The sequence below is a fragment of the Calypte anna genome, chromosome 6, assembly GCF_003957555.1.
Source record: "Calypte anna isolate BGI_N300 chromosome 6, bCalAnn1_v1.p, whole genome shotgun sequence".
In the NCBI taxonomy this organism is placed as follows: Eukaryota; Metazoa; Chordata; class Aves; order Apodiformes; family Trochilidae; genus Calypte; species Calypte anna.
In genome coordinates this window covers 12,705,620-12,757,126 of record NC_044252.1, presented here as the reverse complement: position 1 = coordinate 12,757,126, position 51,507 = coordinate 12,705,620, and the positions used below count along the sequence as shown (strand labels likewise).

Here is a 51,507-nt window from a genome sequence, read left to right as displayed (position 1 = left end):
TAAAGGTTTCATCAACATTTGGGAACATTTCAATAAGAACACACCAGCCCACAAATGTCTCAAGACCAAGGCTTTATCTAAGATTAATAAGTCACTGCAGGCAGAATTTTGTTTCATGCACTTAAGACCATCTCGTTATGTTCTCAGTGAGGAGCAGAGGAGGACACCCTGCAGCAGAGAACATCCCTGGCACACATTTTGGTCTTGTGCCTGTGTCCCCATATTTCACCACCAAGGGGACTTCTGCAGAGGAGTTAGCAGCTGACCCACCACACAGCAAAGCTAAATCTTCTTGTTGTATATCACAGGCTTCAGAAGAATGTGAAGAAACCTTGGTGCCACCTTCCAAATCACATTGCAAAAACTTTGTTCTGCTGTGAAATCCTCCCATGCAAAACCCAGGGGGCAATACAGCTGAATGGATCAGCACATTCTGGGTGCTGAGCACCAAAAAACCTGAGTCACCCCTGGGGTTTTCTCAGTGCTGAGTACTCTCACTTCCTTCTTTCAGAGGCAAGAAAATGGGACAAGCCATAACTTTCTAGATACTTCTTCTGCTAAAGCTCAGGGTGTGTAATTGATGTCCTTCAGCACAATCAGCTCCTTTTTGCAGAGGGCTTCTCCTCGTACGAAGGCTGATCAGACAGAAATGCCCAGTATCAAACTGTGTCAGTCTGACAGCCAAGAGCATCAGACAACAGGAGCTTTTTTTGGTTGTTCCGAAATGGAGTTCCCAGCCTTGAATAGTGTGTTGGGAGAGTGAGGTGCTCAGGCAGGGTGTTTTCCATGTTTGTAGAGAGCAGGGAAACCAGAATTTTGCCCAGCTGAGGATGCTGATGGGCACCTGATGGCATTTTTTCACTGCAGTGCAGCTTGGAAGCCAATGGCACTGGTACAAACACACTTTCAGTCTGCACATGATCCTCCCTCAGTCCTCACTCCCCCTTTTTTTCTCTGTTCCAGACCAGAAAGCACAAAGCCACCCGGGAGAACAGCAGCCTAGCCTTGCTTGTTGTCTGTCCCTGAGGTGGGGACGTAAGAGACATTTTCTACCAGTGTCATTCTTTTAAGATTTACCAGCCTCTCTTCTCATGAGGCAACCCCTTTGCTTGACTGGCCTCATCATACCAAAATGAACCTTTGTATTGCAGGTTTGGAAAGTGTTTGCAATGATTAACATGCTCACTTCTCTATTTCACCCTCAGCAGTTTTAGAGGAGCAGAGTTGAAAAAAGGAACAGAAAAGGCAGAGTGGGCTCTTCCTAAGGTCTTGCACATGTTGAAGGAGGCAGCGGGGGAAGGATGCGTGGGGGTCAGTCAAAGGCTGTGAACACAGTTTCCCACCAAGCTCCCACCCTGACTGTGTCTGTTTGTTTAAAGGATATCTGCTGGGGAGGGAAGATCAGCTGAAAATCTCTCTGGAGACCTTAAAGGATGGGATTTGCTAGGGCTGCACAAGGCCGTTTGCCTACAGAGGACAGATAGAAAAGCAACCATGAGGCAGCAGCTGTCACCACAGACAGAAACTGGCCAAGTACCAGGTTCACTGTGGGCTGCAGCAACTCCTTCCTCTGGTCACCCAGCCTCATGATCATGGGAGAGCCCCATCCTGCCAGATGACAACCTTGGTGCTGCTGTTTCTATTGCAGAGACCTCATCCTCCTGCAGCAAATAATTAGCCAATTTAACACTCATGCCCACATGTTGTTAGTGAGCCAGGCCTTACCTCCAGCAATCACTCTGGCTTTAGGAATAACCCTTTCCGTGCTGCTTGCTGGCTCTCATCTTCCCCAGCCCCTGGCTCCTGGCAACAGGGCTGCTGTTTGGGTTTGCTGTCCTCTTCTACTTGGTGGCTGCTTTATCTTCTATCATAACAATGCAGGCAGCAACTTCCATGTGGAAGCTGCCATCCTAGAGCTGCACCTCCTGGGATCGGCCAGAAGCATCCCCCGGGAGGGCTCTGACAGCGCGGAGAGGCATTAAAATTAAGAGAGAAGCAGAAATGACAAGGAGGGGGAGAGGGCTGAGGTGGAGGGAAGGCTTCATCCAAAAAACAGAGAGGTGGGGGAGGGGTGGGGAGGAACTGAAAAAGCAGCTGCGAGGTCTGGGCTCGCTCAGGTCGTGGTCCCCCCCCAGGCCAGGAAGTAGCACCTGGGACAGGACACGCACACACAGAGCCCACCGCCAACGCAAAGCTGGGGCTGAAGCTTCCCTCGCTCCCAGTTAGGGCTGCGGGTGGCAGACTGGGAACCAGTTTGCGGAAGATGTAGAGGGGTGTGGGGTGTGGAGGGGGGAGGAGTTGCGTTCCGAGGCCGCCAGGGAGCGCTAGGGGCCCGCCGCGAGCCCGTGGCCCCCGTTATCCCAAAGGCGGCGATGTCAGAGCTTCCAAGTTTGGAGCTTTTTTATTGTTCCTTTAATGGTCTTTGGCACGGAAGGTGTCAGGTGAAGCATCCTGTTTATAGTCACAGGGGGAGAGGTTTCCCCACGGGCGGGTTGGGGTTCAATTATTGAAAGACCATTTAAAAAAATAAAAAGAGCTGGAATTTTTTTGACCCAGAGTTCTACCTTCCGGTAGGAGGGGATGGGGGTGGGGGGGGAAGGAGGAGGGGTGCAAACGCCCTTGTGAAGTTTCTGCAGGAAGGGGTTCCACACTGGTGCCTTCTTGGTCTCAACCCTCAGCCCGTGTGTCATGACAGCTGTGCTCAGGGCTCCTGGCAGAGCTTTTCCTGAGAGGGTCAGCTATAGGTGATGGGTAGGCACGGTGCATTCTCCTGGAAAACTGGGCTTTTCTTTGGCTGGAGTGAGGCATTGCCTGCTTTTCCTTTGGGTCACAGGTAGCCTTGGTGCTTTGGGAAGGCTGTGCATGCCCCCTGCTCCCAGCTCTGGGGTGATACACCCAGCCCTGGGACAAAACTTCTCTCTCTTTGGAGGTGGATCTGGGCTGGTCAGTGCATGCTCTGTACGAGGACCTGTACTGCATTAGAGTTCAGCAGGAGAATCCATGGGGCTTTAGGTTCCCCTATCCCTTTTGCTGGAGGAACTAGAGAAGGCAGAGACCTTCTTCTGACATGGGTCCTGGTTCCCTAGTCCAGCTCATTGTGGCCAGAGAAGGTCCTCAGCCCAGCCCAGCACCAGCAGGGAGCAGCTTCCCTTCTGTCCCCAGCAGAAAATTTCTGCCATTTGGAGTCCCATCTCCTGAAATCATGGCACTAAAGTCCATTGTTTTCCAGGATGTGTTTGCCAAATTCCCTCACACAAGAGAAAAGAAGGGTGTTGGTGACTCTTCTTGCAGCTGGCAGGTCATCCCCCTGCCATGCACCATCACCTCTCCAAGGAACATTCCACAAAGCAGCCCATCACAGTGCAGGCACCTAGCCACAAAAAGCAAAAGAGAGGCTGCCAACAGGTTTACAGCTTTCTTGGGAGCAAGAAATCATTCCAAAATGAGTCTCTGCAGATTCAGCCTTGATGAAGCCTTCTCCATCTCATGTTTGGACAACAGGCATCCTTTCTGCTTTCTCTCATTTCCAAGCCACATCACAACTTCCTAGGAAGTAAAATCACATAATGCATCCAGGTGCAGCAGCAAATCAGGGAAGAATTGGGTTTCCTTTGCACTGCAGCTTCCAGACCACTTCCAGGTGCCCTGTCACCATGTCCTGCTGCCAGATGCCACGGGACAGTGTATGAAGGGACTTCGGTACAGAATTTGACAGCACCTAAACTGCAGGCAGATTTCTAGGGAGACACTACCCCTGGTCTAAGAGAGCAAAGATCAGTAAAGGCTTTTTTAAATCAGAGTTCAACCTGGTCACCGCCAGGTCATCAGCCTGGACTGATGGTGGAAAATGAATGTCAGATGCCTTTATTTCCTGAAAACCCAGAGCTGCCTTGTTGCTATAGTGACACATCCCCCTTGCCTTGCTCCTGATGTCATTCTGGAGACCCTGCCATCAGGGTGTGTGTGCACACGCATGTGCAACACAGGGAGTGAGGAGAGGAGTTGCTGCTATCCTCCGGGGAAGAGGAGTGAGTGATGAAGGGAATGTGATCCCACAGCTAGTTAAGGGTGGAGGAAACACAACTCTGCCTCTCCCGCCTCCTCTCTCAGCAGTTTGCAGGCAGGAGAAGGCACTTTTGTTCCTCCCTGTGGCAGCTTTACTTATTGATGGAGCAGAAAGGCGATCTCCATCTGTCTTGCTCCTTGTCTGTGCAGAGGAGACAGGGAGTACACACTGGGGCTCTGACAATGGACATCAGCCCCCACTGTACCCCACACTCCTGTGGAAGGTCCCCTCCTCTGCTCCTGCCATCCCACCCCCCTACATCCCCCAGTAATACTGCAAAAGCATCCTACAAAGGCAGCAACACACAGCTGGCATGGCTGTGCTACTCCCCACTGGCCTCTTTCTGCCCTCATCTCAAAACTATTAACATATGAGGGATGTATTTAGAATCATGGAATCATAGAATCTTCCTGGTTTGAAAAGACCTCTAAGATCACCAAGTCCCACCATCAACCCAAAACCATCATGCCCACTAAACCATGTCCCAGAGTGCCATTTCTATGTGTTTTTTTGTTATCTACAGGGGTGATGAATCCACCACTGCCCTGGTCAGCCTGATCCAATGCTTGACCACTCTTCCAGTATAGAAAATTTTCCTGATATCCAATCTAAATCTCCAGTTTGCACCAAGATCTCCACTGTCCACAAAATCCAAGGCAGAATTCCCTGTTTCAACTGAAATAATGGGCAAGGCACTTAGAAATGTTTTGAAACCCCACAAAACTCCGGAGGTATGCAGCCAGCCAGACTTATCCACTCTTTTTGACATGATTAACCTGACAGCCTACACAGCCCTCACCCAGCAAGCCCTGGGTTTTGCCTCATTTAGACAGAGTTTGCGAGACATTGCCCTTCTCCCAGTCTCCATCTGGGAGTCAGAGCCACGGCAGGGGTGTTACTGGAGTTACCACTCCCATCTGCAGCCCAGATCACGTAGTGACCACATGCAGGATGCCAGCTACAACCAGAAAAAGTAGATGGGTGGATGGATGGATGGATGGATGTAGGCTACACTATAAACATCACCCCCAGCTTTTCCTGTGCTGATGTTTGCATACAAACTGGGCCACTAGCCCCACATGTGTCTAAGCCACTCTGAGCATATCCACAACATCCCAGCATTAATACTTATCTATACATATGTATTAATACATACATGTATAGCTTTGCACATGCTGGCATTTTGCATGTAGACCCAGACATGTCACCTTTGCCTATAGGAAGCTGTTAATGAGCTGTGCAGGTCATTGCACACGAATGCCAAGAAAACCTGCCTTTTTTTTGCCCATGCCACATGCGTAGTGAAAAAACTATGCCAGGAATGCAAACCGAGGGCTGAAACTTTTTATGGGGACTATTTTTTGGATCTGCCTCTGCCTGCAGAGCCAGATGTCTTTCAGCTCCTTAACATCTAATGTTACAGAGCTCTGAGGGAGCTGTGTGAATTTCTGCACATGAGCCAGAGTAGCACTTTCTATGTGATTTAAATGCTCCATACCCTAATCCTGCCCTATGGGGACAGTTAGAGCAGGTGTCCCCAAAGCTCCTGGTCCTCTCCCAGCAAAATGCTCTGACTCCTCATCCTCCCCTGGCACATGGGTGGGTCTTCACTGGCATGGCACACCACAGTGTACAGCCATCACAGTGTACAGACCCACCCACAGCTCCTGAACAGAGTTTGGTACTTTGGGAAGAAAAGTGCTGACCCTGGAGCCAGTTTGGCAAGGAATAAGGAGGAGGAGGCTTCCCATGCCTGCGACCATCCTTGTGGAGAAGATGGAGCCAGGTACTTCAGGTGATGGGAGGGCTGAAGCTGGAGCAGGGGAAACTGGGAGTGCATAGAAGGAGAAACCTTGTCCCCACAAGAACAGGCTGCTTGGAAAGGTTGTGCTGGCTCCATCCTTGGAAGTTTGCAGGATAAAACCCTGACGACTCTTTGAGAAGGAGGCCGGACAGGAGGAACCCGGTGTCCGGTTGGGGACTTACCTTGGATCTGGTGGGACATAGCCCAGGGGTGTCTGCGCATCCCCTCTCCCGTTCCCTCCTTCCCCAGTTCCCCGGGCAATCCCGGGGCTGGGGTGGGCGTCCCCCGTCTTCCATCCTGTATGTCGGGCAGGCAGCGAGCAGGCAGCGGGGAGGGAAGGAGTGTAGGCAGAGGGGAGGCTGTCCCGGGGACCCTGCCCAGCTCCGCCCCGGGACCCGCCGGGACGTGTCCCCCCCTCCCCGGGAGGGAGGAAGGAAGGAAGGAAAAGAGGGAGGGAAGAGGGGAGGGAAAGAGGGAAGGAGGGAGGAGGATGACAGCACTGTGAAGAAAAGCAGGGGACTCGCTGCCTTCCCTCCTCCCGCACGGCAGGACCAGGAGAGCTCGCCCCGCAGCCGGGTAGGTGCAAATTTGGGGAGCGGAGGGGGGGTTGACCGGGAAAGACGGAGCTGGAACCGGGAGCGCAGCCGGGATTCGGGAGCGATGGGCAGCGGGAGGATGGCGGCGGAGGTCGGGCCTTTCTCTCCCGGCACGGAGGGGAGTTGCTGGAAGTTGGAAATGTGAGGAGACGCCACCAGACCGACCACCCCCCCAGGGCAATGGGGCGCGGGCCGGTCGGGGGGCTCCGTAGCTGAGAAGCCCCAAGGCCTCCCTGCTTCTTTGTGCTTCCCTCCGGCCTCGGCTGCTCCTTTGTCTCCGTGCGGGGCCCCCAGGGAAAAAAAAAATAAAAAAAAAAAAAAAAGGGGGGGGGGGGTGTGAGATCTTCTGCTTGAACCGCTGAGCTTCTATAGGAGCCAAGTGCGTCTGATTTGGAGCAAAACAGACTTTCTCACAACCATCCCGGAGTTGCATCATCCGGCTTGTCAGCCCCTACACCACGGAGCAGTGGAAAGTTGTCCTCAGCCTTTCCCCTCCTGCCCCAGGGCTGCTGCTGGGGCAGCCAGGCCCTCGGCGGGATCCAGGAGCCAGCGGATTTTCTGCTGGAGCTGGAGCACCGGCGCCGTGTAACATCCCCTGGTGCCCAGACGGGACCTGGCTGACGTGAGGAAAGGACAGGGATTTAACTCTGTTATTTTGCCACATCTACTGAGCTGCTTCGGTGTAAGACTCGTTTTCCCACCCCTGATCTCCCTGCGCTGCCAGAACAGTTTGTATGTTCCCAAGGGCATCAGGGATTCACCATTCCCCTGGTGAACGTTTCACCACCAGTCCCTCCTGGAAGTCCCCACAGGGATAGAGACGCCAGTCTCAGGGCGAAAGGGTAGAGGAGAACGGCACAGAGAGAGTGGTATCCCTGGTTTTTTGGGGTGGCTTTAGGGAGGAACTTCCAGACAAGCGTGGAGAAGGAGCTGGGGGTGGTGGGAGGGACCAGGGTCTCGGCGCCCCAGAGAAAGGGCTCATTGAAGCAGGGACGGGCATTTGCGGTTCCCGGAGGGCGATGGCACGCACAGCAGCCGGCATTGTGCCGCCGGCACCGAGCAAGCGGAGCCGGGCGGTCCTCCCGCCGGTCTTGGTGGTCTGCGCTCCAGATCCCCGCTCTGCCCGGCAGGTTTGGTCACGCACATTTGCTGTGGGTGGTGCTGCAAAACCCACCCCACCAGCATCCGCGTCGGCCAGCAAGTTGGTTGCAAGGTCATAGGTTCGTTCACGAGCTCAGCTGGACCCCAGTGAAATCCCATCATTTTCACCAAGGGTTCAGGCAGCAGTGGCAGTAACTCTCGTCTCTCCTGGATTAGGAGAAAACACATCTCTTTGGACAATACCCAAGGTGAGAGAGAGCAGAGCCCTGTCTGTCCTGGCCACAAAGCCTGGGCTGGACCTGTCATGGGTCCTCTAAATCACTTCTGTCCAAAAAGGACAGGAGGAGCAGGTATGGCTCATCTGGGTCATGGCAGATCTCAGTGTGCTGCCTCGGGGGGGTAATAAATAATTGGACAGAAGATGACCTGCTGCACCTGGAGTCTGAGAGCACAATGAAAAACAAGTAGTTTAAGCAATGCTACTCCTGCTAAGCACAACCTCTCATCTTTAACCTCACCTGCAGGCTTCATGTCCCTAAGCTGGCTTTGCCCAGTTAAGAGAAGAGCAGAGGACCAAGCCAAGGCAGTTGAAGGACCAAGGGGCAAAGCTGGGAAGGGAAGGAGAGGAGGAGACACAAACTTTGCTTTTGCCTTAACTTGAACAGTCCAACAGAACTTTGTATTCCCAACTTTCTCCTCTGACGGGCAGTTTCCAAGCTTAAATTTGATGAAGCTTGAGGCTATTCTAGGCAACTTCATAAACACTGTAGGAGGTGACTTCTCCCCTGCCCCTCCCCCTCCTTTTTTTAGCTTGAATACACATGTTTTAAGCAAAAAAATACCTGCCTGGGAAGCCTCTTTAGCTGCTCCAGAGGGGCAAACTGAAGCGGTACCTTACTTGTGCCATGCTTTGGAGAAGAGCCAGGGGCAGAATGGAAATTGCTAGGAGATGAAAGAGGGAAGTATTAGTGCTTGTTTCCCAAGGCTAGCCTCAGGAGGAAGTCAGGAGCGGAAATAGTGGATAGAGTAAATACAGAAGGAGCTCAGGGCTCAGGGTGGGTGTGTTGGATTGTTGTTTGGGTTTTGGTTTTTTTTCTTTCCAGGTTGCAAACAAAGAGCAGCAGGAAAAGCAGATAAGGTCCTGGACCTCATTTCTTTGTTGTTTTGCCTCTGTGTGTTTGCTGGCTTGCTCTGCTGCTCTCGATCTGATGAAGCAAAGAATTGTGGAGGAAATTACTCTGGGGACAACAAGCTGAGCTGCAGGTCCCCATGGGCAGGGATGTGTGGGGGCAGACAGGGGGGCTGAATGGACAGAGGCAATACGGGCAGGGAGGGAGGGAGCTTGCAAGTAGGTGTTTCACCACCGTTCCTCAACCAGGAGCTCAGTTGTTGCCCATTGAGTCACTGGAGGAAAATGTGATTTCATCCAGTTGCACCTCCAGCTGGCTTCCCCCAACAGCCCGCAGGCATCTTTCCTTTCCTGGATCCCACCCAATAGGTGTTTGAGACAGCTGGAGGAGGGAGATGAGAGCCCCAAGGCTTTGTGAAAGACCCTCCCTCCCCCAGCTCTCTGCCTGTGGAGGCCAAAAACTTCCACCTCTCTCTCCTAGGGCAGGTGAAATGCCCCACAGAAGGGTGGTGAGACCATCCCTTTCTTCCTCATCTGGCATCTCCCAGTTCTTCCTTCTGTCCTTCCTTCTTGCTGTGTCAGAGTTAACTTGCTAGTAGTGGGTGATATCCGTGGGAGCAGCTTTGCAGGGGAACAAAACCCCTGTCACCACTCAAAGGAAAAATCCCCTTTGCTTGCTTTGGCTCAGCTGGGAAATTCTCAAAGCCTTTTATCATCTCGACAGTGGGAATTGTCTCTGTCCTTGCTCACTGTAGGATGGGAAAAGGAAGGGAGCAGCTACAGGGGAGTCCCCTGGAGCCATGCCTGCCACCTTCTGGGGTGTCTCAAATTTACTGCCCATGGAAATTTTTCCACCTTGCTTCAAGATGTGCAAAGTAAGGGAAGAGTAATGACCAGATGCTGCTGGAGATGATGTCTGTCTGCTCACACTGGCAGGTACACATCCCCTGGGAGCAGGCACTGGTGGCAGCATCCCTTGGGCTCTCCTGGCAGCAGCAGGGAGCCATCCCTGCACCCCCCATCCCGGCGGGAAGCCCCCGGGGCACACAGAGCAGCTCTGTTCCCGGCTCACAAAGGCAGGCTTGTGGCTTGTTGCCTGCCCTGGCCAGGCTCTACCGTGCTGGCCCCAGTGGGGAAGAGCTTCAGGATGCTGAGCAGCTCCCGCCACCCTCACTAGGTCGTCCACATGTCCCCCAGCCCCACGGCTCAGCCCTCCAATAGTCCCCACGCCTCCCGCTGCCCCATGGGTCCCAGGCAGGACCCATTTGCAGCTGGCTGTTTATTTATGAATTATGTCTGCCCTGGGCCTGTGAATCAGGGTTTCTCTATGTCATCCCTGTGAATAATTCCTAGTCTGTACATTGTTTGTGGTCTGGGGACATTAGAGGGGGGAGAATCCTAAGATAGCTTCACTCAGGGTCTTTGTCCGATCAAGCAACTGCATTCCATTCCCCTGGCATGGGTGCTCCAGGCAGCAAGGGGGGCTGAGGGCAGGGACACAGGCAATGGCCACCACTGCCCCTTGGGATGCCACCAACCCAAAAGTCCTTTGCAGCTGTCAGGGTTTAAGGGGAGTAAACAGATGACAGATCTGCTGGGAGACATGGCTGAGGGCTTTGTATATTTTATTTCTTCTCTTGGTTGCTCAAATACTCCGACAAGTCCTGTCAGCACAGGGGCACAGAGCAGGACCGAGGAGGGGGAGACTTGAAGGGGAGGAGCTGCAGAAGGCACCTGCCCAGCTGCTGGCCTGTCCCTGAGGACTGGCGTGCTGACAAACTAAACCAACAGAGCTGTTAAACACAAACATGTACATGTGCCGCAGGGATGTTGGTGCCACTCACTGCCAGGGAAAGGGTGGGACCAAGGGGAGCTGGGAGCCTCCAGGGCTCTCCAAGTTCCCTGCATAGCACTGAAGCTCCAGTTTCCTGGGCACATGGGGGTGGGTGTCTCTTTTTAGCAACTTTTGCTGGGAAGGAGGTGGCTCAAAGCCAAGTTTCAGGAGCAGAGTGGTCCTGGTCCTCCTAGGGACTGGGCCAGCTGGGATGCTGCCCTGGCCAGGGGATTGCATCCTGCTTCCTCTGCCTGCTTTCCTGAGGCTGTCCCCCCCTCTTTCCAGTGGGAGGAGCATACAGCGAGCAATACCAAAAAAATGCACATTTTGGCACCAGACAGCACTGAGGAAGTTTGGGTGTGATGCAATGCCTGGCAGGGCTTCCCCACTCCACACCCTGCTGGGGGCTGCCCAGACCACCACTCAGATAAGCATCTTCCCACTGGCAAACCCGAGGGTGCCCTGAAGAATCAGGCTCTGCTGCCCTTGCCCCCTCCCCCAATAACCCCTAAATCAAGGGTGGGGCAGGTCATACTGGCAGGAGCCAAAACAAAGCTAAATAAACTTTTCCTGAGTCATGGAAAGTCTGGCTAGGAAACTGGGACAAGTGAATGGCATCACCCATGCTGCCAGGTATGCAAATGAGGTAGCCCTGAAGCCTGAGGCATGTAGATTTGCACATGTGTGACACATGCTGGGGACCTGCCCTGGAGTCCTGGATAGTAGCTTTGGCCCCAAATCTTCATCATGTCCCATCTGGGACCTGAGTGCAACTCAGAGCAGGTGCCCCAGGAGCATTTTGATCCCCGAGCAGGACTGGCAGTGGTGGCAGCAGCAGCAGCAGCATTTTCCAGCCTCACATCATTTCTGGAAACCCTCTGGGTTTCATTTTCATGGCTGAGCAGCAGCCACTGCCATAGGAAGGCAGAAGCCCCATGGCAAAAACTGACACCCTCCTCCTTCCAGAGTCTGGGAGCCACGATGCCACAATGTCCTGTTGAATAGATGTATTTTGGGAAGGGGGCATGCAGCCAACAGGGGCTTCTCCTCGAGGGTCTGATGGAAGCAGTAGAGAGCAGTCCTGCTCTCTTTGCCACTCTTGTCAAGACTTTGTTGGTCATCCCTTGTGAGAAGGGTCAGCCTTGACCCCTGCCTGCTCCCCAGCACAGCACTGACCCTCCTTCTCCCCACAGGCAGGACTGATGGGGCAGAGGATGTCAGGCAGCTAGCCCAGGACACCCCCCGGCAGGCGGGAGGGACATGTGCCTCCCCCTCCCAATGGAGATCCGACGTGCTTTGCCCCAGGATCTCCGGGAGCTGCTGCACTGCCTGAAGATGAGGAGCAAGTATGCCATCCTGCTGGTCTTTGTCATTGGCCTCGTCATCATTGAGAAGGAGAACAACTTCATCTCCAGGTAAGCAGGGGGCACCTAAGCCACCCCATGCTTTTAACCCGTTATGTCCCCTATATCCTCAGCTCCTGTGAAGCAGGAGACCCCCTGGAATCCCTTGCTGGGACATGGGGGTGGTCCTGCTCCTCTCCAGGCTAGGTTGTATCTCCCTGCAGGGTGTCGGACAAGCTGAAGCAAACCCCACAGGCACTGGCAGAGGCCAATGGCACAGAGGCCAGCCCGGCACCGGCTGAAAATGGCTCGCTGGCCTCACTACGAGAGCTGGATGCTGCCTTCTCCCACTTGAGGTCCCACTTGCACAATGTCACCCTGCAGCTGGTGGGCGAGGGGGACCCTGGGCCACGGCGACATGTCCTGCTGATGGCCACCACCCGCACCGGCTCCTCTTTTGTGGGTGAGTTCTTCAACCAGCAAGGCAGCATCTTCTACCTCTTTGAGCCCCTCTGGCACATTGAGAGGACGGTGACCTTTGAGCCAGGGGGATCCAACGCGGTAGGCTCAGCCCTGGTTTACCGGGATGTCCTCAAGCAGCTGCTTCTCTGTGACCTCTACATCTTGGAGAGCTTCATCTCACCAGCCCCTGAGGGCCACTTGACACCCTTCATGTTTCGGCGAGGCTCCAGCCGCTCGCTCTGCGAGGAGCCTGTCTGCACCCCCAGCGCCAAGAAGGTCTTTGAGAAGTACCACTGCAAGAACCGCCGCTGTGGCCCCCTCAACATCACCCTGGCTGCTGAAGCATGCCGGCACAAGCAGCACGTGGCCCTGAAGACTGTGAGAATCCGGCAGCTGGAATTCCTGCAGCCGCTGGTGGAGGACCCTCGGCTGGATGTGCGCATCATCCAGCTGGTACGGGACCCCCGGGCTGTCCTGGCCTCCCGCATGGTGGCCTTCTCCGGCAAGTACGAGACCTGGAAGAAGTGGGCGTCTGAAGGGGAGGCTCCTCTCCATGAGGAAGAGGTGCAGAGACTGCGGGGGAACTGTGAGAGCATCCGTCTGTCAGCAGAGCTGGGGCTGCGGCGGCCGGGCTGGCTGCGGGGCCGTTACATGCTGGTACGCTATGAGGACGTGGCGCGGGCGCCTTTGCAGAAGGCAGAGGAGATGTACCGCTTTGCCGGGCTCCCCCTCACCCCCCAGGTGGAGGAGTGGATTGGCAAAAACACCCAGGCGCCCCGTGACAGCAGCGGCGTCTATTCCACCCGGAAAAACTCCTCCGAGCAGTTCGAGAAGTGGAGGTTCAGCATCCCCTTCAAGCTGGCACAGGTGGTGCAGGACGCCTGCGCCCCGGCCATGCGGCTCTTCGGCTACAAGCTGGCCAGTAGCCCGGCTGCCTTGGCTAATCGCTCTTTCAGCCTGCTGGAGGAGGCACAGCCCTCCTGGGTCACATAACGGTGGCAGGGGGACAGCAGCAGGGGGCAATGAGGGGCTGTGGCTGTGCTCCCGGCCAGCACCAGAGGAGAACCAGGGAGGTCCCTGCTCCTGGAGATGCTCCTTGTCGCTGCCAGGTAGAAATCGGCAGCCCCAGGAGTGGGAGCACCCTGGCAGAGCTGGTCCCTGGGTCCCACAGAGCATGGATTACACAGTTTCTCTGGGAAAGGGGAAATCACAATGCTGAGGGGAGGTGGGTTTGGCACTAGGGCCACCTCCCCAGCACCAAGGAAGAGGCAGGTGAGGGCAAGCAAAGGGCAACAGGACCAAGCACCTCCAAGTCGCCGCTTCACCCCAGCTAGGACAAGGCAAGGACGAGACTCCTGTGGTGCCTGCAAGGACCCAGACCCCAGAGGCTTTACTGGTTTAGTGCCTTCATACACCAGCACAGACTGGAAACTGCCCCAGAGGCAATGCAGGGGCAGGACTCGCCCATAGAGCCCCAGATGACTCGTGGGCTGCAATGAAATGAGGTGACTTTGTGGTTTGGTGCTCTTCAAAGTTTGGTTTGCGGGTTGTTTTTTTCCCTTTTTCCCATGTATTTGCATACCAGGATCACCAGGTGAATTTATTTATTAATTACATTAAAAAGAGGGGGAGGTAGGGGGAGGCGAAGCCCAAAAATCCAAGCAGCACAACCAAGTACTGCAAAGAAACTGAGAAGCACACAGAGCTGAGGTGGCAGAAATTAGATTTCATCTGGAGAACACCACAAGCTCTGATGCAGGATCCTAGGAGAGATCCAACAGGCCAAAACCCCACCAGAGCCCCAGAAGAGTGTGGCTGGTGCTGGGGCTGCACCCATCCCTGGGTCTCTGCTGGAAGATGGTTGGACGTATTTAATTAAAAACAAAAATACAACAGCACCAAGTCCAAAGCATCTCCTGTCTACTTGGTGTTCATGTGTGGCCCCATCCCAGGGGAGGTGAGGGGGCCCCAGAAATACTTCCCAACAGCACCTGGTAGAGGCGTGGGGAGTTTGTTCAGCCTGGCGCTGAGCTGCCCCCTCCCATTCACATTTAATGAATTAAAATGCCTATTTTTAGCCTGATTTCCAGCACATTCTTTTGCTCCCCGTGCATCTGGGGTGACGGCAGACACCCAAGGGAGAAGCCAGGCATTTTGGTGGAGGGTTGTCTCTCTGCCTACAGCTTGCTGGGGAGACCCGAGGAGTTCCTGCTGCCCCCTGGGCTTGGCCAGCAGCCCCACATTGCCTCTCCCAAGCCAGAGCTGTCAACCAAAAGCAAAAGTAAGTAAAACACAGCAGCTGGCCACAGCTGGGCAGAGTTTCTGCTGGAGGAGAGCAGGCAGAGGGGGCGGGGGGGGGATACGCCAGGGCTGCAATGAGCGAGCTGACAAAAGCCGTGTTTTTGACCCAAGAGGAAGAGAACAGAGGCGGCATTGAGGAGCAGGGGCCGGCCAGCGGGGAGCAGCCTCGCCGGAGCCCTGGGTGGCTGGGGAGGGAGGTTTGCCGAGCACGACTGCCTCGCTGGCCGGGCAGCATCTGGCTTCAAGGTGTGAATTCAGGGTGCTCGACACCCGCCAGATGGGGAAAGGGTGCAAAAATGGGGTTTTCTTTGCACCGAGCGGCGTGGGGGATGCCCCCATCGGGTGCAGGCAATGGAGAGCCGTCAGCCCCCTCGCAGGCAGCTCTCGGCATCACAAGTGGCCCTGGGTTTGCTGAGTGAATCAGGGTTTTGTTTGGAGGCTTCCTGCTGGGAAGGCGGCAGGGTCGGGGAGGCCGGCTGGGTACCCCGCAGCTGCGCACGGGGAAAAACCCACAGAGCTTGGCCAGTGTGAGAGGGAATGAGGATGGACCCGGGGCAAAAATTAAGAGGCACACACCTCAAGTTATCCCTCTGCAAAAGTAGCCATTAGGGTGGCTTTTGCAACACAAATAACGTTTAAAGTAATTGCTGCTTTGTAAAACAGCATGAGACCTAAGTAGGGGATGTCAGAGGGATGCCCAGTGTCCCCTTCCCATCCCAGTGCCCGTGGAGAAGCCTCGAGGCTTGAGCAAAGCAAGGGTTAGGGGCAGGATAGATAAATAAAGGGAAATACATAGCAAGAGGCAAGGGAAACTGGGCTGAGCTGAGGCCAGAGGGCATGGTGACAACGACCCATTTTCACCTGTGCTGGCTGCACAGCCCCAGCAGGCTACAGCCTGTCCTTGCTATCCAAGCACCAGCATTTCTTCCTGGACTTTCCCCAGCTTCCCATCAAAAACATAACAGGACAGAAAGAAAACGTGCCTCTGACCCATGCAGATGTCTGCAGAGGTTGATTCCTCTCATAAAACCCATGTGTAGCTGTGCCAGACACATTGGGAAGCAGCAAGGGACACATAGTTCCTTTTGAGAGCAGAGCAGGCAAATGCACACTGCAACCAACCCAGGCAAGGTTGTCCTCCCCAGGGAGGGGTTCACCTTGTCCCAGCCACTGCCAGGCCTTGCCTAGAGCCTTCCCTATAGGAGAAAAGGCATGGATCTGGGAGAAAAAGTGTGCACTAGGAAAGCCACAACAAAAAGCAAGGATTAGCCTGTGTCCAGACAGGCCACAATGGAAAACCTGCAGTAGGAGCCACAATGGATGCTGCCTCACCCTTCCTCCACCCACAACAAAGCTGAGAAAACCATCCTCTTCTCAAGGGGTTTAAGATTTCAGAAACAAAAGAGCTCCCAAAAGCATCAATCTTGCCTTAAAACAAGCAAATAAATAAAGGAAAGCCCCATCCCCACTTCCCACCCCTCCCCTTCCCACCTCAGGGCTGCTTCTGCCTCTTCCATGACCCACCCTGGGTGGCCAGTGCCTGCAGCTGTGCTCCCCTCAGGCTCACCTGTCAGCCTGCCACAGAGGGGGCTAGGGGGACATTCAGGCACTGTGTGGTGATGCATGCTGTCACCAGAGAGACACTTTCTACAAGTAGCCCAGAGCTGCAAGGACACACGTGTCTGATGGGACAGGGCCGCCAACCCAAAGCCTGCTTCTCCTCAGGATTATTGCGGGTGACAGGAGATGATGGAGCACCAGGGAGAGCTTTAATGAATTATGTATGCACCATTCCCCTCTAAATGAGACCTTTCTGGTTAGTGCTTCCCTCCGACAGCCTAATCCAGACTTGACTTTGGACAGCAGGTTCACACTGCTGTTTCTCTGCCTCCCTCCCAGGGGTACACATGGCTGAGCATGCCATGGAGAGAAAGTTCTTGCTTGACTCAGAAGATGATGGTGCCCACCAAATAAGAGAGCATCAAGGCAGGCAGGTCTCTGAAATGCCACTTCAGATGCCATGCAGTTTAACGTGTGGCCCAGGTGGCAAGCTTCTACCAGCTGCTGGCACGGTGGGTGTCTCCTGGACCAGGAAACCAAGCTGCCAGGCTGGCCCACAGAAACACACAAAAAGGCCTTTTTCCACCTTGGCATAAAGTTTGTCCCAAATCTCATAAGCTGTGGCTGCCCTGCCAACTGTCCTGACACCCTCTATCCCCCCTCTCCCCTTCTCTTCACTTGCTCCACTCCATTTAATGGGATCAGAGGAGCTGAACCCCCATGTCCTTTCGCAGCACTCTCAGATGGGATTTCTGAAACCCACCACCCATCACCCTCACCCAGCCCCTCTGGCTTCTGCTGAGGATCCTCTCTAAACCTGGGCTCCATCACAGGTCTCAGGGTGGTTCCTGCAGGGAGCTGGTGCTTTGGTGCAGCTCTGTGAGGGGACCAGTGGGCCAGCGAGGTACCGGGGGCTGCAGCACACGTGGACATTTCAGCATTAAATGACAGCCTTGTTTTCTGTTGTGTTTTTTTAAGAGACTGCATGCCTGACCAGACCTCATTTCTTGGTCTGCATCCCATATTTATCCTGTAATTACACCTTCGGACAAAGGCTGCCTGTCTGTGAGACTGTTTCTTTTTTTTTAAGGACACAGTGTTATTATATGTTGTGCTTTCACTAATGAAATCCTAGGGGGGGGGGAGAGAGAAAACTCCTCATCATTTGGGGGTGAGAGCTCTTCTTTCTCAAAACCTGCCCCAAAACCTTGCCCAAGCCCTCCCTGTCCATTATCTTGAGGGAAACCCAACTGCTAACATCCTCACTGCTCCTCCACCCCCCAGGAGAATTAATGCCACCAAACCCCTCTTCATGTTGTCCCATAAGAGAAAGGTGCCACCAAGCTGCAGGAGCAGAGCCTTGCTGAAGGGGTCTTTGTGATCCTTGCAGCCAGCCTGCTAAGCTGGATAAAGCTGATTAAACTCTTTGCACCTGCTGGATCACAGCACAACAGAGGACAAATTCCCACATTCCCTTTTCTGGGTGGGATCTGGCAAATACAGAGGTGCTGCCTATAGAGACATGTGACTGGCTGGCCCAGCCTGGCCAAAATAAGGTGAATTTGGTGCTGTGGTTTATGGGAAGTTCATCTTCTGATGTCACTGAAATTAAAAATCAAGTTTGTTCAGGAGAGAAGCATTAAAACAGGAGCTTACTGACTTTTTGCTAAAAGTAAATATATTTTTTAAGGCGTAAAATAACCAGTGTTGATGTTTAAAAGAAGCCAAAAACTAGCCTGGACTGTTTTTTCCAGGTAATTCTTTGCCCTGGGATGACCTGATTCCCCCACTGCTGTGGGAGAGATCTCACTCAGGGTGTTAGGGGACGACCAGATCACCCAAACAAAACGAGGAGCCCTGGGGAGGTGCCAAGGATGGGTGATCCCAAGCCTATCCAAGCAATGCCTCATGCATAGTAGACAGAGAAATGCCCTTTCCCTGAAGTACAGGCGTGGGCCACAGCGATGCTCAGGGAACATCTGCAGTCAGAGGGAACATGGTGCATGAGGCTGCTGAGACAGAAGCAATTACTTGATGACATTTATTGTGGAGTCTTGAATCATCTGTTTATCTTCTGTGTTGGCAAAGGATGTTTTTTCCCTCCCGTACTGAGGCCAGGAAGAGCTGCAGCTGGGACAAGTCTCCTTTATGGCAGAGACATGGCAAGGAGGGCTGGGGCCTTTATGCTGGCCCAGGAGGGAGTGCAGATTTTTTGAACTGTAATACTCAGAGGGATGCCTACTAGCTCTGGCCAATGTCAAATTAAACCTGACAAGGACAGGAGGCAGAGACAGGTCACACTGTCAGAGACAGACCCACAGTGTCTGAGTGGCAACCCAGAGCTGCAAAGGTGGGGCAGGAGCATCTTGCAGAGCCCCTTCCCTATGCCTTCCCCCTGGAAGCTTCCCCCTGGAGCCCTGTCATCCCACAGGGAGAAGATGGCTCCCCTCACTCCATGGGAAGGTCAGGGAGCCTGGAGAAATCCAGGGCAAGCCGATGTCTGTCCCCAGCCTCCCCTATGCCTCTGTTGTACAGATCACCAGGAGAAGACAAAACCCTCTCTGAAGCTGACCAGCTCTTACTGCCTCTGTTTGCAGCTGGCTGAGGACAGACCATCAAAACAGCACATTTGCCAATGCCAAGCACGCACCTGCACACAGAAAGCTCCCTCTGACCACATTTTGAGTGTTCTGAGTTTCTTCCCATTTGCCTGGAGCTGGATGTGAGGTTTTCACAAAGGCTCCTTTTACCCTCCCTGTTTCCTTTGGGCAGTTTTCTTGCCACTGGCCTTGTCTTGCTTATTGGTACATATCCAACTCACTGCCCCAGAGGTTTTTTAACCTTTTTTTTTTTGACAGATGACCCTGATCTTCTGGTGTTCAATTGCAGTCACCCAATGACAGCCCTCATTGCCTGGGAGCAATGGTGTGGAGGGCTGTCCTCTCCAGGGACTTTGGCTCAGTTTGAAGGCAAGCAGAAGACAACTAAACCCACTGCTGGTGATGCCTGGGAACACTCTACTTTTGTCTTGGGGGCAGGATAAAGATATTTGTCTTGTGAGAAACAGTTAGGGCAGGAAAGGGATCTTTTTCTTTTGGGGTGGTCTGGTGCAAACATTTCTGAAGGGTGGGAACCACCATGTGATGCAGGAAAATAGAGGAGTGCTCCTGGAGGCATCAAATGCAGATGCCTTGTAAGGAAACTGCCTCTGTAAAAGCCAGAGCTGGGCACAAAGGTGCAGAGCAAAGGGGGAGAGGGAAGTAGCCAATTGGAAGTGGCAATTCATCCTCAGCATCCTCATCCTTTAGGAGTTGGCCTTTGATCCAGTTTGCTCCAGAGGGATGAAATGCAGGAGTTACACAGGTAAGGACAAATCTGCCAGGGATGGGATGGGCTCAAATGCACCAGTTGCAAAGGAAGCTCATCCATGCCATTTGAGGGAAAGCTTAAATCACATTTCATAGAATCATGGAATCATCATGGTTGGAAAGGACCTTCAAGATCATCAAGTCCAACTGTCAATCCTACAGTTTTGGTTGCTGAGTTCAACCCTTTAGAAATGGTTGGGTTTGGGTTTTTCCTTTTTTTTTTTTTTTTTTTTTTTCCTCCTTCCCAAAGCCAGCCATCACCAGCCTATTCCAGCATCCTCTTCACTTTAAGTGCCCACACAGGTACCATGAGGGGGGACAAGGAACCAAGCTGGAGTGCTACTGCCACGGGTGTACTTTCAAGCCTCTTGACAGCTGGACATGGTGATCTTAGAAGACTTTTCCAACTGTGACGATTCTGTGATATTAATAGCTCCCAGATTTCCTGACCAGAATGGGTGTCTCTGTGTTTGGCGGTTCTGGAGGATTTATCTCCCATAGGCGAATCAAAATTATTTTTCCCCTGTTGAAGGTTTTAGTATCGTTCTGGAAATCCTTTGTAACAAAAAGGACACAATTGCCCTTTCCTTATTCCAGGACCATCGACTTTCCCACCAAGGACCTTCCTCCCCTCCCAGCTTTCCTGTCAGCCGCTGTGTTCCTCCTCTCTCAGGTCTCCTCCAGGCTGAAGAGTGTGCGGTGCAGGAATACCCCTCTGCATTCAACCCCTTTGCCAACCTCCTTCCCTGCTCCATGACCCCTTCCTGCGATGCAGAAGGGAGTGCCTGGCATCGCACATTGGCCTTGGACACCATGTCCCATGTCCCCACGACCGAGCCAGCTGCACCCTCTGGCGGCAGCTATGAGTCCAGGCTCTGATTTTCCTGGGTAAGGGGTGGGGGTTGAAAGAGAGAATTCCTTCCCCTGTTTCCCACCCATGAAACTAGGGGGAATTTTTGCTCGGAACTCCACTGGGGGTCCAGCCATCCAGCACTGGCTGAAGGAGGAGCGAGGAGCAGAGGGAGCCTTCAAACCATGCCGGGAAGGGGAGCGGGGGGGCAGCTTTGCCAGCTCACAACACTGCAGTGTGCACAGCAGCTATATTTATCCCCATGGCCAGCAGCTATATTTATCTGGCATGCCACAGGAGCTGAAAGTCTTCGGGGTAATTTCCATTCAGCAGAAGATGATCTGGATGTCCTTTTTACAGTAAACCTCCTCTCTTTCCTGCTCCTCTTCTGCTGGGGCCTTTGCTACCTTCTAAGCCCTTCCCTGCTCCTCCTTACATTCTACTATCTCCACCTGTCCTGGTTTGGGCCAGGATAAAGTTAATTTTCTGATCTGTAATTTTGCTTTCAGCCAAGTCTCTTGCAAGTAGGTGCACTTGCTGAAATTAGCAGCAAGTTTCTCAGACAGTGTCTGCTTCTAGGACTGATAACACTCAATGTTTATAGTTACTGCTAGAGAATGGTGTGCAGAAGCAAGGCCACTGCTTGGTTCTGAGGAACATCTCATGCTCTGGAAAGAGAAAAGGAGTAAAAGCTCCTCCTCTAGGGAGGAGCAGAAAAGATAAATGACCAAAATTGACCAGAGTATTCCATGCCATACAAGTCATACTTGGTATAAATTCAAGGGATCAAGAGGGTCAAACCACTTCCCCTTCTTCTGCCTTCTTCATTTGGCCCTTCATTTTCACCCTTCTTCTCCTGTCCCTGTTTGCTTAACCATCCTGGGAGGGTTCCATCCATTCCTCTGCCTGTGGTCCTGATCCATGCCAGCCTGAATCTGTGTGTTCCTGCCTCCAGCTCCCAACTGCTGCTGACCCCAGGAGTCCAGCCTGGACTTTCCCAGGGCTGCCCTGCAGCCTCTGTGGTGATATGAGAGTTACTGGGGGAAAAGAGGGAGGAACATGGTATCCTTTTTCCTGTATATTTATATATATTTTATTTTTTCCCCCTTCTATTATTACTGTTTTATTAAAGCTGTGTAGTTTAGTTTTCAACCCACAAGCCTCTCTCCCTTATTCTCTCTCCTTTCTTTATTAGGGAGGGAAAGGGGATTAATTAATAGAAAGCACCTGCTATTTGGTTAATTGCTGGCCCAGCATTAAACCATGACACCACCACAGTGATGCAGGTCCCATCTATCAGCAAATAGATAGGGAGGTGGATGTTGGCCTCTTTTCTCAAGTAAATAATGATAGAACTAGAGGAAATGGCCTGAAGTTGCATCAGGGGAAGTTCAGACTAGATATTAGGAAGAATTTCTTTACAGAGAGAGTGGTCAGGTGCTGGAAGGGGCTGCCCAGGAAGGTGGTGGAGTCACCATCCCTGAAGGTATTAAAAAGCAGGCTCCTTCTCCTGCTGCTGCTCCAAGCAGATCTACTTTCATCTCTGTCTCCAAGACAGCCATTCAAGGGACCCATTTCTCCCAGCAAAGTGTGGGGCCATCCTCTGGATCCTCTCAGCAAGTCTGTGGGTTTCTCAAGGGGCGTCTCCAAGCCACAGCCACCGAGGGCTGCAAAACATGAACTCCCCCAGCAAAAGAAGGAGCACGGCACCCCTTTGCTGGTAGCCCCCCATGCTGCCTCCCAAAAGGGGGCATTGAACCAACATGCATTGAGCCAAAACTCAGAGCTGACAACCAACCAGCGAAGGTAGACAGACAAAGCCTGATCTTCATGGACTTTCCAAAACAAAACAAAACCCCAAAACATCTTCTTTACTGTTTTCTTTTTTTTAAAGAGGAGTTCATGACTTTTAATGCTGCGGTTTGGCAGGACTCTGCACATCCTCAGCATTAGCAGCCCCTCTTGTCTTGCACAGCACCCTTACCTGTTGCCAAGTCGCAGCTACTGTCCCCAGACTGTTCCCTTGCTCTCTGGGTGTTCGCCACCACCCTTAAAGCACAGCCCTTACCTCAGAAGATCCTCAGGGTCCCCTTCTCACCCAGATGATATATGTGGGAGGACACAAGGAAGGCGAAAGGGGAAATACTCGTCGGGACTCTTGGTGCTCACCTGGGCAGAGCCTGGCAGGAAGCATTGCCCCACCCTTCGGGGGAGCCAAAATTTGCAGATTGAGCTCCAACCTTGAGCGACCCAGCTCCTCCCTGCAGCTTTACGGCTGCCAGAGCTAATCAGCCGCGGAAGGGAGGGAGCAGGAGGCGGGAGCAGAGCAGCTGCCGTGGAAGGCAGGACGGGCCCCGGCTGCCGCCCACTGGAACCAGCGCCGCAGGATGGGATCCCGCCTGTCCCTGGACGGCTCCGTGCGGGTGGTGGTGGTCGGGGGCGGCTTCGGAGGGATGGCGGCCGCCAGTCTGCTCAAGTCCTGGGCCATCCCCTTCGTGCTGGTGGACATGAGGGACGCTTTTCATCACAACGTCGCTGGGCTCCGCGCCGCCGTGGAGAGCGGTAAGGGCTGAACCACCCCCCCCCCCCCCCCGGCGCCGGGCCCCGACCCCCGCCCGGGACGGCAGCAGCACGGAGGGACTCGGGGAGCACGTAGGAACGGGATACTGAAAGTGCATCTCCGCCCTAGTGATGGTGAAATACCCGATGTTTTTCATCTGGAAAACGAGTACTTGGCTCGGGAAGGACCACAGGATGTCTGTGTTAAGCCAATTGTAGGTCCGCTGGGAAAACTTGAGTCAAAACTACTCGGATGGCCTTTTAAAATTGTTGTTATTATTATTATTTCAAAGGCTTAGAAGATGACTAAGCTAAAACCAGCAGCAGCAGCTGGAAGGGGTGAATGTCTAGCTTTCTGTATCTGGCACATGCAAAGTCAAGCAACTCAAAAGTGAGGTCCTGGATGGTAAAATTTTGTTGGCGAGACGATTAGGTTTGTCTGGGATCTCACTTGGGAAATTGGGCAAACCCCATTATTCCAGTCACTGGGGAGTTAGCAGGAAAATCTCATGTTCAAAGATGGGAACGAACATCAAAAGGATGTCAAAAGTTTCGTCTGAGGGTTAGGTAACATAAAAAGCCTTTGTCATCCTGCCTGAAATGGCCTGGACTACAGTAGAGCACGTACTGGCAAACAAAAAGACAAAGCAATGCAGCTGAATGTGTCACATGGCCTCCCAGAAGCTGATCTTGCCACCAAATCAGAGGCAAAGGTCCCCAGGCTCAGGGCTGGCTAGAGATAAGGCAGAGCAGAGGCCCAGCCCCTGGTCCCAGGAGCATACAATGTTTTTATCTGCACAAGAATGTCGTGAGGGGAGGAGGGAGTGAGGAGGGGGTTGTTAGCAGAATGGAAGAGCTCTTCCTGCTTGTCTCCTCTTACCACAGGATTTGCAAAGAAGACTTTTATCTCCTACTCTGTCACGTTTGGGGACAGCTTCCGACAAGGCAAGGTTGTTGGCATAGACCCTGGGAGGCAACAAGTCTTGCTCAGTGATGGTGAGGTAGGTGATGCAATAACGTGCAGTGAGTAACTTATGGAATCACTTGTTCATGTGGAGAGTCAGTGGAGAATGTTTTGGGTCTCCCCTCACCCTCTGAAGGGTTTTTCTTCACCCACAAAGTCGTTGTGAGGATGCAGTACACCAAATCTAGGCTATAAGTGATGATAACAGGTTGGAAAAATGACCTGGAATTCTGGTTTTCTACTCCTGTCTATGCTTAGAGTCCTCTGAGGGGAAAGAAAGAGATGGGAAGTCTCTGAAGCCAGCTGTGATAGTAGCTTCAGTGTCTGGCATAAATATCAGGTTATTTCCTGTAACCCTATGGTAGCTTCTTCAAAGTTCTCAGTTCACCTGAGAATGTTGCTTCTCTCAGATCCCAGGAAAGCAGTTACTTGGACCAGGTCTCTTCCTAAAGTCACCTTCTGGCAGTGGCAAGTACCTTCCTAGTTGTCAGTGGGGAGTGGACGAGGGCAAATGAGTGAACAGTGCCTAGGAGACAACAACTGTGTTCTAGAATGTTTTGGAGAGGACTGATATCCTGTTTCACCTTCTGCCCTACCAGGAGCTTCACTACTCCCATCTCATTCTTGCAACAGGCAGTGATGGGCCGTTCCCTGGGAAGTTCAACAAAGTCATTGACATGGAAAGTGCCATCCAGACCTATGAAGACATGGTTAAAGAGGTGAGGAATCCACTTATTTCCTTGGAAGTGTAGCCTGTCTTTATTCAGCTTCCTTGTCCCAGGCACCACTATGGGTATCTGGAGCCATCAGGTCTAGGAAAAAGACCTGCACGGATAGGCCAAGACAAAGAGCACAAGATCTTTATGCCCCAGGAGACCTATCTTTCCCCCTGTCTGCGCAGAGAGAAACCTCAACAGTGTTAGTGTACACAGTAAGAGTGCACAGGGTTGTTTCCTATTAACAAAGTGGGAGGTTCATTGCTGCATCTCAGAAAGGTCTGATCACAGATTGGCTGAAAGTATCCAGCTTCCTGCACTTCACAGTTGTTTTATAACACGAGTTTCCTCTTACTTCAAGATTGAGAAATCTGAGCGCATCGTGGTGGTGGGAGGTGGTGCTGCTGGAGTCGAGATGGCTGCAGAGATCAAAACAGAGTTCCCAGCCAAAGAGGTAGAAGCTTGTTTGTTACAATTAACTTCATCCTTGTTTCTGAGACTTCTGCTGTCATGGTCCTGCTGGAGGTGTCCGAGATCATTGCAAATCAGCAGTTTCCTTGCAATGGCAGCTCTTTTGTCTGCTCTTCTGAGAGCACGCTGTAGTCTGTCACCAGCAATTATTGGCACTAGATGCCTTTCACTGGCTATCTCCCTGTGCATTAAGTGGGGTTGGAAGAAAGCTAGATACAGCTGCACCAGCCCAGCACATAATGACTCCTATCCCATTCCTGTGTCGCCCTGTTTGCTGTTTTGTCCCCAACAGGTCACCCTCATTCACTCAAAAACTGCACTAGCTGATGCAGAGCTGCTTGATAGCGTGCGTCAGGTGGTGAAGGACATTCTCCTCAGAAAAGGAGTACACCTCCTATTAAGTACGTACTTAACAATGCTGCTAAAGACCTAGGCTCTGAAGCTTTATCCAAAGCACCTTTTCCTACCATCCTCTTTCTGACTTTTTTGACTAAGCATGGCTGCCTTGCATTCCTGCTCCTCTGGACACATCTGGGCTAGCTGAAGCAGCAGCCCAGTAAAGGTCTGTGACCCAGGGCTCTCTGTCGCAACAGATGAAAGGGTCAGCAACATGGAAAACCTCATGCCAAACCAGTTCCAGAAGGACATAGTAGTAAAGACAGAAAAGGGCACCAAGGTGGTTGCTGACATGGTGATCCTGTGCACAGGGATAAAGATTAACTCTTCAGCATACACTGATGCATTCGGTAAGTGAAAAAAAAAAACCAAAAACACAAACCCAAACGAAACAACAAACCCACGGTTGGGGAGAAGCAGCAGTTCTTCAGTGTCTGGTACTTGAGTATCGTGAAGTTAGGGATCAACGTTACACAGCCTGGGGTGATTATTCCATGATACAGCAAATGCTCTAACATCACATTAAACACTTACCTGTGAAATGTGACTGTTGGAAACCTATAGACCATAGGTCAGCTGACCAAGTCTTCTCCAGCTCTTTCTGCTGAAACCTCCAAGAAACCTTAGTAGGTTAGTTCAGCATGAGGCAGATGACACCTCGAAGTTGATGGCAGCTCCTGTTGTCAAGGCCAGTATTTAATTTTAAATAAAAGCTTGATGAGTTCTGAGCACACCCAGGCTTGGGACATTCAGTGTTCTTGCTGAAGTATCAGTGTCAGAGGGCAATCAGCTGATGAGTCATGTCATGACACATCTTCAGTCTGAGAGCTCTGACAGCCCAGTTTTTGTTATGGCACTGCAACTGTGGATCAATATGACCATTATACAGCCTCTTTCTCATGCTGTGAACAACAGCTCTTACTGTTTCTTGATGTTTCTACTGAAATATCAGAGGATGATTCATTGCACAAGACTGCAATAATTAACTGCAGCAAGGCAAAATGCATCTCTTCCTTGACATGTGAAAAAGAGGATGAAAACCTAACTCCTCATTTTGTGTCAGTGGCATGGCTGATAACATCATCATCCTTCGAGGGTTTCAGGCCACAACAAGCAACACAAATCTTCTGACAATTTACTGTTTTGCAAAACAGGGGACAAAATGGCAAGTAACAGTGCTCTGAAAGTTAACAAGCACCTGCAGCTGGAAGGCTATGAGAACATCTATGCCATTGGGGACTGCGCAGATCTGAAAGAACCAAAGATGGCTTACCATGCTGGGCTCCACGCCAACATTGCAGTGACAAATATCTACAACAGCCTGACACATAAGCCTCTTAAAACCTATGAACCAGGTACAGTAATCTCCTAGCACCTGGCCTTAGCTATGGGGCAGCTCTTCTGCAGAGAAGCAGCTGTTTAACCACATACACATAAGAATTTGCATGGGACATCAATTAGAGACGAAGAAACTCAAAACTTGGGTTGACTATATGAGCACATAGCTCAGGCTTCATCTTAGTTAATGTTGAAGACACTGCAGACATAAATTACCTGAAACTGGAGACATGGACCTTTCTATGTGTCTATGTGATCTTTCTCCACTAATGTCACTCTGGCTGATGGGTGTCTGCTCTTCACATTTATTTCTTTTTCTTTAAATTGTTTCCAGTCCAACTGAATCCTAGGCACAAGAAGAATTTCTACCCCTTTCTCCCTGAAACTATACAACAAACACAAACTGAATAATCCAATCTCAAAAATCTTGCTAGGTGATGGGTCTCATTAATAAGCAAATAATGTTAACACCATAACTGTGTTGAAAGCTGTTTCACAGGATAGAGCATATCTGGACAGCAGTTTGTTTTTTAAAGGCTGCCCTGCCTAATTACATTTCTTTCTACTTAAATTTCATTGCCTACATCTTGAACGTTCTCTTTGAAGGGAAGAATCATTCTACACATTCACACAGCCCAGTCCTTCAGCAATCCCATTACTGAAAGAGGTAGAGAAGATGGCAGAAGTTGTCAGTAGTTCTCCTTGGGCCTGCTTTTTTCCTTGTCACACAGCACATGGGTCCTGCACTTAGCAATTTGTATGGGTATGAGCGGGGGTGGAAGGGAGGGATTGGAGAAAGTGCAAGACTATGTGCAGTAGGGTTTGATACTTATCTCTGAAACTGCTTAACTTATCCTCTACATCTTCTTTCCAGGGTCGCTAACATTCCTGCTTTCAATGGGCAGGAATGATGGTGTGGGCCAGGTGAGCGGTTACTATGTGGGACGTCTCTTGGTGACCATTGCTAAGAGCCGAGATCTCTTTGTCTCTAAGAGCTGGAAGACAATGGGACAGACAATGCCCTCTTAGGAGGGCATCAGTAACAAGGAATGCAGCAAGGTATACAGCAACTGGAAGGGTTGCTGAAGGTTAGTGTCAGTCTGTCCAAGCAGTCTTCTGCCGCACCCCCTTAATCCTGGTCAGCATGGTGCATGAAAGGGGTGCCCTGCCTTGCTGTAAAGGAGAAGGAGCCACTTTCCACATGAAGTTCACAGAGGTTCTTATGATAAAAACCAGGGAAGGAATGTTTATTTTACTTCTCTGTTAAGATAGCTCTGAGCAAGAACTTGGTTTACCTTGATTTGTAACAATAAACACTGTGGTTTTCAAAATCTCTGTGGTTGGTTTGCTATGTGTTTGCTTGTTGTTTTGTTTTTTTTCCCTGGCTTTCTCTACTGTTGCTTGTCTAAGAAGCTGCCTCTTACAGATCTGGAATCTGCATCATGCAAGAAGAATGGCTCACAGCACTGGCTGAGGGGAGCCTGCCTAAAGCCTTGAGGAGGCAATGGCAATCCTGGAACTCCACAGAATATAATGCAGTTTTGTGTCAACATCTCCACAGCAACTTTAATTATGTCATTTCTAGTCTATACAGCAAAAAGAGCCAGAAGAGTTGTGTACTAAGTGTGAGATAGCAAGCACCTAACTACAGATGCTGCTGTTGGTTGTCTTTTTTTTTTTTAAGATGAGAAATTCCTAGAGTAAAAAGTTGAGTTTGTAACAATAACCACACTTGACACATCTTTTTCTTTTTTTCTTATAAAACAAACAAAATCACCACGAAATATTCTCAGTAATTACAGAGATTATTGTGAATTAAAAGCAAAACAGAAGCTCCTCGTGCATCACTTCTAAAATCCTTTTCCCCTCTCTGTGGCCTGGAGGCAGAAGCTTACTATCTGTTCTCATTGGAGGGGAAAAGGGAGCAGAATATTTTAAAGAGCTTTCTTTAAAGTGTGTCTGTGTGTGCATGGAAAATTCACCACTACAAGTCTAAAATGAGGTTACTCTTAAAAAATTTCTAAACTAAAATAACAAGGGACACTAAACAAACTCCTGAAAAGAGATCATAACTCAAGTGCTTAAGGTGATATAAATGGCTAGAGGAAGCTGACAGCATGAAGAAATTGGACTAAACCCCTCTCATCTCTAGTCACAGTTCTTCATCAAGTCACAACACATCACACTACTACCACTCCCCCTCCTCACCACACTGAAAAAATAAAACCCACCTCAGATGCTTTTAATACTACTCAAGTTTGTTGAAAAATAAAGTTTCATTTGGCTGCCACTGCTACTTAGTGTCAAGCTTCGCCATTTCTTGCACATAGATGCCAATACTTTCACTGTCGAAGAGCAGAAAGTAAATGTTCTTCAAGGAAGAAGAGCTGGTGCTGTCAAAATGGGTGGAAATAGCTCTTAGAGTCACCTGGGCTGCCGTCTGTTTTGGGAAGCAGTTTCTGTGTGGTAGGGTAAGAAAACAGAACAAGTGAGTGTCTGCCACCTGTGCAAGCACTTTGTACATGTGATGCTGAAAGGAAGAAGCCAGAGCTGCTGCTGAGGTCCTACCTGCCACTGGGAAATGGGGGGAAAGCCACGGATTTCAGCTTCTTGTCTTCTGCAGCTGTTAAACAGTTCTTGATAGTCTCCTCAAGCTGCTCTTCACACTTTTCTGAGCCCCACTGTGGGATGTGACAGTGGATGACAAACTTTGCTGCTAGGCCGCTAGACTGAGTAAGTGCAGCTAACACAAATGAAAATACTGCATTTAGTTTGGAACAGAAACCACCCTGCAATGACCTCTCAATCCAAAGTGATTCCTTAATTAAATTACCTCACCAATGAGACACACAAGGGATTAAGGTATGCCACAATGGCTCCTTTGAAATTACAATTTGACTGTTGTGTCATCACCTTTGTGATCAATTATTATTTCTTTGGAGGCCAAAGAACCTGGAGCTCATTTGATTAACAAACAGTTATTCAATAATATTTTATAGCTTCCTCAATCAGCAGAGCCTCTGTATTTCTTATGTGCAAAGTATCAAAACATTGCACTGAACACAGGGTCATTAATTTCCCCATAGATATTTCTGCAGTGCTGTCACAGCCCTATCTGAATATGTTGAACAGGCAGCCTGCATCATCATTACAGCTCCAGAGTATTAGGGAGTAATATTTAGACCCACTTCAGACAATGACATGAAAATAAAAAATGTATGTTGAAGGTCCCCACCAGCTATGTTCAATTAGGAATCTCAGATTGATTTTTCAGGAAATATATTCTTTTTCCAGGACCTAGAGACTTCACAGCACGGCATCAGTTTGCTTTTGTTGAAGCTGTGACTATTAGGGCTACTGAAAAGCAGTGTCTTGGGAATCTCAGGTTAAACACCCTGAAATTAGCTGTGCAAGTGTGCAAGCTGTGCAAAGATTAAAAACTTGGATTTATTGACATATCCACCATCACAGAGGTATTCTGTTGAGAGAGGAAACTGACTGCAAACAACACAAGTTTGCTGTGAGCAGCACCTGAATTCCAGCCCATTAGGCTGGAGCTCAAGTGTTGGCAGTAGACTACTTGTCATTAACAACCACTTATTGTCATTTGTCTCCAAACCAGTAGAAGGGGCAATTTCAAGCACAGCAACAAAACACAATGCTTGAGAGTGTACTTTTTTCATATCTGTTAAACTAAGATTACCTCCTTTCCTAGGACTGGCTTAATAGCATGATAGCATTCTCTGGTTAGGTACTGATATTGACAGAGAAAAGTAGCTTGCTTTGATATTACAACATATATTTTTGATTCAATGCAAAAGTAAAGCAAAGTATCTTGTACATAATTGTTCCTGTCATTTGAGATTATAAAATGAAGCTATTCATTTAGGAAATGTAAAAAACTAGATTATTCAGTGCACTGAAGTTTCTTGGGTACTGAGATACTAAAACAAACAAGGCACTGGAAGATGTATTGCAACTTTGCTCTATATGCCTCCAGCCACGTTTAACCCACATGAACTTTTTTTGACAAAGGAAGACAATCTCAAAATCCAAACTATTCACTATTACTCATGTGTTAAACATTTTCAGGGAGCTCTTCTACAACTTGTGTTTCTATAATGTAGCTGTTGTGCCTGGGAGAAGAGCAGCAATTGCTCTTCCAAAAAGCATGTGTGTTCTAAAGATCATATTACATCTTTATTTCTGTTCAAAGCAAGATAGTTGTTTGGATTATACTGTTCATTAAATATACATAAATCCAGATAATTTATAAACTATGGCTGTTCTTATAGCTCTTATCTTAGACTGAGAACTGTTTCTGATCCTGACTAAGCAAAGCAGTACAAAAATGGAACAGGGAAGATGGCACACAGGTGACAGCAGAAGTTTTTTCTTCATTTTTGGACTCTCACAGACAGAAATTAATCAGCTTGCTGTAACTTATGGTGGACTGAGAAGATCAAAGACTGGATGTGCACAGCACACAGGTATCCTATTCTACTCCCTTCTTCTTCCCTAAGCAGGCTGTCCATATCAGCCTGTATGAGATTTGTGCTCTATTTGTATGAGAAACAGAGACAGTTACATCACATAAGCAAAGGCACACGTACAATCACACCAGACCAGAATGTCTAGAGAAAAGAACACAAAGAATGAGCTGTTATCAAAAGAAAGCACAGTATCCTTTTTACCTTCTGCAACTTCCAGAGGTCCTTGAGATTTGCGAAGCTCTTTCACTGTTTCTAAAAACTCCTTCCCTCCAGCCTTTTCCAATGCCTTGCCTGCAAGGACACAGAGCAAGAGGCCTTGGCTTCAAAGCATAAAACAACTCTATGTTATTTAAAACAAGAACATTGTTTACATCTTATCCTGCTCCCCCTTAGCAGCAGCAGCTGAAGTTTATGTTTACCACTGTCCAGTCACAGCTACAGTTTACTTTTTACATCCCTATATGTTAATTCGTGAAATTAATTCATAATTATCTGTAACAATGTTACCTTACTCTGGCTTATGGCTAAAACAATGAAGAATGGGATTTTCAGGACTCAGATTTGCAGCCTCCAAAATCAACTCAGCACACAAATTCTACTACTTCCCAAAATAAGCACAGATGGGATCCCAGTTAATGTCTTGATAAATGACTATATAAACAATGCTCCAAAAGCCTGCTGCTGGATTCTTTGCCTCTCTGCAGATGACTGCTTATCTCTTTACTTCCCTCTTGTACATCAGCAGTAATATTTCCTTTTTTTTTTTTTCACATGAGCAGCATAAGGCTTTGTACATGTGTATTTCTACAGTATGTAAAATTTACAGTGAAAAGCAAGATTAGAAGACTTATTAATATATAATAACTTTATATATATATATATAATCCAATAAAGGCCACAATAATGTTTCTTTACACCTTTGCTGCTCATGTGCCTCAACAAATTATCTGTGTTTTGATCGGTATAAGACATCATTAACAAAAGATAAACTGGTAATTAGCCTGTTATACCTAGTCAGATCCAGCCTGCTTTTCAGAAGTGTTGTAAGCAGTATTTTATGGCCTGGGGAAGACTCAGATGAAAGAGGACAGGATCTCAGGCTACAGCTCCAACTCTAGATGTGTTTTTTCTGCATGTAGCAGAGCCTCACCTATTTCCTCCTTGAGGTCTATTTCAGCAGTGGTGGGGTGAACAATGCCTTCTACTTTCATGGAGCCAATATGGCTGATGTCACTCTGTGTCAGAGAAAGCTGTAAAATAATAATAAGAGAGCAGGAATAAAAATAGTAACCCAAGTGCAAACTCATTTTCATACTAAAAAACTAAAAGTGAAAGAAAGCTAGATTCAGTCTTTCAGAGATCTGCAGTTTTATTGTGTTCAATATGTGTGAATCTGATTTTAGCCTTTAATTTGTACACCACTCAGACTGTTTTGTGATATACCCACAGCTTGGGAGCTTGATCCAGAAGTTGTTACATCTAGAAAATTCCTGTTCTAGCATGACACTTCTGAAAAAAAAAAAAAAGCAAGAAAAAAAAAGCATAGCTAAATTAGGAAATGCTTTTGTTTAAGGAGAAAAATATTAAAAATATAAAGTTTTTCTCCTATAGAAAGCACTTGCCCCCACTAAAATACTTCAGAAGCTGAGAAGAAGGGCTGAACACTATGCTGATCTACTAAGTCTCCAACACCCAAGTAATTGATTTCCCTTTGACTTCCTGGCATAAATAAAACAAGGAATGCTTTACCACCCACACATCAGGATACCAGTAACTTGCCAAAAATTGATGCTTTAGGGTGCTCAAAAAGGCTGCTCCTCTGATTTCACAGCCTCATCACTTTGAACAAAAACAGAGGACAGAAACACTATCAAGAAGACTCCAGAGTTGGTGATCATGTGCCCAGCACACCTCATTTCTTCCAAGATCTACAGTAGTACATATGTCCTAACAGTAAGCCCTGCCCATTTTAGAGAAGAAAGAGAAATTAAACAGATTCTCAGACAGGACAGAGCCCTAATAAAAGAAATCCAAATTTCATTTACCTAGCCAAACTACTACTTTCAGCAATTTACTGGATCTAGGATGTGTCTGGCCCCATTCTACACCACTGCATTAGCAAGAGATGGGATCAGGTGGACTGAATGCTTGAATGGTGCTTCATACAACAGAATATACCACCAGTCCTGAGGGCTTATAGAAGCAGCTTCAGGAAGAACACTTTTGCCAGATGACCTTACTATTGGTAATAATTATAACAGTAACAGTATTTTAAAGTCTTGACTATATCTCCAGAACTAAATTTGTAAGAAGAACTCCAATTTCATTCAGAGGGTCCAAAAATTAAGGCAAACTCTCTCCTCTATTGGTGGGTATAGAGGAAAAAAATAATGAAAATGGAACAGACAATTGGCTGTACACATTGGACATGCAGGTATTTTAGTGGGACAGTTTTATAATTCTGGCCAGGGGCAGTCCAACAGTCTGTGCTGAGAAGCAGGCATGCTCTGCAGCTCTAGTGAAGTCCTCAGTTTGAACAGTGAGAGAACAGTGCCCCACAGCCCACTTTCAGATGGAGCACTCAGGCTTCTGGCATAAACCAACATGTAGAAGTTCTGAGTGATCCTGGGACCTGGCCCAGAAATACTCTTTTATAAATAATAAATAGTCTAGAAGGTTAAACCTGGTTTGGCACTATATCAGGCACAGCATAGCCAAGTCCAAACTGAACAAAACTCCCATACACTTTAGGCCAAGAAACAAATCAGTCTGGTACTCTATCATAGAGAATAGAGAGCCAAGCATTATTCTTGGTAATCTTTTATCTGCAGATATATTTTTGAGACCCTCCACCACACCCATGACTTGAATGAGATTTGGCTTAAAATTTGGTACCACTATGTAAGAATGTTGAGAAGATTTTGTATTTATTACATCAAAATCATCTAGACTCCATTGCTAGGCTCACAGTCTGTTGTAACTCTCCTTACCTTTTGTCCTGGAACAAGGCTCTTGGAGGACAAGATAGTGAAACCATCCCCAGGTCCATCTTCAGATGTTGAATTTGAAGCTCCTTCTTTTTCATTATCCTTTTGTTTGCTCTATTTGAAGAGGAAAAAAGCAAGAACTCTCAAAGGACAAAAAATAAAAATCAACATCTACCATTATTCAGTAAAGAACAGATTTAATCAGTTGCAACAAATCTCCTCCAATCAATAAATTACTCAGAGCCTTTTAATCCCCAAACATTATGTAATAATAGTGTTCTTCACTGTTTATGTAATGCTAAAACATTAGTGGGTCATCTGAGGCACTGCATACATCTGTAGTCACATTATGAGTTGGTGCACCCACGCCCATCTGTAGTTTTTCTGACAATTAAGGTTGTAGTTACAGGTGGGTGTGCTAGTTTATTTTTGCTGCTAATAGAGCAGAGCTCATACTAAATCTAACTTAGTAACTTGGTAACCCAGTCAAATACTCCATTCTGAAGCAAAAAACAACTTTATGAGCAGAAAAAAAAAGATCCTAAATCTCATTTTCAGATCATAGATCTGAATCCATATTGAGAGAAGCAAGCCATCACACCTATATACAAGAAGTTGGAATGACAAAATGAAATACCCAATAGCTGAAGCTGCAATGCAAAATGCCCCGTGTGGGACACACTCCTTCATGCAGACTGGCTCATGAAGCTGCAAACCTCTATCTACCAGGGCTGCAGGAGTATCTCCTCACATCTCTCAGTATCTACTTTAAGGTATGCCAAAAAATATGTAAATTCCTAGCAAGTACAAAATTCTACATGCACACAATTAAATGTAAGGTGGTAGCTGAGATCAATACACAGAGCCATCCTATTACGTATCCTACTGAGCAACTCTGTTTTCTTTTAAAAAGTTCTTTCTACATATTCTCAGCTATTAAAATGTATTAAAGCTCAGAGGCCTACAGGAAGACACGCTTAATCCAAGTTTAAAACATCTATGTCAAAGGTTAATATAATTTAATTCTAACCAATCAAAAATTTAGCAGTATTTTAAGATGCATGCTCTGGAATTACAAGCTAAGAGCACTGAGCTGGGTTACTGCTTTATCAAATTTAACCACTTTGAATGGTGGTAGAAGATGGGCAATTGTAAGGGAAGGTGCAGTGGTCAAGTTCTCATTCCTTTATTCTTCACACTGCTCTTTTAAGAACCAGTAACAACAGCACACCTAAGAACACATGCAACAAAGAGCTTGTAAAAATGACAGTTCTGTACCATGTCAGGACAAGTTCTCTGGACAGGGAAAAATCTTTAACAGCAGCCTGGTAACTGTACAAAGCTGAAGATGTGGCATTTCTTAGGCAGAAAATGTTTTAAAATACAGCTTCCTTCAGTTTTAAAGCTGGAGTTCACTGCCACACAGCATGGAGATAAAGAGATTCAACACAGTTACCAAGAAAGTATTGCAATGGGTGACATGGAAATCTGAAAAGTTTTCCTCAAAGCTTTCAATGGTTTTGTTACCAAAATAACATTACAAAAATACTGTGTTTGCCTTTGCTCCTGAAGTTCAGAGAAAAAAACTATTACCAACTGCTACCTCCTATTCCTAGTGGTTACAAACAAACAATACAGAAGGGCGAATTTATTTCTCCTGAAAATCTTACGTTGGTTTTGATCCACTCCCTCTCCCACACCTCTGGAATCCTGTATCTGACTCATGTTTACCTTTTTCGGTGGCCGGGCTTTGGTAGACTTTGTCTTCTTCCCACTCTTTTTGTTCACCATGGATTTCCTTCCCTTCTTCTCAGGAGCAGGTGAAAGGATGGTCTCAGTCTTGCCTTTGGCACCCCGTTTCTTGGCTAGAAGCTCTGGCTGAATTCTGGGCAGGACACCTCCACTTGCAATAGTCACACCTTTCAGCAACTGCAAGGAAAAGCAACATAAAGGAACACATTACAGATGCTCAAAGTCTGCACTTGAGCTACTTTTGCTATACTACATGCATGCGAGTAAAGTCTACACTTCTCAAAGCACTGTGTCTCATCCCTTTTTCATGAACAAAACCACCACCAAAAACTATGAGGGAGAAAATCCACAACAGCGAGAAACCTGAAAGGTCAGCCAGCACACCCCAGAGAATCCTGTTAGTGTACAGGTCAGCCACTCTTCTCTCTTTCAGTGCTGGTCTTTCTGCATACATGTCCTTGGTGACTCACAAGCATTGAGTGAGAGTAAGAGGAGATGATAAGCACCTGCAGGCTACTTTAAAAATGATTGCACCACAGCCCTGATCAAAGAACAACTGGTTGTAGATCAGGGAAATAAATTTAGCATGAGTCCCAAGAACCTGCTTTGCAGAACTGAACAACAGGAATGGGCTGTGTCATTAGGTGCAGGACAAATCTGACTAATTCCTGATGGACAACAGTAGATCTAATCCCTAATTCATAGGCCAGTGAGCAGGGAAAGGGCTGGCAGGGTTAGCATGCTTTTCCCTCTCTCCTGGCCTCTCTTTTGACTTCTCAGTCCCCCTGACTGGAAACAGAGCTTGATGACTTCACATGCACCACATTTTCAAATTAAGTGCAGGAATCTTTCAAAGTGTGAATGATGTCATCTATCATCATGTGGGGCCAAAACCAAGAAGAGATCCTCTGATGCAGAGTGAAGCATTCTGGAACCCCTCAATGCTGCAATTCACAGCTTGTGCCATGATCTCTCTTCCCCCTCAACAAGTTTAGCAGAAACAACTCCACAAGTGATCCTCAGATTCAATGCACTACAAACCACAGTCTGGGTGCTAATGGGGCCTGGGCACACAGAGCAGGAGGCAGTCCTGGAGGCAGCAATAGCAGAAAGTGAGCCAGAACCCTGCCCAAGATGGGCCCTCACAGATTGTATAATAGAAAACACACATTCCTGCAGCTTTTGAAGAAAGTTCTTCCACATGGAACATTTTCTTTACATTGCTGCCAAGTTAAAAATTAAGCATCGAGTTTACCCTGTTCAACAGGACTCAAAGAATTATGAAAGAAGCAAAAATTATATCTAGAGGATTTAAGATGAAAATGTTCTTCTTTGCTTGCTTGCAGAACCTTCCTTTTTGCTTTTATTCAACTGGGAACAATCTTGCCTTCTTCTACTATAAATGATTGTCATCTTATTTATGTGTCAGGCTAAACTGTTTCTTATCTTTGGTAGCAGCTTCATTCAGGCCACAGCATGTAACTCTCAGACTGAAATGCAAACAGGTACCTGATTAAGTTCCTCATCATTTGCAACTGCCAGGAGGATGTGTCTGGGGGCAATTCTTCCTTTCTTGTTGTCCCGTGCTGCATTTCCTGCCAATTCTAGAATTTCAGCTGTAAACACAGAGATAAAAAATAAGAGGTAAAGAGGAAAAAAACCATAACTTATGTACACCCTATATCCACATTTTTATTATCCATTTACTTTTTCAGGGTAAAAGACAATTTAAATGGTCTTTGCTACTGAAAGACAGAAACCAAACCACATTAAATATATTTGTAAATTTATGTGTAATAATTTGTCCTTCCTAATTCCCTGAGGGATAGCTAGCAGAAAACACAGTAAGCTTAGCTCATGTAACTTCTTCCTGAAGTAGCATTATTTCCAAAACCCACAAAAGACCCTATAAAAATGTACATCAACAGTCCAAAACTTATCACTAACCCTGTAACAATAAAACAGTAAAGCATGCAATAAAACCCCAAATCTAGTGCAGACAGTTTGGACAAAACAGCAAGGATTCTCAGGACCAGGTAAGACGAAGACTGAGGTGCATTTAAAGAAATAATTTGAAAGCCAACAAACTAGCCAGGCAATACTGCAATTCTGCATTAAATGGCATTGAAAATCTGTGAGAAGCTTCATTTCAGAACAAGGTATAAAAGGTTTGACTTAGAGGCAAGCAGAGACAACATAAGAGCTTCAAATGCATGAACTGTTGGTTGAAATGTCCTTCTAGATCTCTGGGAACACAAGGTCATTTCAGAAGTAGTTTATCTAAATTTGCAGTAACATTTATTATGTGACTAGAGTCATTGAGCTTTTCCTTATTGTTTTACAGGAAACACAGACACATCTTTTTTCAGTTTATTTAAACCAGTATAATTCATTAACTTACACAGTCTGGCCCCTACTGAGAAGTTATTTCTCAGGTAAGAATTCTGCTGAAACACTGAGAAGGAAGTAGGGAATGTTTTGTTCCAAATGATCATAAAAATCATAATCACATCTTGTTTCATCTTAAAATATCCAGTGTCCCTGCCTTCTGGTTTTTTTTGGTTTTTTTGTATTTACATCTGTCAGTAACAGGGTGAGAAAATTACAGCCTATCCTATTAATGATATCTTACTCCTTTTTATCAACTAAATAAGCAACTCTAACTTCTATAAAAGAAAAAGCTAGTTCATGAAAAAGCTAGTGGAAATCCCCATGATGCTCTCTGGCTAAAATCCAAAGGATTTTAACAAGAGATTTATCTCTTGGTTCATGGGAAAAATACAAGCTTGCAATTTCACTCAGAATAACAGAAGTGTCATACAGGTTTTTTTGTCATACAGTTTTTCCTATACAGCATATGTACTGAACTGAATGTTGGAGACGTAAAATCCATTGTTTAGAATAATGTGCATATTTGCAATGAATTTCAGTTGAAAACTTACAATTATTCATGCAAAAACTTTCAAGAGACATTATCAAATTAGCAAAGACAAGCACTTAATTTTAGGGAGCACTGGCACTGTAGTAGCAATAATTAGGGCACTGCCATGAGGAAAAAGCAGCATGTGATCTGATAATCAGAAATATTATCACACCACAAATACACACTGAGTCCAGTAGCACTAGGAGTTAGGGTAGGAACCTCTGTCCTGGCATTTCCTGACTTTGGAGTGTTTGACTCGGATTTCAGAGGAGACTGAAAAAAGATTCTGTGCAGTCCAGCTATATTCACTGCTGTGGAGTCTGGAAGTTCTCCCAGACCTCTGCAAGTGCAGCTAAAGCAGCAGCAGACAGCAGAAACACACTGCCATCCACTGGGCAGACCAGCATGAAGCAAGAAAAGAGATTCAGACTTCTCCAGTGAGTTTTGCAGCTTGGTGCTGATAGCAGAGCAAGATTGCATTGGAGGGGGCAGAGGGGAAAACAGACCAAAAAAAAAAAAAAAAAAAAAGGCAACATATACTTACCTGTGTGGTAATTCTGAAGTTCTTTCAGATGTGCCAACAACAGGCACATCCTGCTACCTGTGTGCTCACCCAGGTTCTGGGTCCTTTGGCCAGCAGCATCCTGATGGTGCACTCAAATGTCCTCTGCCTAATGTTAAGAGCAAAAAATGCAGAACACTCAAATGCCAGCCCTCTACCACAGGACACTGGTAAGAAGGGAATCCAAGGAGAGATGATGTATGGCAGACTGTGTAATATGCATATTACTCATCAAAGGATGACAATTATTTGCATGGGTAAATAATTGCCTTACCTCCTTCTACCAATTGCCTTTATGCATATTGCTCTAACACTGAAGGCAACAATTTAGTCTTAAGAACATAAAATGGTACTTGCAAAATGCAACACCAAATCTGGAGGCCTCGGTTGTCACATCCTCTGCTGCTAAGAACAAATCCCTAGAAAAAAAAAACATTTCAAGCAGAAATATCTTGACAGCTGAGGCTACCTGAACTCTAAGGAGACCAGTCTGAGAATACAGATCCTTTAATGAAGTCCTCTGCTATAACAAGCTCTTTTGAAATTGGGCACCTTGATATTCTCAGACATGTTGGTTTTACTTTACATCCTCTCAGCAGCAGACATTAAGAGCCAAAGTGGAAGGTGAAATAATCTTGCTTCAAGATTATTTTCATCAAGATCCAAAATCTACACAAGAAGCCTCCACACTGGGAGCATAACTTCAGAGATCTTCAGTGCAGACAGCTAGAAGCTCATTTATACACTCTACAGTTAAACCTCAAGCTCAGACAGACACTGAAAGTATGCCAACAGCACAATGCTCAAATCTACCCACTGACACTACCCAACACCCACTCTAAAAGAGCCTTTTATCCTGTCTGATAAACACCTGGGACCAGGGAAGAACATAACAGTCTTCCATCTGACATAAGCAGCAGCCAAGCTGCATCCTGAATGAGATTATATTTTCTTATCCTGTCACATACAGGAAAAAATGGTTTCTCTAGCTGATGGATAAAAAAATTCGGAGTGTCTGGCAACTAAAAGCATCATAGCCAGAACAAAGTTATTTGCTCAGCTGAGCACAGCTCAGGTATATGAGAACTACTGACAACAGAAAGGTATCAGACAGGTTATCTTGTTCTCCACTTCCCCTTTAGAATAAGGTTTGACAGTTGCTGTTACACTACCATGTACAAATATACCCAATAATACCTTTGCTCTGAAAAGATGTATCAGACGATGGAGTCCTTGGTCCTCCATTTGCAATACCTGCTCCATCTGTCCCTTGACAGCAAATGAGTAAAACAGACAGAGGTGTTTGCCAGCTGGTGTCCCTTGAAGGAGAAGGTATTTGCTGGTGTGGTATTCTGTCCCAATTTAGGGAAGGTGGCATTCCATTGATATTTTCTGTGAGTTCCTCTGACCAGCACACCATCCACATGTCTTCTGCTTCCTGAACAAGAAGCATCTGTATTCTTTGCCTGCATTTTGGGAAGGTGCATTACAGGACACATGCAGCTGATGTTTCATTTAGATGACGATACTTGTAGCCAGCCTCGTGCATGCTCAGAGCATAGTCTAGGATGCATCTGTTCCAAAGTTCATCAATCCAATGGAGCCAAGGCCTATTTTTCATGGAGTTTTAACTCTGAAGCCAGCAGACTTCAACACTGTTCCCATGAACACACCCTTCTGGATAGGAATTAAGCTGCAGTTTTGCAATATGTTTTTCAAGCCTAAGATCTAAAAGAGCATACAGAGATTAGGAGGAAAAAAAAAAAAAAAAGCCTTGGAACACTGATGAGATCTTCTTCACAAAAGCTTTCCAGTTGAGGTAAAAGTACCTCTTCTTGAGATACATTGAGATGATTGCAGGCACTTTAACTATGGGGTTGCCAAGCCAAAGATTTGGAATTGACAATATCTGTCGGGTACAGCCACAAGTGAATTTGCATACAAAGGGAAAAGTGTGGATCTTATAGCTCCTAACACAGAACATGCAACAAAGCCAAAGGACAGTCTGAACCACATGTGGCACCTGGGAATAAAGGATGCTCAAGATGAACATGCACTACCCAGATGTTGCCAGTCAAGAGGCTCAATGCTTCAGAGCAACCAACAGACCACGTGTAGGGCTGATCACTCACAGAAATATAACTGGTCCTGGATAAATGCTATCACACAGCTCTGGTCCTGTTTGGCCCTTCCAGCCTCATCAACCTTGCCCCTATTCCAGCCATGACTTGCTTCCCCATGGAGCCCGTTCTCCATTCCTCAGCAATCCACACCTGAGACTTGTATCTCAGTTTCCCTTCCTGGATGGTCTCTGTTTCTCCCATCCCAGTTGTACTAATACTTGGGCTCAGTGTTCCTTTCTAGGTTATTCATTATCAGCTTCATCCAATCTTTGCCTATGCCCTGTTTTTCCAACTTACTTTCCAGCTTCCTGGCAGGATTTTTTAACACCCCTTGTCATTTATTTGCCCATCAATTCGACTGTCCCCACTAGCCAGATCCATCCCCAGCTCTGTCTCTAACATCAGTATTTTTTTCCCATAACCATTGTCTCCCCAGAATGTTACAATCTATTCCCAGTCTCCTCTGACCAATGTGGAACCTGTTCCTAGCCTCATCTGCTTATCCAGTTAGTTCCAGCCTGCCCTTCCCACTTCATGGGCATACTCTAGCTGTGAGGTTTGTTATTTAATTCATTAATTTAATTAATCTCTTCAGCTGAGAGTTTGGGGCATGCTCCATGGGGGGGATGATGCATAAGCAGGCTGGGCAGCACTGGGAAAGACTGGAGCATGTGCAATGAGGACCAAGACTCCATGGATTTTAGCTGTTGAAATCAAAGATGTCTCTTCATGAGCAACCTCTCATTTTTGCAGAGTTAGTTTGGCCAAACCAATTTCTCTGGGGTGGCAGAAATCACCCTTTTCATGAAGCTTTCTTTGCTCAAATGCAGAGAAGGACCCAGGTGAAGAGAAGTTTTCAGGGATGTTTTAACAAAAAATCATGGTTCAGCTGGTTTCTGTGAAATAGTTTAAGAACAAGAATCCCTTACTCCCACCCTCACAGATCTAGCCTGAAGCAGTAGCAGGAGTTGAGCCTGTGTAGCCACCATTTCAGAGTTGCAAGTCCATGAGAGAAAACTGGAATTTGCTATAGGAAGTATCAGATACTATTAAAAAACTTTAACAGTTTAATATGTAATAACCTTTTTGACAACAGCCCTGGAAAAGGACATTTTGTGTCTAAAGGTTTCCTAAAACCAAAGACTATATTCACATGCATATATCAGGAATAAGGATATCAGCAGGCTTACATGTTACAACATTGTTTTTTTAATAGAACTCTCCATCTTTCTAATCTTTACAAACAAAATTCTGGATGAAGCACAGAAACCTTGTTTTGGAAAGACCACTATCAATAAGCAATAGGTGTTTGCTCAGGTGTTTGACTCCATCTTGTTACAGCATATGCAGGGCTGGAGTGAGGGAGCTTACAATAATATTCTCTTAGAGTTTATGTGGGCCCCCAGCCTACACATCTAGCAACTGTCTTGCTTGGCTGACCACACATTCTTTTTTTCCTGAAACAAAATGAAGGCCCATTATCTGCCCTTGCCATGTTAAAGATTTAAATTAAGCTGCACTGACTAGCCAGAAGCAGAGCCAACATATACACTGTTCTAGTTCAGGTAATAGGTAAACACTGCTGCACTGTATGTTATAAAAAGATGACCATAACTCAGTCTGCACTACCAAAATGCTGCATATACCAGATGTGCTGCTGACAATTTATTACTACACCTTGAAATAATCACCACAGCTCAGAACCAGCATCTCCAAATGTTTATCCTAGAAACTCCTTCGAATACTATAGGGCCCTGTGGAGTGGGAAAAGGCAAAAAGCCTTCCTCTCCAGACTGAAGGTCAGTAGACTCATCAAGCAGCATGTTATTCATTTATAAAAGTTAGTGTAATTTGCAAAACCCAGGTCATATTGTTTCCATCTTGCAATACCCAGACATTTAGAAGTCTGTAAATGATTTCTAAGGGATTTGACAACAAAGTAAAGCAAACACATAGGGCTATAGAGACGTTTGTATTTATGACCCTCCTGAAGAGGCCTGAACTTCCACTAGAAAACATACAGAGGCTTACCAGCAAAAACAAGGCTGAAAATCCCTGTGGTAGAGCAGTGGAGCTATGAGAGCTATGAATCCTCCACTTTTCCCCCTGCCTGCAGCCTCTGCAGCATCTCAGCTGAGCAGCACTCCAGGTTGCAGACAGTAAACAAGCTCTGCAAGTCATGGACTTCCCTGGTACAGCTCCACTGAGAGAGATTCCTGCAGTTACAAGACTTCATTTTTATTGTACAAAACAGAACTGTGCAAATATGACTATATGTATGTTCTTAATGAAGTAAAAGATCTCCAAAATCACTTAGAGAACCGATCTGTCTCTATGATGAAACAATCTTAGCACACACATGTTTGTTCTTACACAGTAAAATGATGCTCACCCTCTTGGATTTTGATATTGCTTTTCAGTGACGTATAATTTTATTTTAAAACTAGTTCCTTTTTTTGGACTTAATACTTGAAGAGCTGGGGGCGAACACAAATGCAAACTCTAACATTTTGTTTACATTTTTTCCACACAAGCAATACTTTTTCTCTCCAACTCCAGAAGCAGCCTCAGAAAACAAATCCTCATCCCGCAATTAATGATGACAAGTACGGAGGTTTCTGTAACATGCTATCAGGCATCATCAGAAACTTAATTTATTAATAGTGAAATAGTTACTATTTCATATTTTATCCACACCTTTGACAGCAAATACTGTTTTTATTGTCTGGTAGGAAGAACAGGCTTTCATATGTAAAAAAGACAGCAATATTTGCACAAAGACTGTCATACAGTTACAAGGATAATCAGATCCCATGCAAACTCCTTTTGTGCCACTCTGGAAATATACTATGTTACTGAAACACAACTCACTCAACTAATTCCATCCAGGCTTGTGACTCCTCACAGATTCTCTAATGCACCTCAGTCTTGATCTGTAACACCTAAATAGCCTGAACCAGAATCCTCTCTCCACTGGGTGTTGGGATAATTTGCTAAGGTGCTATGTTCCACAACTACACTAGAAACCAAGCAGATATGACCATGGGGCAGTCTGAAACATTGCAGTACATCACAGTAGATTGTATGCCACCTACCACTTCCGCTGAAGTCAGCTTCAGAAGGAAAGAAAACCCAGGGTACGTGGAAGGATTTAAACCCTGATACAGTTTCTTTATACACTTGGGCAAACCCAAAGGACTTTTTAAAATACTAGTGAACAACCTTAAAAGTTCATAACACTTTGACATGGTTCTGCAAGGAGAAATGTAGCCAGCAATTTGTTTGCTTAAAAAGCACAATAGATGTACAAGGTGGGTTTGTCTGGTTTTTTTTTCATCTGGATATAATAAAAGCCTAATTCATACCGGTTTTTACTTGCACAGAAACTACCTAGATGTGACTTCTCACTCTACAAAACAACAAAAAAACAATCCTTCAAGCTAGTGATCAAGCATGGTGCCTCTAGAGGAGAAAATTCCCATCTTTAGCCTCTTCAAGAAGCAAATTCATCTTAGCATTTTAATCAAATTTCAACAAATCCTGCACTTGCCACGCCTGAGTTTCAGGATGCACTCATATCCTACCCCATGGATATCCCTGGCTTCTGTGTGTGATCAGCACTTCCAGGATGAGGCTCTTGGTTTACCTGCTAGGTACTCTATGACAGCTGCCATGTAAACGGGTGCTCCAACCCCTATCCGGTACTTGTAGGTTCCTTTCTTTAGGTACCGCATCATCCTCCCCACTGGGAAAATAACGCCTGCCCTGCTTGAGCGGGAGAGCTTGGACATTTTCTTCTTCCCACTTCGCCCCGACATCTTCCAGCTTTGTGCTTTTCAAGTTGCTGGTGATCCTTATCCCAGTGCTCGAAGCCAAAAACTGCAAGAAAAAAAAAAAAAAAAAAGGGATTGGTGTTCAGCGTGTAAGAAACATCTTTATACACTATGTAGTGAAATGAGGCAACCAGGTGCCACTAATTGCCAGGTAGTGGGCATGAGCTTGTGTTAAGCCCAGGGCGGGCCCCCACTGCGCATGAGCAGGATTAGGGGGCCAATGAAAGGTGAGGCCTGAGTCACAGGCTCAGCTCACTCCTGAGCTAGCCAGCAGAGTTCAGTCACTCTTGGAGCAATAGCACCGATCCAGGCTAGTCAACCCTGAGAACTATAGGCTTAGACCACTACTCGTGAGTCTCTGCTGGAACACGTGGTAGGACCCTGAAGTGCCGTTCCCTAAAAGAGGTTCGTCTTGCTACAACACTACCTTGTCCTTCCAGTAGAAAAACGTCCAAACCCACTCTTCAATACCTGTTAAAGCTGAGATATTACTCATTAAAATCTGGAGAACTGGAACATTTGCTATAGGTTTTCTTTCGATTACTACACTGTTACTGTAGCAATATCACAGAACAAGTGGTTTGGAGAATATATTAAAAAAAAAAAATAATCCAATGTACAATACATTTATATTTTTTTTAAAAAATAACAGAAAAGATACAAACTACAAATCACACCAAGGCAGACATCCACTGCATGGAAGACTGCCATGCTGAGTGTTAAATTTAGCAAGTTAAAAGCAGTTGAGAAGAACTGGAACAGTGGACAGCTTTATACAAGCTGAAAAGCAGATATTGGGGCCACCTCTAAGTAGAAGTCGTGCTGCTCACACACAAGGAGCCAATACCTACCTACAAACACACTGCTCCCCTCACAGATCTTTTATACAGGCAATTCCACTCTTGGGGCTGAAGAGGAGAAGCAGGCAAGCAGCTATGCTTCCAGCACCTCCTTTCCTACAGCCAGAGCCTCGGGAACTGAGCCCCTGGGGGCTCACAGACTTCAGGGCTTTCATCATTTTCCCAGGATCACCTTGAGAGCAGCTCCTGGGAGCCCCAGAGGCCTCCTCCTGGGAGCTAAGGGGAAGTCTTTAATCTCTCATCTTAAAAGAACTGGCTACCAGGTTTTTCTGTCCATCAAGCCACAAAGATGTGGGGTTTTTTTCCCTGTATTAAAAGCCAGTCTAGTTTATACATAGGAGCAAAAAAAAAAAATTTAATTTTCTCCTTGTTTTTCTGACAACAGTGAGATTGCAGGTAAACAGAACACAAACCCTGGAGTCAGCCACTCCTTCAAATTGTGCATGCAACCATAGATGCACCCCTAGTTCTGACTTGAAACCACAAAAGAGGAAATTTTCACTACATTTCCAAAAGTTGTTTTATAACTCTATTTTGATAGCTCCCCTGGTGGTCTAGCTGTGATCCTGGCTACAACACAACAGATCAAGATACACTCCTCTGAAAAAAAGAAAGAGCATGTCTGCCACAGATGGCATTTCTGCCACTGAAGGCACAGATGGTTAATTCCCAGTATCCACTCCCTTCTTTGAAATAAGGAAACAAAAGTAAGGAGGTGATTTGAAGAATTCAATTTATTCTGTGGGCGTGATAACAAAAGTTGGGAAGAATTTAAAAAATAAACCTATTACCTCAAAATTGATGGTGCTCATCATCTCATTGGGAGTTCCCTGTGAACAGCCTGCAAGGAATTGTGAGTGGTGGTAACAGAACACATGTAGCAATGAGAATCTAGAAAGGTGATAAGAATGACCAGATGTCTGACAAAGTAATAGGGACAGAGAAAAGAAGCTGGGAGACATTATAATAGTCTTTAGAGACATAAAAAAGGTGGATGGAGTTGTGCTCCCTACAAAAATAATGTGAAAGGCAGGACTCTTAGAAAAGCTGTGTAGCAGGGAGGAGAGGGGAGCTCTGGACTTGGTCTGACAGGGAGGTGGCAGAATCTTCCCATCTGGACAAGTTAGTTTAAAGCAGTTAGAGATGGGATGTCAGAAATGGAACAGGCAGTGTCGGATTTGCCTCAGGACGGGAGGCTGGATGAGGGGATCTCTCAAGGTTCCTCCCTCCAGACTTCTTGCTCTATGAAATCCACAATCTGTGACCAACCCTTTTTAAACTTTCTATTTCCTATTATGCTACCAATTAACTCTTATGAAGTGTCCTCTTCAATTTGTGGTAACTGACATTCAAGTTAAAGAAGAAATGTAGGCTGGGAATTAGTTTTCTAGCTGTCAAAGAAGCAAACTGCTGGAACAACCTTCTCTTATGAGTAATACGAGCAACAATAACTCAATTCAAGGTGGGGCTTAATGTTTGCACTAGGATATCATCTGATTCCTGTAATACCAGCAGCACATTTTCAGTCCTGCACTGAATTCCCTACAGAGAGCCAGGCTGAAAGAGTACACAGCAAGCAACCACACATCAAAATAATATCAAGCTAATCTCTCCTATATGTGCTCCCGTAGTACCGCATCTTAACTGTGTGTAAAGCAATGAAGAAAAAAAAAAAAAAGCAAACATCATGAGTTTGCATCCACATAAACTACTGTGGTGGCACTTGATATCTCTGATAGAAATTCAAAACATATTCACATAGCAAAGCACACTGGGGCATGCTGTTGCATTATATACATTTTTGTTTAATTAATCATTTCTGGCTCATGCTTCTGTTGCCTCAGCAAACTTTCCACCTCTGTCTCTACCCCTGTATTTTTCCCTTCTCTCTCACAGCAAGTCTTGGTTGTTTTCTCCCCTGCTGCTATGGTAAGCTTTGGAATCCCAAAAACGTTTTTCCAAATTTTGCAAGAGCCTAAATAAAAAAGAAGTTTCAAAATTCTAACACTGCCTTTTTAGTCTTTGCAATTTACATGGACCAGGGTATACTGGCAAGTGCCATATATAACAGCAAGGTCTCGCCTCATCTTGAATCCCATGGAGGCAACTTTGGGTAGAAAGCCAAGATATGGCACAGTCACATCTGCCAGAATACAACTCATGTGGACTTGGACAAAGAAAAGTGGTACACTGGGCTTGCTATGCTACAGCCTACACCAGGCATCTTAGAGGGTGGACACCAAGGGAATGGTTCACAGATGACCATCGATCCTTGGGACCTCAACTCTTGCACAGAAGAACTGTGTGTCATCTGCAGCAAGGCCCCAGGAATTTGGGCTCTGCTAGCTCACTCCTCCCACAGGCAGGGATTTGGTTTACCTTGGAGGACTGCACATCAGCTCAGCCCTGACACGTATGTGATGCACTCACCTGAACCATTCCAAAGCTCTCTTTAGATGATATAGCTGATCAGTTGAAAAGGACTTGAGTCTACCCACACTAGTTCCCCCCCTGCCAGCTGATTCATCATCTCTACTTTCACACTAGCTATAAACTACAGTCTCCATGAAAAAACACAGCCCTGTCATTTCTGTGAAGTCCACCCTCAGTCAGTGAGAAGAACTGCCTCTATATCTGGCTACCACGACATCATGAGGCTTGGGCAATTTAAAGCAATTAATGTTTCCAATCCCTCGGTTGGTCACGGCACACTCCTACTCTGCCATGACTCCAACATCCCTGTGTTGCTATGGGGAATTCAGTAGATGCCACATCTCCCACAGCTCTCTACAATTTAATGAATGTAGGGCAGACTTTTGCAAGCTGGGCCTTGCTCTGTGATTTACACCTTCTTCAGAGTCCAAAACAACCAGCAATGTTTCCCTTCTTCCTCCCTGCCACTCTCCAGAAGGTCTGTCCACTACAGATACTAACACCTCATTTTCTTTCACCATGGTTATACACGAGGAGTGATGACTGCTGCACATGGGCACTGGAACAACAGAGGGACAATTCCCCTCACCACTGTACAACCTGCATCCCACAGCACATCCTGACAGATCAAGGTTTACCAAAGTAACCTTAAAACCACCTTTCAGTCCTTCCTATACAGATGTTCAGAAAAACAAAATATCATCATCATCTTAAGCAGTAAGCGCACATTTAATTTTTTAAAAAGTAAGAATAACCTTCAGACACAGAAACAAATTTTGACCTCCACCTGAGGCTGAACTTGAACATCTGGCAAGGAAGCAGTTTCAGAGATTATCATGTCAAGATCTGGCAAGAAAGCATGGATACACACTGGAAAGTTCCATGCATTACAAAATACCTAAAACACATCAAACCTATGTTCTCCACGAAAGAAAAAAAATCATAGAAAACATTTTATAAACGAAAGCTTAGTTTGCACAACATAGCACCAAAACTCTGGACACACAGGTGGAAAGGAGTAAATTCTGACTGTTGCTCTTAACATCATACACCAGACAGAGCTAGGCTAAGCTAATAGCTACACCCAATACAAAACACACACTAGCAACTAGTGTAGCCAGATAAATATTTGAACGATTAGGTAAACTGCCAGCCAGACTAAAACAGCTGGCATTGCAGTTTATCCTTCTGGCCTTTACAAGTGGCTACGTAATCTGGGAGACTAAAATTGATCTCAGCATGTCAAGCACCCTTACTCAGACAACTTGAGGTTCAGCAGCAAACATTACACGGGAACCTACAGCAGAAACTCACAAAAGGTAAAATGTTCAGGCACAGCTGGTGTCCTGGCTGACAGCCTTACCAACGCTTGGTACCAGAAGCACTTTTTCTTAATTTATTCACCGATAACAGCTTGGACACCATTTCCAGATGGTTCACCTGTGCTCAGCGTCTAGGAGTCCTCACTTTAAACTGAGGAAACTTGAATCCAGCAGACAGAGGCTAATATCAAGGGTGTGCAGGACTATGAAGACACCTGCACGTCCCTCACCTCCAGCCTGGGATGGGAGATGTCCTTGTTAGGAACTGCCAAGCAATCCAAACCCATTCTATCTGGGGGTCACCAAATGGCTGCACGCCCGCATGCAAACACCACTTCAGGAAAATAACTTGGGAGCCCTAACGTGATCCTTGTTGCCTGAACAAAACAGGAAGAGGCAACCATAGTGTTATTCAGCGGGAAACCAACACATCTCCTGGACTTAGCCTGCTCCACACTGACAGACACGGAACAGGTTCCTACCAAAAGCCGCTTCACGGACCCCGCAGTCAGCGCCCCCGCACAAACGGGAACCGCTGTCCCGCCCTCCCAGCACAGGAAGGCTGACGTGAAGGGCCCGGGCATTCACTCGGCCTTCTTTGGACCTTGCTGAGAGGTGCCGAGCTCTCGGGGACCAGCCCGGTCACCTCCAGTTCCCCAGAGCCACCCCGGGACCTCTGAGGAGCGAGCACGACACCACCCGGCACCGGCAGCCCCGCCCCACGCACGCCGTTGCCTAGACACGCCCGCCCCGCCCACTCCCCCCCATTGGCCCACACGCGGGGCTGGGACCTCGGCCCTCGCCCCGCCTCTCCCGATGATTGGCCGGCGCGTAGCCTCGGGCTCGGAAAGAGCACGCTGATTGGTTAGCATCCGGTGAGCGACGGGCCGGAGGGGGTGCGAGGGCGCATCGCATGCGCTCTCCATGCCCATCCGCGCAGGCGCCCTGAATCGCGGCGAAGGGGAGGGGGGGGAGCGGCCGTCGGCTTTCCCGCGCAAACTCTCCCGCCCCCCCCCCCTTCCCGCCCCCTCCCCAGGGAGGCCTCGCACCCCGCACCCCCCAGCGCCCTGACCTCCCCCGTCCCCCCAGCACCCTGACCCCCCCTTCCCGTCGGGCCGCCCCCCCCCGCCCCAGCCGTCCCCTGCGGCGGTTCCTCCCCAGAGCCGTCCCCTCCCCTCCCCACACGCCCCCTTCCCCTCAAGCCACCCGGTACCTTCCCCCGGCCCGGACACGGCCTGGGTCCTCCCGGGCGGTGTCAGAGAGGAACGAGAGCAGCGGCAGGAGGGGGAGGAGGAGGAGGAGGAGGTGGGTCGGGAGTGGGGAAGAGAGGAGACGAGAGGAGCGGGCCTCGACACCGCTCC

General features: G+C 47.5%; 3 protein-coding genes across 3 annotated transcripts; 2 read left to right on the top strand and 1 right to left on the bottom strand.

Moving 5' to 3' along the window:
* The first annotated feature begins 6,361 nt into the window (after nucleotides 1-6,361).
* On the top strand, nucleotides 6,362-14,403 carry CHST3 (carbohydrate sulfotransferase 3). Its single transcript, XM_008497662.2, has 3 exons — nucleotides 6,362-6,446; nucleotides 11,724-11,945; nucleotides 12,098-14,403. Exons 2-3 carry the CDS (start codon nucleotides 11,791-11,793, stop codon nucleotides 13,326-13,328), a joined length of 1,386 nt encoding a protein of 461 aa, XP_008495884.2. The 5' UTR covers nucleotides 6,362-6,446; nucleotides 11,724-11,790; the 3' UTR covers nucleotides 13,329-14,403.
* Nucleotides 14,404-22,651: 8,248 nt separating this feature from the next.
* On the top strand, nucleotides 22,652-28,189 carry AIFM2 (apoptosis inducing factor mitochondria associated 2). The gene is made up of 8 exons (XM_030453401.1): nucleotides 22,652-22,976; nucleotides 23,859-23,974; nucleotides 24,537-24,656; nucleotides 25,015-25,107; nucleotides 25,417-25,525; nucleotides 25,718-25,870; nucleotides 26,675-26,875; nucleotides 27,733-28,189. The coding sequence occupies exons 1-8, from the start codon at nucleotides 22,802-22,804 to the stop codon at nucleotides 27,885-27,887; spliced, it is 1,122 nt and encodes a 373-aa protein (XP_030309261.1). The 5' UTR covers nucleotides 22,652-22,801; the 3' UTR covers nucleotides 27,888-28,189.
* Nucleotides 28,190-28,587: 398 nt separating this feature from the next.
* On the bottom strand, nucleotides 28,588-50,798 carry LOC103531962 (core histone macro-H2A.2). The gene is made up of 9 exons (XM_008497659.2): nucleotides 50,629-50,798; nucleotides 45,345-45,577; nucleotides 37,600-37,706; nucleotides 36,070-36,267; nucleotides 34,342-34,452; nucleotides 32,502-32,601; nucleotides 31,553-31,642; nucleotides 29,427-29,601; nucleotides 28,588-29,317 (listed from the first exon to the last, which is right to left on the bottom strand). Exons 2-9 carry the CDS (start codon nucleotides 45,514-45,516, stop codon nucleotides 29,152-29,154), a joined length of 1,119 nt encoding a protein of 372 aa, XP_008495881.1. The 5' UTR covers nucleotides 45,517-45,577; nucleotides 50,629-50,798; the 3' UTR covers nucleotides 28,588-29,151.
* Between the last annotated feature and the right edge of the window lie 709 nt (nucleotides 50,799-51,507).

Coding starts and splice junctions, on each gene's coding strand:
- CHST3 (XM_008497662.2), top strand. CDS start 11,791: ATGTGCCTCCCCCTCCCAATGGAGATCCGACGTGCTTTGCCCCAGGAT. Junction 11,946..12,097: donor GAGAACAACTTCATCTCCAG/GTAAGCAGGGGG, acceptor ATCTCCCTGCAG/GGTGTCGGACAAGCTGAAGC.
- AIFM2 (XM_030453401.1), top strand. CDS start 22,802: ATGGGATCCCGCCTGTCCCTGGACGGCTCCGTGCGGGTGGTGGTGGTC. Junction 23,975..24,536: donor TCTTGCTCAGTGATGGTGAG/GTAGGTGATGCA, acceptor CTGCCCTACCAG/GAGCTTCACTACTCCCATCT. Junction 25,108..25,416: donor CAGAGTTCCCAGCCAAAGAG/GTAGAAGCTTGT, acceptor TGTCCCCAACAG/GTCACCCTCATTCACTCAAA.
- LOC103531962 (XM_008497659.2), bottom strand. CDS start 45,516: ATGTCGGGGCGAAGTGGGAAGAAGAAAATGTCCAAGCTCTCCCGCTCA. Junction 34,453..36,069: donor AAGCCCGGCCACCGAAAAAG/GTAAACATGAGT, acceptor CTCTTCAAATAG/AGCAAACAAAAGGATAATGA. Junction 29,602..31,552: donor ACCTCTGGAAGTTGCAGAAG/GTAAAAAGGATA, acceptor CATTTGTGTTAG/CTGCACTTACTCAGTCTAGC.